Source organism: Kogia breviceps, chromosome 8 (genome assembly GCF_026419965.1).
Source record: "Kogia breviceps isolate mKogBre1 chromosome 8, mKogBre1 haplotype 1, whole genome shotgun sequence".
NCBI classification, from domain to species: domain Eukaryota; kingdom Metazoa; phylum Chordata; class Mammalia; order Artiodactyla; family Physeteridae; genus Kogia; species Kogia breviceps.
The window spans coordinates 85535549-85607637 of record NC_081317.1 but is presented as its reverse complement, the minus strand read 5'-3'; the positions used below and the strand labels follow the sequence as shown (position 1 = coordinate 85607637).

Below are 72089 nucleotides of genomic sequence, written 5' to 3'. Positions count from 1 at the left end.
ATTGTCTTCTAAAATGCATTAGAAAATTATTACTAATATTGTACACATTGTCTTGTTACTAAGAGCATGAATATCATAATAAGAAAAGTTACACACAGTCATTTCTTGTACAATTATTCTAGCAAATGTATATCTTTTTGACTATATGATAACTATATGTTATCTAAAGCTTTTAATTCCATGATCCTCAACTAAGGGCAAGTCCTGTTGCAAACAAATATCCCATTTTTAATAAACTGATGCTAAGCCCTCTTAGCTCTTTGGGGATATAGTTTTATCAGAAAGGAAATTGACCTTGTTTATTGCCTTTCTTTTGCTGCCCTGAGTGGATTTTCATGCTTGTGAAAATGAGGTACTGGCAGGGACTGGATTAAAAGGAGAAAATTGGGCCCATTTCCTCCTCTGACTCTGACAAACCAATTGCACTCATGTAAGTAACCTTCCTGACCTTCCAAACTTGAGCCTCTCCTGTGCAGAAAATTAGGACAGCATCTGAGGAGGTCTAGGACAAGGACAACTGTCCACCAGGGACCAATCTAAGATGGGTAAACCAATTTTCACTTGTGAACAATGCCAGAATTCAACCCATATGTCTCCCATGGTGAAGCACTGTAGTGTGTCATTAACCCACTGTGCCACTTAGCAGCTTCTCTCGGCTTGCTGGCTTGTGAATTAACATCTCAGCTGCCACCACACCAGACCCTGGGTTTATTTCTGCTAGGAGTGCTGCTGAATGAATAGCAGTTCTCTATAACAAGTGATCAGGACACAGCACTTCCAAATTTTCAACAGAAAGCAACAGCAATTTGCCATTCAGTCCTATCTTATCATCATCATTAGGTTGGGAAATCGCGATTTGAAGGCTCCTTGCAATGTGCTGTCAGCCTGATATCTTGTAATTTTAATATGTCTGTGGTTAATAATTAATTGCTTTAACTCAGTAGGTGGGATCTGAATTTGATGCAAAAAAAAGAAATTCCTCTGAGCTGCAATATTCTTTGAGACTCCAACATCTTACGAAGTTCCCCCTCAATCAGCTTCCTTGCCTTCTTATTTAAATGATCTGCCATATAATGAAATCTGGATCAAAAGCTCCAAGCTTAAAATATACAACAAAAAGCTGCTTCTGGGTGAAGAGTTTGGATCTAAATCAAAACGTTTCTGTGCTCTGGCCATTATCACATGCAGTTAACTGCTGGGAAATACTGATGTTCAAAAGATATGGGGGAAAAAGGCACCTGCTTTCTCACGCTGGTGTATGTTTGTCGTCTTGATAAAAATGCAAGGCAGCATATGCAGAAATTGTGCGGAAACACCATTCACATGGTAATTCCTTTGTAACAGAATAATTTCTTTTCAGGTGCTGGACTGAATGGCAGACTCTGGGAGGGTTTGAGCATCTCCCTGCCTTAAGTTCTTCTATGACCATATTTTAGTGTCTCATTCATTTTTTGATCAAAGAAACCCACTTTCTCAGGTCTTCAGAATGATGGTACTGCCCCTTGATTTTCCTGGATCATAAGCCATAATGTGGAAAGGTTTCTCACATTTTGTCTGATGAATATTACTAAAAATATAGCCAGGGTATGAACTTTCTAATTCTTTATCTCAGCCCAAATCTTTGGTCTAATACGTTTAACAGGTAGAGGGATATTTGGCTAGATTCAAGGATGCCTACCATAAATCAAGCCTATGATAGATTGGAGTGATGTTTCCACTTGCAAGTTCCAATTGTGCTCTGCATTTCCATAATATTAGGTGCACTGTCTGCATGTTCTCATCTATACCTGCCTGATGTTGCAATTCAGGAACTCTGAGCATTATTGTATTTCTATCAAGAGAACCTTAAGATTTTTCAAAAGTTATTCTGGAACTATACAAAATTCTTAAAAAATCTACAGCATATTGAAAACAGATAAAAATATATATGTAAAAGTCTGTGAGCTATTACACCAGAGATGGCTTAAGGGCTTCATCTTATATTCAGTTATAATTAAGTACTAGTGATGTGCTTGAAGCTCCATGTTGAGGTGGCAGGCTGTGACCAACCTCTGAAGGTGTAAGTTCGTTGATAAACCAGTGATGTTTGTCATTTGGCAGAAGGTGGGTCTATCACTCTTATGCCCCACAGCCTTCATTCTGACCCCAGTAAACCACTTATGATTGGACCTGTGGTGAAGTGCATATGGTAACCAGCTGGTAAAAAGAGCATTTCAAAGTCTTAATACATGTTGATTTTTTTCTTAAATTCATCAATACCTCCTTTCAGCCAAGTCTTCTCAAATCTCAAAGACCATTTGGAGGTAGCCAAATTGTTCTTTTTCTACAAGAGGCACCTTTATGACTGCATATAGTCTTAAAATGTAATCATACTAAAGTATTTGGGTTTTTAAATTTTTCTGTGTAAGGCTTAATGTTTGAGGCTGTTAATTCATAGCTGAATTGCCAGACAATAATATATTACTATCAACAGGGCAGTGATGTATCTCCACTAGGGGTACAAAATCAAAGTTTATACGCTTCAACTAAAGAGGTGGTTAGTGGGATGTAAGAAGCAATGAACTGGAGCCACCTTACATCAATTTTTGAAAGCCGATTGTTAAAATTCTCAGTACCCTTGTGAGCAGGTTGTTATACAAAGCCATTACTAAAGATTAAATTGTATGGACTTATAACTAAATAATTTTTTAAAAAAGGAATGCATTCTTAAAATTCATCAATTCCTAATATTTCACTACAGTTTGCTATTATCTGTGCTGTTGAAGTTACTTATGCCATTCATAAGTATATAGTAAAACTAGAAATAACAATGTGTTGATGTGCATTTCTTCCCAGCTCTGCCTTTAGTGATTATCATGTTGGTGTCTTGGAATTTGAATGGTCTGGGCATTTACATCAAGTAATTGGCAAACACTAAAATAAAGGCATGATTTATGAAGTTAATTGCCTAGATCATGGATCAACAAACTTTTCTGTAAAAGACCAGATAGTATATATTTAAAGCTTGTGGAACTTTAAATAAATACTTTATAGTCTATGTGCAACTACTCCACTTGGAGGTTCTATCAAATCTCATAAACAGTACACAAATAAATGAGTGTGGCTGTGTTCAGATAAAATTGTATTTACAAAACCAGGTGGTTAGCCCACTGGCTGTAGTTTGGTCTAGACAAAGTAATTGAAAAGTGTTATCATGCAGATTAAATTTTTAAATGGTCCATATTTGTAGCCATTGCATAGTGAATAGCACAAAATTTTGAGAAATTATTCTTTCAGCGTCTGAAAACTATTATCTGGTTCAGTAAAGACAGAGGTCAAAAAGACAGAGGTCAAGCAAATTTGCATAGCCTAACAGTAGTCAAAGAGAAGAAATTTAGAAATCATTAAAAATAAGGCAACAGATAGAAATGTATCAGACTTCTTTACATCCATGGGTTTATTACAACACTAAAATAAACATGAGTAGGTGACCTATGAAGATGCTAGGGAACCAATTGACCATTTTGAAAACTTCCATGTAATGGAAAATAATCAAGATTGTTTTTCAAGTCTTTTCTATATGAACTATAATTCAGGGTGAGAAACTTGTTATAAGGTGACATTTTACTCTGTGGGATTATTTCAGCTAATACATGATGAAGAAGTGGTAGAATGTCAAAAATTTGAATCTCCAACTAAATTAATAGATCTAAGCAATTATAAATGGCTGAAAACAGAGAGACAGTATTACGTAACTCCTTATCTGATTACATAATACCACCTGTAACAAATTGCCCAATCAAACCTGAATATGATCAAACCATTAGATTTAACTATCAATTGATAAAAAATTAAAGGGCTAGAAGAACATATTAAACCCACCATAGTTATGTAATTAGCAAAATCCAGAGTGTTGTAAACTCTGTATGATGAACAAACCGGTTTCTTCTACAATGATAACCAAAAAGTTTTATAGAAATATAATCAGATGGATGGGAATTTATAGAAGTAAAGATATTTGAAAACCAAATTATGCAATTACAAGCTACTATTGTAATTGGATCCCAATTAAAGCAAATAAATCAGGGAAATATGAACAAGGAATGGGTATTTAATGATAAAGAATTATTGTCTTTATATTTTACGTATGAAAGTGGAATGTTTGTAAGAACAAGTATCTGTCATTAAGAGATACATACTGAAATGTTTACAGATTAAATAAAATGATGTAGAGTATATATTACACACACACTCACACAGGCTGTTTTAAAATACTTAAGGAGAGGGCTTCCCTGGTGGCGCAGTGGTTGAGAGTCCGCCTGCCGATGCAGGGGACACGGGTTCGTGCCCCGGTCTGGGAAGATCCCACATGCTGCAGAGCGGCTGGGCCCGTGAGCCATGGCCGCTGAGCCTGCGCGTCCGGAGCCTGTGCTCCGCAACGGGAGAGGCCACAACAGTGAGAGGCCCGCCTAGCACACAAAAAAATAAAATACTTAAGGAGAAAGGAGAGAGAACGATGTTTGACCTTAGGTTGAAACTGGATGCTGGATGCATAAGCACTTATTACAGTATTTCCTTTACTTTGTATATGTCTAAAATGTTCTATAATCAAACAGAAATAAAAGGAATTCAGACTCTAATGCTGTAGTAGAGTTAGGCTTCTTAAAGTTCTCTGATCTTGAGAATAGATTTTCTTAAACTAGTGGCAACTTTTAAAATAATGTTCAAACCAAGTGTCAAGCAGTCATAAGACCTACCTCTAGTTTGCTAATTCTACTTTCTTCCAAAAAATTTCATACCTTATCCTCTTTCCTCAAAACCTCCTTTCCCACACTCACTCTCAGGTTATAACACCTTAGAGCAATCTGAAGAGAATTTCCGTTGGCCTCCACCTCCATATTCCCCACGTACTGGGTCCTGCATCTGCATACTCTTCCTTCCATGTTTCTAAATACAGTTCCTCAACTTGTAGCCTAGATACTAAACACCTTATATCTACTCAGGGACATTTTTCCATCAATTCTCTCCTTTCTATCCTATATTATTATTTTCCCTCTCTTCTTGATTATTTTTGTGCTATTATTTCTCTCATCTTAAACAAGAACTTATCTTTTTTATGTTTTTTTCATTGGAATATAGTTGATTTACAATATTGTGTTAGTTTCAGGTGTACAGCAAAGTGATTCGATTATATGTATATACTTTAGATTATTTTCTGTTATAGGTTTTTACAAGGTATTGAATATAGCTCCCCCATTAAGTGAAGTAAGACAGAGAAAGACATATATTACGTGATAGCACTTATATGTGGAATCTAAAAAAAATAATGCACATGAATCTATATACAAAACAGAGACAGACTCACAGGCATAGAAAACAAATTTATGGTTACCAAAGGGGAAAGGGAGCCTGGGAGGTTGATAAATTAGGAGTTTGGGAGTAACAGATACAGACTACTATGCATAAACAAGAACTTCTTTTAACCATACTTCCCCTGCCAACTACCATCGCATTTCCTTGCTCCCCTTTACAGTAAAACTCTTCAAAAGAGATGACTGTGTATGCTTCTCCAATTTTTATTTTACCAGTCTCCTTAATCTACTCAAGTTGGGCTTTTGCCCCCACTACTCCACCAAAAAATGATATTGTTGAGCTTACTAATAACCTTCATACAGCTAGACAAGTGGCCAGTTTTGGGGTTCTCATGCTACTTGACCTCACAGTATCATTTGACAGTGTTGATCACTCCATCTTCCTTGACTGGCTGGCTTCATTTAGCTTGTAAGTCACCACACAGTTTGCTTTTTCCTGCCACCTCACTCATTTTTCTTTTCCAGTCTCCTTTGCTGGCTTCTCCTCATCTCTTTGATTCTCATTGCCGTGCTCCTGAGCTCAATATTTGATGTTCTTATTCTTTACTTACACTCATTTCCTTGAAGATCGCATCCAAATACTGGCTTAAACACCATCTACATGCTGACAATATCCAAATTTATATCTTTAGTAGTAATACAAATAAGAAAATAATTTTAAAAATAAATCTAAATTTCATTGAAGAACTTGTTATGCATTTTTCCCAGCAAACTTAAGTTCCTAAAGTAAGAATTCAGTCATTCATTAAAGATTTATATGTAATATTTTCTGTGTACATAGCAGTTGGAAGTCAGGCAAAGGAGATCAGGAAAATATTAAATTGTTGGGGAAGATCTGATTACAGAAAAACTATATGTCATAGGTATCTGAGAAGCAACAATATATGTAGGATATCATTATGATGCCCTTCAAAATAGGAGAGATAGAGCCTGAATTAGAGAAACAAGGACAAAATGAATCTCTAAAGTCATTTCATCTGTCTTCTCGTGATTTTTCTTCAGAAACCTCTGATTGCAGTAGTCTTCAATGACTCAAGGGTTAAAAGTTCTAACACTTTTCTTGTAAGATTATGTCACAATCATATAAAGTCATTAATTTAATGTTAAAGCTCTCTTCAAAGTCTTTACATTACATTATGCTGGAGAGTCTTATTTATTCCATGATTACCTTCTGAAAAAAAAAAAAGATCTCACAGGGAAATATTTTTTCAACTCTAGGATAGGATTAAATGTAAATATAAGAGTTATTTGACATTCTAAATGCAGAGTGGAGTTAATTGTTTCAAGGTACTATCTCTCTATAACTGAAAATGGAGGCTGATAATAAATAGTATTTTAACAATTTTAACAAAAGTTCTTCTATTTGTAGTTCTTTAGTGGGATATTTTTCCCTTACCTAGTAAGATATGAGATTATCATCAACATTCGTTATCTCTTTGGAATACTGGTCAGACAAGTTCTAAACAGGATAACCACATTTAACCACATATAATTATATCTAGTGCACTGTAAAAGGTTTGTTGGATACCAAGCTACTTAGCAAGCATGTGGTTAGCCAAGTTGAATCATTGAAAATGGTGTTGGTAACCACTGGGCCATTGTGGTCTGGGGACGGTTATTTTGGCTTTGGCTCTCCATTCCTAATCTCTTGGAGAAGTGTTTACCTTCTATGTTTATACTTCCAGCTCTACACCAAGTTGTGTCTTGCATTTTAAAATTTCAGTGTCTTCTGGAATGCTGTTGGTTTGTCTTTTTCAAGGTTTTCCTTGAGAGCCTGCGTTTTATTGCCAGTTAGGTAGAGTTCTTAAACTATAGTCTGAAGGGAAGAAAAAAATTCTAAAAACATTAACCATAATAAATAGGTTTTATAAAAATTTTAAATCCCACTATAGTTAATCAGTTTGAACAAGACATTTAGTCTGTAAATAGCATTTTAAAGTAAATAGAGCTTTACACAAAGTGACAGTGAGAATTACATTTTCTGCTTCTGAGTGTGAGAAAATTAATGTACCAAAAAAACTGCCTTCTATTTAAAGACGTCTTGCTCCAGACATATTTAATAACTGAGATTTGCAATGGGTAGACCACTGAAGTGTCTCGTCATTAAATTATGCACCATACATTAGAAACAGATGTACTCCTGGAAGTCTTGCATGACAACATTGTTTTGCAATTTTCCAATTAAGACATCGCTAAATCTGAAAATGGAACTGAACTAACAAGTCAGCTATCTTATCTTAATCATGGAGGAGGAGAGTGGTCAGTTTTGAGAAGGCCTAGTGGCTTTCCTTGGCAGTTTGATATAAAGTTGAAATACTAATTCTTTACCTTGTTTTTTTCTAAAAGCTAAGGAATTCGCAAAATTATTCATTTTAAATATTGTTCAAGCTTTAAAGTATTTAGATTTTAACAGGCCAATGTCATAAGCTACTTTAGCATATTGAGATGAGTCACAAGAGAAATCTTACAAATCAAGTGAAAAAAACTGGAAAAAATATATACTCATTCTTTCTAATCAATGGAAAAATAGCTATTTAATTCTCTGGAAATGAATTGTATAAAACAATATTTAAAGGAAAGTGAAATTTCATTGAGGAATAATTATTGGGATGGGATTGGACAAAATCAGTATATAAGAAAGAAGAATTATTGTCCAGCCCTAAAAGCAGAAGATGAAAATTCACTGACCAGTTCTCTAGGAACAATTTTTTAAAAGAATGGATATTAACTCTATAAAAATCCATCAACTTATATTTCAACATGATATATTTTCCATGAAAATTAATTTGGGAAAATTTCTCAAATTCAGGTGATATGTGTGGGGATTCTTTTTTTTAGATTTAACTGTGTTCAAAAGTGTTGGTAATTACAACTTATAAAAGAGTCAGGCTTTGCTAGACAAATAAAATTGAGAACATTTTTGAAAATTTTATTTTGTAAAATATTCTCCATTAGAGGCTTCTGTATAAAGTGTCTTTTAAAAATTAACAAACCAAATATTTTACTGAACTGGGGGAGTAAAAGCTGCAAATTGTGTTTATCTATGGTTGTCATCCTCAAATATGAAACAAGAACAATATTTTTTTAACCATGAACCACATGTTCTTTTGCTCACCATCTATTTATATGCATATGAATTTCTTCACTAAGAATGTTGTATTTCAAAAAGTAAGTCTACAATTATTCTATATCCACAGTTAAGGTTCTTGTATCCAGATACATGCATTTTTATTCCAACGAGATAAACACTCAGAGACATCACTTTTCACTAAAAGGTTTATACACTTCAGAGTGTCTACAGATGACTGATTCTGCCTTAGTTACTGCCTAATTGTAAATCTTTGAGCAAGAAAGAATTTCTTCATTCATTTCTCATTCCTTACAAATAGAGGTTAGAATAGTGGAAGCCTAGGGAAAATACGCCCAATTTATGTTTTGCTAACCTTAATTTTGAAAAATGTCAAGTGAAAAAAGTTATCCATTCAGTTAGTTTATAGTTTTTAGTTTGTAGTTGTCTCAATTTGTTTGGATGACTAAAATTTCATTAGTTAAGAATAATGTTATACATGGCTTGAGGTTTTATGGGGATGGGAAAAATGCATAATATTATGAAAGACAGACACATGTTCAAAGTGTTTCCATTTGTTTCACATGAATTAGAAAAGGATGACACAACTCTATGTTTTGAAGTCATCAGTCTTCATGAATTATTTTATAAGTAATATAGTTGAAATAAAACCTCAAACTTATTTTTAAACCAAATTTTTCCCTGTGATCTTTAAATCCAGGCATAAATTTAGGGAAACTAAATCCTGACGTTTTAAAGTTATGTATACTTCATGCACCAAAAAGAGATTTGTGGGACTTATGTTTTTCCTTTTTTTGGCTCCCCAAATATTTTGAGTATTTCTCTTTATTTTGTTTAGAGAGGGATCTAAGTCCATTTTTTTTTTTTTTTTTTTTGTAGAAACTGGAAATTGTGCTTTGCTAAGTGTAAACAATATCAAAAACTAAAGTGCTTTCTAGATTTGAATCAAAACGCTAAACCCATGAGACTGAGTAGCTTCTCACATTGGCAAAATATGTTCTCATCTACCAAAGATTTAAAATGGGCCAACAAGTAGCTTTAGGATTTTTGCCAGATATTTACATATGAATCAAATGTGATGTCTCCTTAAATTGTACTTAATATAGGAAACAGCTTGTTTGATTTAAAACTTAATTGGTATTTGATGCAGTCATTGGCTGTTCATGATTAAAATCTTAGAGAAAGCCCACCTATGATGAGCAATCTAATATTTGTGGTCTCATGTGGTAAACTGTGCCAATTTTATGAAAATCATATTATCATAGTTGGATCCAGGCTAACCACATAGAGCTCTTTTTCTATCCATAAATACATAATTAGATTATTTTTATCTTAAAGCATACTTTAAGGAACATTTTCTCTATGGTATATTATTAAAGAATCATGCCTTCTTAAAGTCTCCTTTTAAGCCAAGAAATCCACATGTTATGCATTATAGGAAAAAATAAGTTTTCATGAGATTTTTTTCCCAGCTTTGAATCAAGATCCAAGAACTGAAGAAAGCTTGCACAAGCCTCTTAGACAGCCTCTTCCACCAGAGGGCAGACAGCAGAAGAAAGAAGAACTACAATCCTGCAGCCTGTGGAACAAAAACCACATTCACAGAAAGACAGACAAAATGAAAAGGCAGAAGACTATGTACCAGATGAAGGAACAAGATAAAACCCCAGAAAAACAACTAAATGAAGTGAAGATAGTCAACCTTCCAGAAAAAGAATTCAGAATAATGTTAGTGTAGATGATCCAGGACCTCAGAAAAAGAATGGAGGCAAGGATCAAGAAGATGTGAGAAATGTTTTACAAAGACCTAGAAGAATTAAAGAACAAACACCTAGAAGAACTAAAGAATAAATAAACAGAGATGAACAATACAATAACTGAAATGAAAAATACACTAGAAGGAATCAGTAGCAGGATAACTGAGGAAAAAGAACAGATAAGTGACCTGGAGACAGAATGGTGGAACTCACTGCTGCAGAACAGAATAAAGAAACAAGAATGAAAAGAAATGAAGTCAGCCCAAGAGACCTCTGGGACAACATTAAACATACCAACATTCACATTATAGGAGTCCCAGAAGGAGAAGAGAGAGAGAAAGGACCCAGAAAATATTTGAAGAGATTATAGCAGAAAACATCCCTTACATGGGAAAGGAAATAGCCACTGAAGTCCAGGAAGTGCAGAGTCCCAGGCAGGATAAACCCAAGGAGAAACATGCTGAGACACATAGTAATCAATTAGACAAAAATTAAAGAAAAGAAAAATTATTAAAAGCAGCAAGGGAAAAATCACAAATAACATACAAGGAAACTGTCATAAGCTTAACAACTGATTTCTCAGCAGAAACTCTACCAGAAGGAAGTGGCATGATATATTTAAAGTGATGAAAAGGAAGAACCTACAACCAATGTTAATCTACCTGGCAAGGATCTCATTAAGATTCGATGGAGAAATCAAAAGCTTTACAGACAAGCAAAAGCTAAGAGAATTCAGCACCAGCAAACCAGCTCTACAACAAATGCTAAAGAAACTTCTCTAACTGGGAAACACAAGGGAAGAAAAGGACCTACAAAAATAAACCCAAAATAATGAAGAAAATTGTCATAGGAACATACATGTCAATAATTACCTTGCGGGCTTCCCTGGTGGCGCAGTGGTTGAGAATCCGCCTGCCGATGCAGGAGACACGGGTTCGTGCCCTGGTCCGGGAAGATCCCACATGCTGCGGAGCAACTAAGCCCGTGAGCCATGGCCGCTAGGCCTGCGCGTCCGGAGCCTGTGCTCCGCAACGGGAGAGGCCACAACAGTGAGAGGCCCACATACCGCAAAAAAAAAAAAAAAAAAAATTAAAAAAAAAAAAAAAAATTAATAATTACCTTAAATGTGAATGGATTAAATGCTCCAACCAAAAGACACAGGCTCGCTGAAGGGATACAAAAACAAGATCCATATATATGCTGTCTACAAGAGACCCATTTAATACCTAGGGACACACACAGACTGAAAATGAGGGAATGGAAAATGATATTCCATGCAAATGGAAATCAAAAGAAAGCTGGAGTAGCAATACTCACATCAGCTAAAATGGACTTTAAAATAAAGAATGTTACAAGAGACAAGGAAGGACACTACATAATGATCAAGGGATCAATCCAAGAAGAAGATATAACAATTGTAAATATATGCACCCAACATAGAAGCATCTCAATACATAAGGCAAATTCTATCAGCTATAAAAGAGGAAATCGACAGTAGCACAGTAATAGTGGGGGGCCTTAACACCTCAGTTACACCAATGGACAGATCATCCAAACAGAAAATTAATAAGGAAACAAGCTTTAAATGACACAATAGATCAGATAGATTTAATTGATATCTATAGGACATTCCACCCAAAAACAGCAGATTACACTTTCTTCTCAAGTGCACACAGAACATTCTCCAGGATAGATCACATCTTGGGTCACAAATCAAGCCACGGTACGTTTAAGAAAACTGAAATCATATCAAGCATCTTTTCCGACCACAACGCGATGAGATTAGAAATCAATTAAAGGGAAAAAAAACCGTGAAAAACAAAACCACATGGAGGCTAAACAATACGTTACTAAATAACCAAGAGATCAATGAATAAATCAGAGGAAATCAAAAAATACCTGGAGACAGGGCTTCCCTGGTGCTGCAGTGGTTGATCGTCCGCCTGCCGATGCAGGGGACGCGGGTTCATGCCCCAGTCCGGGAAGATCCCACATGCTGTGGAGCGGCTGGGCCCATGAGCCATGGCTGCTGGGCCTGCGCATCCGGAGCCTGTGCTCCGCAGCGGGAGAGGCCACAACAGTGAGAGGCCCGCGTACCGCAAAAAAAAAAAACAACAAAAAAAAACCTAGAGACAAATGACAGTGAAAAAAAGACGATCCAAAACCTATGGGATGTAGCAAAAGCAGTTCTAAGAGGGAAGTTTATAGCAATACAGTCCTACCTCAAGAAACAATGAACATCTCAAATAAACAGTCTAACCTTACAGCTAAAGGAACTAGAGAAAGAATAACAAACAAAACCCAAGCTTAGTAGAAGAAAAGAAATCATAAAGATCAGAGAAGAAATAAATGAAATAGAAACAAAGAAAACCATAGCAAAGATAAATAAAACTAAAAGCTAGTTCTTTGAGAAGATAAACAAAATTGATAAACCATTAGCCAGACTCACCAAGAAAAAGAGGGAGAGGATTCAAATCAATAAAATTAGAAATGAAAAAGGAGACGTTACAACAGACACCGCAGAAATACAAAGCATCCTAAGAGACTACTACAAACAACTCTATGCCAATAAAATGGACAACCTGGAAGAAATGGACAAATTCTTAGAAAGGGATAATTTTCCAAGACTGAACCAGGAAGAAATAGAAAATATGAACAGACCAATCACAAGTAATGAAATTGAAACTGTGATTAAAAATCTTTCAACAAACAAAAGTCCAGGACGAGATGGCTTTACAGGTGAATTTTATCAAACATTTAGAGAAGAGCTAACACTGAATCTTCTCAAACTTTTCCAAAAAATTGCAGAGGAAGGAACATTCGCAGACTCATTCTATGGGGCCATCATCACCCTGATACCAAAACCAGACAACGATACTACAAAAGAAGAAAATTACAGACCATATCACTGATGAATATAGAAGCAAAATCCTCAACAAAATACTACCAAACAGAATCCAGCAACACATTAATAGGATCATACACCATGATCAAGTGGGATTTATCCCAGGGATGCAAGGATTCTTCAATATACGCAAATCAATCAATGTGATACACCATATTAACAAACTGAAGAATAAAAACCATATGATCATCTCAATAGATGGAGAAAAAGCTTTTGACAAAATTCAACACCCATTTATGATAAAAACTCTCCAGAAAGTGGGCATAGAGGGAACCTACCTCAACATAATAAAGGCCATATATGACAAACCCACAGCAAACATCATTCTCAATGGTGAAAAACTGAAACCATTTCCTCTAAAATCAGGAACAAGACAAGGATGTCCACTCTCACCCCTATTATTCAACATAGTTTTGGAAGTCCTAGCCATGGCAATCGAGAAGAAAAAGAAATAAAAGGAATATAAATTGGAAAAGAAGTAATAAAACTGTCACTGTTTGCAGATGACATGATACTATACATAGATAATCCTAAAGATGCCACCAGAAAGCTACTAGAGCTAATCAGTGAATTTGGTAAAGTTGCAAGATACAAAACTAATGCACAGAAATCTCTTGCATTCCTGTACATGAACAATGAAAGATCAGAAAGAGAAAGTAAGGAAACAGTCCCATTCACCATTGTAACAAGAAGAATAAAATACCTAGGAATAAACCTGTCTAAGGAGGTAAAAGACCTGTACTCAGAAAACTATAAGACACTGATGAAAGAAATCAAAGATGACACCAAAAGGTGGAGAAATATACCATGTTCTTGGATTGGAAGAACCAATATTTTGAAAATGACTATACTACCCAAAGCAATCTTCAGATTCAGTGCAATCCCTATCAAATTACCAATGGCATTTTCTACAGAGCTAGAACATCTTAAATTTGTAGGGAGACACAAAAGACACTAAATAACCAAAGGAATCTTGAGGGAAAAAAACAGAGCAGGAGGAATCAGACTCCCTGACTTCAGACAATACTACAAAGCTACAGTAATCAAGACAATATGGTACTGGCACAAAAACAAATATAAATCAATGGAACAGAATAGGAAGCCCAGAGATAAACCCATGCACATATGGCCAACTATTCTATGACAAAGGAGGCAAGGATATAAAATGGAGAAAAGACAGTCTCTTCAAAAGTGGTGCCGCAAAAACTGGACAGCTACATGTAAAAGAATGAACACCATACTCAAAAATAAACTCAAAATGGATTAAAGACCTAAATGTAAGGCCAGACACTATTAAACTCTTAGAGGAAAACAGGCAGAACACTCTTTGACATAAATCACAGCAAGATCTTTTTTGATCCACCTCCTAGAGTAATGGAAATAAAAACAAAAATAAACAAATGGGACCTAATGAAACTTCAAAGCTTTTGCAAAGCAAACTGCAAACAAGATGAAAAGGCAACCCTCAGAATGGGAGAAAATATTTGCCAACGAATCAGTGGCCAAAGGATTAATCTCCAAAATATATAAACAGCTCTTGCAGCTCAATATTTAAAAAAACAGACAACCCAATCCAAAAATGGGCAGAAGACTGAAATAGGCATTTCTCCAAAGACATACAGATGGCCAAGAAACACATGAAAAGCTGCTCAACATCACTAATTATTAGAGAAATGCAAATCAAAACTACAATGAGGTATCACCTCACACCAGTTAGAATGGGCATCATCAGAAAATCTACAAACAACAAATGCTGGAGAGGGTGTGGACAAAAGGGAACCCTCTTGCACTGCTGGTGGGAATGTAAATTGATACAGCCACTATGGAGAACAGGATGGAGGTTCCTTATAAAACTAAAAATAGAATTACTATATGACCCAGCAATCCCACTACTGGGCATATACCCAGAGAAAACCGTAATTCAAAAAGACACATGTACCCCAATGTTCATTGCAGCACTATTTACAATAGCCAGGTCATGGAAGCAACCTAAATACCCATTGACAGATGAATGGATAACGAAGATGTGGTACATATATACAATGGAATATTACTCAGCCATAAGAAAGGAATGAAATTGGGTCATTTGTAGAGACATGGATGGACCTAGAAACTGTCATACAGAATGAAATAAGTCAGAAAGAGAAAAACAAATATCGCATATTAACTCATATATGTGGAATCTAGAAAAATGGTACAGTTGAAGCAGTTTGCAATGCACAGAGTCACAGATGTAGAGAACAAACATATGGACACCAAAGGGGGAAAGCGGGGGGTGGGGTTGGTGGTGGGAATGAACTGAGAGATTGTGATTGACATATATACACTAATATGTATAAAATAGATAACTAATAAGAACCTGCTGTATATTTAAAAAATAAAATTAAATTTTAAAAAAGATACGGTAACTGTATTAGAGACTGCCATGATATTTAGGGAGAAAAGGGAATACATTTGCAAAGCAAACTTTACTAAGATAATTGATGAGACAAGATATTGGTTGTTAAAAAAAGTTATTACTCAAGAGATAAAGACTTAGACGTTTGAGATAAGATTTTAAAACTATGTCCTCTTTATAGAGACTGCATCTGCTATGGTGTGCTGAGGGGAGGAGGCTGTCTTGATCTGTAATAAGTTTATTTTGTCTCTACATTTGGTTATTAATATATATATTATCCTCATCCTCCTTCTCAGTTCTATATATGCCGAAGGGATAGTGTAAAATCATTGAGAATACACAAACCAGGCATACAGGGTTTAGTAACTATGACTATGAATTCTGATAAACTGCTTATATTTCTTTTATCTTTCATTATACTAGAAATGTCAGTTTGTCAACCTCATGCTTGATATGGTAGAAATGAGTGATAAAGATATGGCTCAAGGTAAGGACAGAAAGCCTAGGGAAATAGAAGCATGTGATATGATAACCCCACTCAACCAAATGGACATTATTGAAGTGGTAAATGGTTTTGATTACATTTATTTTGTTTTTTTGTGGATCCAGTGCATAAAAAAATTAACTTAAAAAAGAAGGCTACTCTTGAGGCTGAAGGCTACAAAGAATCAATTATGGAAGAATGTTCAAGTCTTATATGAATCTGAGTGTGAATTCTTATCTTTTTTTTTTTTTTTTTTTTTTTACAGAATGCTGCCTTATGCAGATCTGCAATGAATCCTTGGAGAGGAGAGTTATTTGTCTTCCTGCTCTTCCCTGTATTAAAACCCAGTGACAACACAGCTAAGAGTAAGATATTAAATTTGTCCTTAGTTCTGTCTACAGGGTTACAGCTCTTTGGAATTTCTCACAAAGCTTTTCTCCAGGTTGGGATTCTACTCTGAGGAAGGATAAATTGGAGTAAGTTTCAGTTTTCTTTATCTAAAGTTCAAGATCACTGTTGCATCTCTGTTTTATCCTATGGTACATTGTATCATTGATGCCATTTCTTTCTACCTTTAGTAAATTTTCTTTCACTAGTTTTGTGATTCTTCCATGGTGCTGAAATTTGAGCATGGACCTTTGAGTACACAACAAAACAACCTGGGCAAACTGGAGTTGGTTATCAGTCTTTTCACTCTAAGAAGGTTCTGGGTTCATGATGCAAATTTGCCTATCCTAATCCCAATAGTATAGAGCTGTATATCAATCATTAAAAAAATAGTTCTCATCACTGAACTAAAATTATTGAAGAAGACATGTACCCATTTTAAAATAGCTTACTATGCATTAAATTTCATTTGGGATTGTATGTCCTTGACATAGTTACTCAATAGGGAAGGGAAAGAGTGTTGATTTAATGATATTTCACCTCAGTTGTTTTATATATAATAGATAATATGTAAAAAAAAAAATCCTGAAATACTCTGAAACTTACACATACACATTTTTTATCATGGAGTAAGAGGTAATTACAAAATTTAATTCTAATTTTGTACTTCTTCTGTGTGTAATAATTGGTGGAAAATGGATATTTTAGATTCTTTTTCTTTTCGATTTTTCTTCATAGCATCGAATAGGAAAGCCTAACAAATGAATAGTACCTTTTGTTTGCTTTCAGGGAAATGGGGTGATTTGGTCTATTCCATAAGCTCTTAAGCAAAAAAGAGATATTCCAAAATTGACAATAGATAAATTCCTATTTTAAAAAGGGAAGAAAGATTGTGTGTGTGTGTGTGTGTGTATACACACATCTATTTCTAGAATTCTCCACTTTGTAAGTAAAGCAAGGTGAAATGTTCTAATTGCTGATTGGTAGCTAACTCTGTAGTTCTTTTACCATTTATAAATCATATAAAATAGGTTAATGTTGGGTAATTATTTTTATGATTTTATCACTAAATACAGATATTATTGATATTTGGGCAATGAATACAAATAGTTTGAAAGCAAGGATTATCTTTATTGGTTATTGACAATTATTAGATAGTTTCAGTTCCCAAATAACATTTTCTTAAATTGATAGTGTGGTCATACATCTAGATGTTTGTTGTGAATGAAGCCAGACACATCTTCATAGGCCCATGAAGAAGTAACTGCTGTAGGAATAGTCCATAACTAGAAGCCAGAAAAAAAATATATGTCACAAGTGTGTTCAGACATTGGACTTTTGGTAGCACAGGATGATGATCCCTAAGAGAAGAAGCACATGAAGTGGTCATACCATTATCACAGCTTAATGACTGGAGGCACAGCACAGGGATGGGGAACACAAACAGAGCCAGGTAATCAAACAGAGTTAAGGAAGTAGAAATAAAAGCTCTGGAAGACTGTAGTGGAATGAACTTTGGGGGCAGAATATGAGAGTCGAGGGAGCCACATAGTGGGAAAGGTTTGGAAAAATGCAGGAGGGTCATCTTGAGTCTTTGGCTGAGTACTGATCTACATAAACATTGGGTGAAACTCCATGAAATTGGAGAAAGAACATGGGAAAGCCAAGGGTGAAGAACTTTTGGAGTTCACATGAGATAGAAGTAATTTGTATTCTTAAAAGCCAAAATGGAGACACCTCATGATACATTAGGCCTTAGTAGTGAAGGTGAGTTAGCCTTATAATCAAGAGTCTCTGGACACATTTACAAAGTTAAAAAGGAAGGCCTGAAAGGATTAATATAACCCACTTGTAACTTAACTGTCTCTGCCTGGTCAAAGTATAGTGCTCTTTAAAGGATGCAAAAAAAAAATCCTTTACTGAACAATATGAAATACACAATGTCCAGCATCTAGTCAAAAATTACTAGGCAATCAAAGAAGCAGAAAAAAAACAAATTTTCATCAGGAGAAAAATAACTTGATAGAAATAAATGCAGAAATAAATACATAAAGAAATTAACAAAGGTCTTTGAAAAGCTATGATAACTTCTGGTTTCTGGTCTAACAAACATGTAGAAATCTTGAAAATTGTCACTTCATTTTCATAAAAAGAAAAAAATGAACAAACTAAAAATCAACAATTATTTTTAGATATGTGATACCTCAGAGAGTTGATGGAAGGAACAATTAAACTGCAATTACTGAATTGTTGGAAGTTCAGTTTGGATGAGCTTGAGAGTTAGAAACTCCAGGCAAGCCCAGTCTTACAAGGTACTTCATGCTTATGAGAGTTTTACCTCCAATAGTCCCACTAGGTTCTCAGGATGAACATTAGAGAGAAATGCCCTCATGAGTCCCACAGTGTGAGGAGAAAGCAGCATTTTGAAATATTCCAAAAGCATTCTATTCTCCTTAACAAAGAAATGCCTTCTAAAGTAACTATTTTACCAAAATCTAACTGACTTGGGTTTTTTTTTTTCTTGCGGTACATGGGCCTCTCACCATTGTGGCCTCTCCCATTGTGGAGCACAGGCTCCAGACGCGCAGGCCCAGCGGCCATGGCTCACGTACCCAGACGCTCTGCGGCATGTGGAATCTTCTCAGACTGGGACACGAACCCGCGTCCCCTGCATCAGCAGGCGGGCTCTCAACCACTGCACCACCAGGGAAGCCCCTGACTTGAGTTTTAATAAAGCCTAACTGCCTTAGGAGAAAGGAAATAATAAAACTCCAGCCCCATTTCACCTTTGACGTGGGGAAAGGGAAATACCCAACTTCAGAAACCTACCCATTCTGTATCACCCAAGGTGAGAAAACTAGAAAAAGAGCAAATTAAATCCAAAGTAAGAAGAAAAGTAATAATAAAAATTAGAGTAGAAATCAGTGAAATTTAAAACAGAAATCAGTAAAGTCAACAAAACCAAAAGCTAGCTCTCTGAAAATATCAATGAAGTTGATAAACCTCTAGTCAAATTAACTAAGAAAAATAATGAGAACACACATTTACTAATACCAGAAGTGAAAAAAAAAAGGCTATCACTACTGATCCCATGGATATTTGAAAATATAATAAAGGAATATTATGAGCAACTTTTTGTCCACAAATTTGATAACCTATGTAAAATGTACCAATTATTTGGAAGATACAATGTACCAAAATTTACACGTGGAGAAATACATTATCTGAGTAGGATTATATATATATTAAAGAAATTGAATCATTATTAATAACCTACCAAGACAGGAAGCACCAAGCCCATATGTGTTCACTGGTGAATTCTACCAATATTTAAGGAAGAAATTTTACCAATCTCTTCCAGAAAATTGAAGCAGGGGGAATATTTCCTAGCTCATCTCTATAAGGTCAGCAATACCCTAATACCAAAGCCAGACAAAGAGAATATAAAAAAGGGGAAAAAAAAGACCAATAACTCTTGTAAACATGGTTGCAAAAATACTCAAAAAAGTGAAAATCAAATCCAGCAATGTCTAAAAAGAATTATGAACATAAACAAGTAGGATTTATTCCTGATATATATGACTAGTTCAACACTTAAAAATCAATTAATGTGTATTCCATCATGTCAGCAGGCTTAAAGAAAAAAATCACATAATTATATCGAGATGTGAAAAATGTTTGACAAAATATAATATTCATTCTTGATAAAAAAATCTCAACAATCTAGGAGTAGGGGGGATATTCTCCAACTTGATACAGAACATTTACATGAAACCTACAGCTAATATAAGACTCACTAGTGAGAAACCAGAATCATTTCTGCTAACTTCATGAAGAAGACAAAGATGTCCCCTCTCATCACTCCTATTTAGTATCATACTGGAAGTCCTAACTAATGAAATAACACAAGAAAAGGAAATAAATTATATACAGATAGGGAAAGAAGAAATAAAACTGTCTTCGTTCACAGATAACATGGTTGCCTATGTAGAAAACCCCAAATTGACATAAATACACCAGGAACTAAAAAGTGGCTACAGAAAAACTGTAGGATACAAGATAAATACACAAAAGTTAACTGCTTTCTTATTTAGCATCAAGGAACAAATGTAATTTGAAATAAAAACTAAAATATCATTTAAATTAGTTTAAGAAATGAAAACACTTAGTTATAAATCTCACAAAATGTGTACAAGATCCATATGAGGAAAACTACAAAACTCTGATGAAAGAAACAAAATAAATAAATAAATGGAGATGTATTCCATGTTCATCAACAGGAAGACTATATTGTCAAGATGTCACTCCTTCCCAGCTTGATCTACAGAGACAATAAAATTCCAATCAAAAACCCAGAAAATTATTTTGTGGATATTGACAAATGGATGTTAAGTTTATATGGGGGGGAGCAAAAGACCCAGAATAGCCAACACAATATTGGAGAACAAAGTTGGAGGAATGATGCCACCTGACTTCAAGACTTACTGTAAAGCTAAAGTAATCAAAACAGTGTGATATTGGTGAAAGAAGAGACAAAGATACCACTAGAATAGAATGGAGAGCCCAGAAATAGACCTACATAAATACAGTCAACTGATCTTTGACAAAGGAACAAAGACAATATAATTGAGCAAAGATAATCTTTCTAACAAATGGTGCTGAACAACTTGACAATCACATGCCAAAAAAAAAAAAAAGAATCTAGACACAGACTTTACACCCTTCACAAATATGAATTCTAAATGGATTACAGACCAAATATAAAGTGTAAACTTACAAAGCTCCTAGAAGAAACATAGGTGAAAACTTAGATGACCTTGGGAATGGCAATGACTTTTTAGATACAAACCAAAGATACACTTCATAAAAGACATAATTGATAACCTGGGCTTCACAAAAATCAGAAAATCTTGCTCTGTAAAGGAAAATCTCAAGAAAATGAGAAGACAAGCCACAGACTGGAAGAAAATATTTTCAAAAGACATATCTGATAAAGGACTATTATCCAAAATATACAAAGAACTCTAAAAACTCATCAATAAGTAAACAATACCTTGATGAAAAACTGGGTCAAAGATTTTAATAGACACCTTGCAAAAAAAGATATACAGATGGCAAATAAGCATATGAAAAGATACCTCACATCATATGTCATTAGGGAAATGCAAATTGAAACAACAATGGAATACCACTAAACACCTAAGAGAATGGTCAGAAAATCCAGAACACTGATAATTCCAAATGCTAGTGAGAATGTTCTTTGGTATCTACCCAAGGAGTTGAAAACATGTCCACACAAAAACCTTGACATGGATGTTTACAGCTGCTTTATTCATAATTGCCAAAACTTGGAAGCAACCAAGATGTTCTTCAGTAGAATAATTGATAAATTGTGGTACATCTAGGAATATTATTCAACACTAAAAAGAGATGGGCTATCAAGCCATGAAAAGACATGGAGGAGCCTTAAATGCATATTATTAAGTGAAAGAAAACAATATGAAATGACTACAAAGGTAAAACTATGGAGACAGTAAAAAGACCATTGGTTGCTAGGGATTGGTAGGGGATGAACAGGCAGGGCACAGAGGATTATTAAGGCAGTGAAAATACTCTTTATGGTACTATAGGGTATCATTTTGTTATACATTTGTTTGTACTCATGGAATGTGTAAAACATCAAGAGTGAACCCTAATGTAATATATGGATATTGGGTGATTATGATGTGTCAATATAGTTTTATCAGTTATAACAAATGTACCTATCTGATGGGGAATGTTGATAATGGGGGAAGCTATGCATGTGCAGGGGTAGAGGGCATGTGGGAAATCTCTGTACTTTCCCCTAAATTTGCACTGAGCCTAAAACTACTCTAAAAAAATAAAATCTTAAAAAATGAGCAGAAAATCTGAACAGACACCTTACCAAATAAGATATAAAGATGACAAATAACCACATGAAATGATGCTCAATATTATATGTCACTAGGGAATTTAAAAATGAAAACAATATACCAAATATACCACTGTATGAGTGCAAATTAAGACTTTATGTAGTGTTTATATATTGTAATATTTCTTCAAATAAATCTCTCCTATAAAAAAAAAAGATACCGGGCTTCCCTGGTGGTGCAGTGGTTGAGAGTCCCCCTGCGATGCAGGGAACGGGGGTTCGTGCCCCGGTCTGGGAGGATCCCACGTGCCGCGCTGGGCCCGTGAGCCATGGCCGCTGGGCCTGCGCGTCCGGAGCCTGTGCTCTGCAATGGGAGAGGCCGCGACAGTGAGAGGCCCGCGTACCGGAAAAAAAAAAAAAGATACCACTACAAACACCTACCAGAATGGCTAAAATCCAAAACACTGACAATATCAAATGCTAGTGAGGATGTAGAGCAAAAAGAAATCTTATTCATTGCCAATGGATGTGTCAAATTTTACAGCCATTTTGGGAGAAATTTTCTTACAAACCTAAGCATAGTTTCACCATATGACCCAGCAGTTGCCATCCTAGGTATTTACTTAATTAAATTCAAAACTTATGATCACACAAAAACTTGCACACAAATGTTTAAAGCAGTTTTATTCATAATTGCCAAAACCAGGAAACAAGATGTCCTTCAATTGATAAACTGTGGTACATCCAGACCATGGACTGTTATTCAGCACTAATAAGAAATGAACTACCAAGCTATAAAAAGACATGAAGGAGCCTTAAGTGCATATTGTCAGGGAAAGAAAGCAATCTGAAAAGGCTACACAATGGATAATTTCAAATATATGACATTCTGAAACTAGCAGAACTAAAGAGACAATAGAAGGACCAGTGGTTGCCAGAGATTAGGGTGGTGGGAGAGGGGGATGAATAGGTGGAGAAAAGGGGATGATTTAGGGCAGGCATACTATCTGTATGATACTGTAATGGTGGATACATGACATTATGTATTTGTCAAAACCCATAGAAGTATACACATAAAGAGCAAAGGCTAACATAAACTATTTACTTTAATTAATGATAATATATCAATAGGCTCATCCATTGTAATGTTACCACACTACCCTGAGATACTAAACATGGGGGAAACTGTCTACAGAGTTTAGGGGAAAGTGAGTGTATACTGGAATCTTTGTACTTTCTGCTTACTCTTTTCTGGAAAATTAAAGTGGCTCTAAAAATATAGTCTATTAATTTAAAAACAGCTATGATAATCATTAGAACTCTGCTAAAGGGTATAAAAGAAAACCTGAACATGATGAGATCTTAAACACAATAATTGTAATGAAGTTGTAAACAAAATTCAAATAGAATGTCTAAAGATAAAATGTACAATATGTACTTGAAATTTAAAAAATACACTAAATGTTATTAAAAGTATATTAGGCACAGGAAAGGAAACATTATTATACTTAAAGGCATATTAATAAGAAGTATGTTAAATAAGTCATAGAAAAAGATGAAAATAGTGGCCATTGATTAGAGGGGCATTATCAAGCATTATAATATATTTTTAATTGGAGTCCTAGAAGAAGAGAAGAAAGAGAATGAGGCAGGGAAAAAATGTGATAAAATAATGATTAAAGGTTTATAAATTTGATGGCTATAACAGACACACAAATTCAATAATTAAAAAAATAAAAGCAGAATAGTGATAATGAAAGCAATACCAAGGTTTACCACAATGAAATCACTGAAAACCAGTCTTAATGAGAAAAATCTTAAAAGAAGGTAGAAGAAAAAAAGACACATGCCAAACAGAGAAACATACATCAAAATGAAAGCAGACTTCTTGTCAGAAACTATAAAACCAGAAGACAATGGCATAAGATCTTTAAGATGCTAAAAGAAAATTATTTCTTGATGTAGAATTGTATACTTATCACAACATCTTTCAAAATTGAAGACAAAATATGTTTTCAGACCAAGAAAATTTGTGAGAATTCAAGAAGATTCACACTAAAAGTAATACTTAAGGAAAATTTTCATACAGAAATTGATGGGTACCAAATATATATTTAAATCTACAAAAGGAGTGAGAGTGCTAGAGATGGTAAATATTTGAATAAATATAGAAGGCATTTTTTCTCACTTTAAAAAAAATTCTGTAGAAGATAATTTCCTGTTCATTATTAATAAATATACTTAATATTTATTATTAAGAAATAATAACAATGCATGGTGAATTTATAGTATTAGTAGAAATGAAATATATGGCAACAACAGTACAAACAAAGTGGAAAAGTGAATGTGTAGATACACTCTTATAAGGTTTTAACACTATATTGGAAGTGATAATAATATAATCTTAATGTAGACTCTGATAAATTAAAGATGAATATGGTAAACTCTAAAGCAATTACTAAAAAAGAAAAAAAAGAACAATGTGAGATAACTCATAGTACAGATATAATATAATCATAAAATTAATCTCAAACTCACTAATATAAAAAATGCAGAAATATTTGAGAAGGGAAACAAAGATCAGATGGAACAAATAGAAAATAGAAAGATGATAGATTTAACTTCAATATTATTGATAGCCACACTGAATATATTGTGCTGTCTGATACTATAGTCACATTTAGGTATCAGGCACATGTGTGGCTAGGCCAAATTGAAATGTGATGTAAGTATAAAACATGCATTGGATTTCAAAGACTTAGTATGAGTTAAAATAATGTAAAATATTCAGTAATATATTTTTACATTGATCATATGTTTAAATGGTAATATATTTGGATAAATAAAATAATGTTATTAAAATAATGTTTTACCCTTTTTTTGGTGTGTCTAGTAAAATTTTTTAAAATTACATATGTAACTAATATTTGTGGCTCACATTTTACTTTTATTGGATGGCACTGGCCCAAATACTCCAGTTAAAAGTAAATATTGTCAGATTGGATGGAAACCAAGACCTATATATATGTTGTCTACAGGTAATCCACTTTAAGTATAAAGACATTAAGTTAAAGAATGGAAAAAGTTATAATAGTAAAACACCACGTAAATGAAACCTGGAGTGTTCGTATTATATCAGACCAAGTTGACTCAGAGCAAGGAAAAATGCCAGGACAAGAGAGACATTATATCTTAATAAAGAGGTCAGTTTATCAAGAAGCTATAAGAATTCTAAATTCAACCAATAAGTTTGAAATATGTGAATAAATAACAGCAGACTGGCATCTTAAGAAATGCTAAATCAAGCTAAAACAATTTATTCAGGCTGATAGGAAATGATAACCAGATAAAAACTGGATCCTCAGAAAGAAATGGTAAATATCTGGGTAAATGCAAAACACTGTTTCTCTTTCTCTCTCTCCATCTCTCTCTCCCCCTCTCCCTCCCCCCCCCTATATATACATATATATATAGGGTTGGCCAAAATGTTTGTTCAGATTTGCCCATTAAATTAGACCTTATCTTATTAGATTTATAAACCGTGTAGGCTCATTTATATATATAGTTGCACTGTTTCTACAGTTTATATGAATTGGTACAGTTTTAACTCTATATTGGTTAGGAAAAACTAAATATGTGTTTAAAAAAAAGCTATAGTTAATGAGACAATAGATAAAATAAAATTTTAAAGATATTCAAAAAATCCAAAAAGAAATGAGGAAAGCGGAAGTAGACTAGCTAAAAAAAAAGTAAAGGGGACACATGAAAAACTATATGGAAGATCTAAATTAAGTCATATCAATAATTATATTAAATATTAGAAACTAAACACTAAATTAAAAAACTCTACCCAAAGGGATAAAAGACCCAACCATATGCCATCTAACAGAGATACAGTTCAAGTAAAAATACATAGAAAAATGCAAAAATTCTAAGAAAAGAAAGCACAACCATGTTCATAAGCAATGTACTTAAAACTTACAGATAAATTCTAAGTAAATGGCTGAAGATGAGAAATATATATACCATGCCAAGGGTAAGCAAAAAAAGGCTACAGTGGCTGTGTTAATAATACATAAAATTGACCTTAACACAAAGTGTATTCCTAAAGATAGAGAGATTTCATAATGATAAAACTCATCTCATTAGGAAGACAAAATTATCATAACTGTATGTGTGCTTAAGAATAAAGTTTCAAAATACATGAAGCAAAAATTAACAGGATTAAATAAAGAAACAGATAATTGGAAAAATAAAAATAGATTTTGATAGAGATTTTCTCCTCTTTCAGAAATTGATAGAGAAACTAGACTTTAAACAATCAAAACCAATTCAGCTTCAAAGAAACTAAAGTTTCAAATAATTCAATATATGCACATGGAGATGTGCAAGATGTGCATATAAAAGTGAAAATAAAAATTAATCTTTAAAAATTTTGGCTCAATTTTCTATGTTTCATATCAGAAGATGAAACAATGTCTTTTATATAAAATATCGAGAATTAGATTTACTTTCTTTTATTCTGATGTCTTTGTAAAAAGCTGTTGTCTATTTTGATTAACCTTGAAAACAAACATTCAGAATAAGGGCAAAAGATAGCAAATATATGACACTTAAGCCCTATTCTAAACTAAGTCAACACCACCTTTGCTTCCCATTCTTATTTAGAAGTTAATGGCAAAAAAAAGTCAATGGCTAAAACTGACAGTATTTTTTTTTTTAACATCTTTATTGGAGTATAATTGCTTTACAATGGTGGGTTAGTTTCTTCTTTATAACAAAGTGAATCAGCTATACATATACATATATCCCCTTATCTCTTCCCTCTTGCATTTCCCTCCCTCCCACTCTCCCTATACCACCCCTCTAGGTGGTCACAAAGCACTGAGAGCTGATCTCCCTGTGCTATGTGGCTGCTTCTCACTAGCTATCAATTTTACATTTGGTTGTTTATATATGTCCATGCCACTCTCTCACTTTGTCCCAGCTTACCCTTCCCCCTCCCCGTCTCTTCAGGTCCATTCTGTAGTAGGTCTGTGTCTTTATTCCCATCCTGCCCCTAGGTTCTTCATGACCATTTTTTGTTCGTTTGTTTGTTTTTAGATTCCATATATATGTGTTAGTATACGGTATTTGTTTTTCTCTTTCTGACAGTATTTTTTGAAAAAGAAAATTATCACAAAGCATCTCAAATTCAAAAATCTTTCAGGTATGGGAAATATAACTTTGTTTTATGTCTCATAGTCCAGATGGAGTGTTTGCTTTTCACCATTTAAGTCTGGGATGCATCTAGTGGTTGCAATGCACCATGATCTTTTTATATGGAAAACATGGTTCTTATATAGTGGTCAGTATGGTATGACATTTCAGTAGACATAAAGTGATAAAGATATATTTCTTAAGGAGACCTTCAAGATGGCGGAGGAGTAAGACATGGAGATCACCTTCCTCCCCACATATACATCAGAAATATATCTACATGTGGAACAACTCCTACAGAACACCTACTGAACGCTGGCAGAAGACCTCAGACTTCCCCAAATTCAAGAAACTCCCCATGTACCTAGGTACGGCAAAAGGAAAAAGAAAAAACAGAGACAAAACAATAGGGACAGGACCTACACCACTGGGAGGGAGCTGTGAAGGAGGAAACGTTTCCACACACTAGGAAGCCCCTCCACTGGCAGACAGGGCTGGTGGGGGGGAAGCTTTGGAGCCACGGCGGAGAGCACAGCAACAGGGGTGTGGAGGTCAAAGCAGAGAGATTCACACACAGAGGATCAGTGCCGACCAGCACTCACCAGCCTGAGAGGCTTGTCTGCTCACCCGCTGGGGCAGGCGGGGGCTGGGAGCTGAGGCTCGGGCTTTGGAGGTCAGATTCCAGGGAGAGGACTGGGGTTGGCTGCGTGAACACAGTCTGAAGTGGTAGTGTGCCACAGCTAGCTGGGAGGGAGACCGGGAAGAAGTCTGGAACAGCCTAAGAGGCAAGAGACCATTGTTTTGGGATGCACGAGGAGAGGGGATTCAGAGCACCGCCTAACTGAGCTCCAGAGATGGGCGCGAGCCACAGCTATTAGCGTGGACAACAGAGAAGGGCATGAAATGCTAAGGCTGCTGCTGCAGCCACCAAGAAGCCTATGTGCAAGCACAGGTCACTATCCACACCTTCCCACCCGGGAGCCTGTGCAACCTGCCACTGCCAGGGTCCCATGATCCAGGGACAACTTCCCTAGGAGAACACACAGCATGCCTCAGTCTGTTGCAACGTCACGCTGGCCTCTGCCGCCACAGGCTTACCCTGCATTCCGTACCCCTCCCTGCCCCCGGACTAAGTGATCCAGAGCCCCGTAATCAGCTGCTCCTTTAACCCCGTCCTGTCTGGGTGGGAACAGATGTCCACAAAGATGGGGTCAAATCCAAAGCTGAACCCCGGGAGCTGTGCGAACAAAGAAGAGAAAGGGAAATCTCTCCCAGTATCCTCAGGAGCAGTGGATTAAATCTCCACAATCAACCTGATGTACCCTGCATCTCTGGAATACCTGAATAGACAATGAATCATCCCAAAATTGAGGCAGTGGACTTTGGGAGTAACTGTAGACTTGGGGTTTGCTATATGCGATATACTGGTTTCTAGTTTTATGTTTATCTTAGTTTAGTATTTAGAGTTTATTATCATTTGTAGATTTGTTTCTCTCTTTTTAAAAAGTATATAGATATATATTTTTTCCTTTTTCTCTTTTTGTGAGTGGGTATGTGTATGCTTCTTTGTGAGATTTTGCCTGTATAGCTTTGCTTTTACCATTTGTGCTAGGATTCTGTCTGTCCGTTTTTTTTTTTTTTTCTTTAGTATAGTTTTTAGTGCTTGTTATCATTGGTGGATTTGTTTTTTGGTTTGTTTGCCCTCTTCTTTTGTTCTTTTTTCTTTATTACTTTTAAAATTTTTTGTATTTTTAATAATTAAAAAAATTTTAACTTTAATAACTATTTATTTTTTCTTTATTTATTTTTTCTCCTTTTTTCTGAGCTTGTCAACCTGTGTGGCTGACAGGTTCTTGGAGTTCTGGCTGGGTGTCAGGCCTGTGCCTCTGAGGTGGGAGAGCCAAGTTTAGAACGTTGGTCCACCAGAGACCTCCCAGCTCCATGTAATATCAAACATCAACAGATCTCCCAGAGATCTCCATCTCAACGCTAAGACCGAGCTCCACTCAACGAACAGCAAGCTACAGTGCTGGACACCCTATGCCAAACAATTAGCAAGACAGGAACACAACCCCACCCATTAGCAGAGGGGCTGCCTAAAATAATAAGGTCATAGACACCCCAAAACACACCACCAGACGTGGCCCTGCCCACCAGAAAGACAAGATCCAGCCTCATCCCCCAGAACGCAGGCACTACTCCCTTCCACCAGGAAGTTTACACAAACCACTAAGCCAACCTTAGCCACTGGGAGCAGACACCAAAAACAATGGGAACTACCCCGTAGCCTGCTAAGACAAGACCCCAAACACAGTAAGTTAATCAAAGTGAGAAGACAGAGAAACACACAGCAGATGAAGGAGCAAGGTAAAAACCCATCAAACCAAACAAATGAAGAGGAAATAGGCAATCTACCCAAAAAAGATTTCAGAGTAATGATAGTAAAGATGATCCAAAATCTTGGAAACAGAATGGAGAAAATACAGAAAACGTTTAACAAGGACCTAGAAGAACTAAAGAGCAAGCAAATAATGATAAACAACATAATAAATGAAATTAAACATTCTCTAGAAGGAATCAATAGCAGAATAACTGAGGCAGAAGAGTGGAGAAATGACCTGGAAGATAAAATAGTGGAAATAACTACTGCAGAGCAGAATAAAGAAAAAAGAATGAAAAGAATTGAAGACAGTCTTAGAGACCTCTGGGACAACATTAAATGCACCAACATTCAAATTATAGAGGTCCCAGAAGAAGAGAAAAAGAAAGGGACTGAGAAAATATTTGAAGAGATTATAGTTGAAAACTTCCCTAATATGGGAAAGGAAATAATCAAATCCAGGAAGCACAGAGAGTCCCACACAAGATAAATCCAAGGAGAAACATTCCAAGACACATATTAATCAAACTATCAAAAATTAAATACAAAGAAAAAATATAAAAAGCAGCAAGGGAAAAGCAACAAATAACATAGAAGGGAATCCCCATAAGGTTAACAGCTGATCTTTCAGCAGAAACTCTGCAAGCCAGAAGGGAATGGTAAGACATACTTAAAGTGATGAAAGGGAAAAACCTACAACCAAGATTACTCTACCCAGCAAGGATCTCATTCAGATTTGACAGAGAAATTAAAACCTTTACAGACAAGCAAAAGCTAAGAGAATTCACCACCACCAAACCAGATTTACAACAAATACTAAAGAAACCTCTAGGCAGGAAACACAAGAGAAGGAAAAGACCTACAATAACAAACCCACAACAATTAAGAAAATGGTAATAGGAACATATATATTGATAATTACCTTAAATGCAAATGGATTAAATGCTGCCAACAAAAGACAAAGACTGGCTGAATGGATACAAAAACAAGACCTGTATATATGCTGTCTACAAGATACCCACTTCTGACCTAGGGACACATACAGACTGAAAGTGGGTGGATGGAAAGACATTCCTTGCAAATGGAAATCAAAAGTAAGCTGGAGGAGCAATACTCATGTCAGACAAAATAGATTTTAAAATAAAGACTATATCAAGAGACGAAGAATAATACTACATAATGATCAAGGGATCAATCCAAGAAGAAGATATAACAATTGTAAATATTTATGCACCCAACATAGGAGCACCTTAATACATAAGGCAAATGCTAACAGCAATAAAAGGGGAAATCAACTGTAACACAATCATAGTAGGGGACTTTAACACCCCATTTTCACCAATGAATAGGTCATCCAAAATGAAAATAAAAAAGGAAACACAAGCTTTAAATGATACATTAAACAAGATGTACTTAAATGATATTTATAGGACATTCCATCCAGAAGCAACAGAATACACTTTCTTTTCAAGTGCTCATGGAACATTACCCAGGATAGATCATATCTTGGGTCACAAGTCAAGCCTTGGAAAATTTAAGAAAATTGAAATCATATCAAGTATCTTTTCTGGCCACAATGCTATGAGACTAGGTATCAATTACAGGAAAAACTCTAAAAAGTATAGACACATGGAGGCTGAACAGTACATGACTAAATAACCAAGAGATTGCTGAAGAAATCAAAGAGGAAATTAAAAAATACCAAGAAACAAATGACAATGAAAACACAATGACCCAAAAACCTGTGGGATGCAGCAAGAGCAGTTCTAAGAGGGAAGTTTATAGCAATACAATCCTACCTCAAGAAACAAACATCTCAAATAAACAACCTAACCTTACACCTAAAGTAATTAGAGAAAGGAGAACAAAAAACCCCAAAGTTAGTAGAAGGAAAGAAATCATAAAAATCAGATCAGAGATAAAGGAAAAAGAAATGAAGGAAATGATAGCAAAGATCAATAAAACTAAAAGTTGGTTCTTCAAGAAGATAAACAAAATTGATAAGCCATTAGACAGACTCATCAAGAGTCTGATTACAGTCTTTATACTTTCTATTTTTTTGTCCTGTCTTATTGCTCTAGACCTTTAGTCAAAGAAGTGGTAAGAGTGAACATCCTTGCCTTCTCCCCAATTTCAGGGGGAAAGCATTAATGCTTTCAACACTAAATGCTAGGCATAGGATCTTTATAGATGCTCTTTATCAGGCTGAGGAACTTCCTTTCTATTTTTAGTTAGAGAATTTTAACATGTTTGGGTGTTTAAGTGTTTTAACTTTTTTTAAACATCTATTGAAGTGATCGTACAATTTTTCTGTTTAAATCTATGAATAAGGTGAACAAAATTGATATTTTGAGTTATTAATCAACCTTGCAATTCTGTTAGAAACTCCACTTGCTCATTTTACATATTATTGGATTCAATTTGTTATTATGTTTTAAGGACTTCTGGGTCTGTGTTTATAAAGGATATTGGTCTGCAATTTCTTTACTTATAATATCTTTGTCTTGGTTTGATAGAGTATTATTGGCCTTACAAAATCAGTTAGGAAGCGTTTCTTTTACTTCTATTTTCCAAAACATTTTGTTCAGGATTGTTGCTATTCTTCCTTAAAGCTGGATAGAATTCACCAGAGAAATTATGTAGCCTAGAATTTTATTTGTAGGGAGATTTTTAAGTAAAAGTCAAATTTTCTTAATAGTTAAAAACTCTAGTGTTTTACAAAGAATTTGGTATGTCATCAAGTTTGCCAAATGAACTTGCCTAAAGATTTTATAACATCCCTCATTATCAGATTAATGTTTGTAGGTTCTGTAATTATGTTCTTTCTGTTTCATTCCTGATAGCTGAAATCTGTGACTTTTCCTTTTTTTTTTTTTTCTTGGTAAATCTAGCTAGACATTTTTCAAGTTTACTTTTTTCTTCAAAGTACCACTTCATGGTTCTGTTCATTTTCTCTACCTTTGGCTTTTTACTTATTGTCTTATGCTCTTATCTTTTTAAAAAATTTTCTTCCTTCTACTTAATTTGGGTTTACGTTATGCTTCATTTTTTAGCTTCTTAAAGTAGAATCTTAAGATAATAGATTCTAGAACTTTCTTTTCAATATAAACATATTAAATCTATACATTTTCCTGTAAGAAATATTTTAGCTGCATCCCACAGATTTTGTTATGTTTTCATTTTCTTTTAAACTATTTTCTAAGTTCCTTTGTGATTTTTTTCTTTGACTCATGGGTTATTCTGAAATATTTTGCTTACTGTCCAAATTGTGGAATATTCTTTTATATATCCTACTATGTCCTTTTTCTGGTCCATGATAAAATCCAGGTTCTCTCATTTCATTTAGTTGTCATGTCTCCGTGTTTTCTGATAGTTCTTCAGTCTTACTCAGACACATTAAAAAAAAATGCTGGTACCGGTAAGGTTTTTATTTTTTTGGTAGAATGTCTCTCAATTTTAATTTTTATGATGTTTTTGTGTGATTATATTGAGGTTAAACATTTTTGGTAAGAATACCACAGAATGGATGTTATGCCCTACTCAGTGCGTCGTGTAAGAAGGTAGATGTTTTTGAAGTATTTTGTTACTAGTAACGTTAAATTTAATCCTTTTTTTAAGGCATCTCCACTGTAAAGTTAGCATTTTATAGTGACATGTATCTCATGGGGAGATACTTTGACACTATGCAAATATTTAGTTTCTCAGTATACCTATGCCACTAATTTTAGCATCCCTCAAAGGTTCTTCCTTGTAATAATTATTACTGCAGGGTTGGCAAATTGATGATTTTATATTTTCTTTACTCCTATATTTAACGATTAAAACTTTACTGTAAGGAAGAGCTGGCCCTTCTCCCTTTTTTGTTTATGTATTCAATTATTTATTATATCGGTATGAACTCATGGATATTTTATCTTCTTCTCTAGGTTGTAAATCTAACACTATCCTTATTATTTTATTGGTCAAATTTTCTCAGATTTAGCTATGAGAGCTCCTTCAGGTTGAGTTCTATGTCCTCTTCACATGTCTCCATCATTTTTTTTGAGCACTTCCTTACTTTCTGGCATCACAAAATGTTCCAAGCTCATCTTACACTTTCCCTGCCCAATCCTGATGGCAAACATTTCTCCCAGGAGCCTTGATTCCTTCAATTAGAGAACAGTATTCTCATTGCTAGTGGGGTGTCAAAAGGGCTTCTAGGCCCTTTTGCTAGAGGAGGTAGGAAACATATATGTATCCACTCATACTTTCATACACATCTACATTTCTACATTTATCTGTCTGTCTGTGTACTAAAAACGATGACCATACCAATGCTTTTTTCCCCCAATCTGACACTATAGTATTCATTCTAGCCTTCCCCTTTCCCTTACTTGTAACTCCATTCTCTGACAGTAGACAACATGGCTTTCATTATCCATAATATATTTACTTTTTGCTCAGTCCTAGCATACACACAAAGTAATTTCATATTTAAAAAGTCATAACCTTGTGAAAAACACAGTTACAAACTGGAGTGTAATATTCGTGCACAGCTCTTTTTGTCTTTAGCCTTACAGATATAGTCAAATAGTGTTTGTTTTTTTTAAAGACTTAAAAAGAATTTTTTAAACATCTTTATTGGAGTATAATTGCTTTACAATGGTGTGTTAGTTTCTGCTTTATAACAAAGTGAATCAGCTATACATATACATATGTCCCCATATCTCTTCGCTCTTGCGTCTCCCTCCTTCCCACCCTCCCTATCCCACCCCTCTAGGTGGTCACAAAGCACAGAGCTTATCTCCCTGTGCTGTGCGGCTCCTTCCCACTAGCTAGCTATTTTACATTTGGTAGTGTATATATGTCCATGCCACTCTCTCACTTTGTCCCAACTTACCCTTCCCTCTCCCTATGTCCTCAAGTCCATTCTCTATGTCTGCATCTTTATTCCTGTGAAAGACTTCTTTGGTTGGCTCTTTTTCTGCCCCAATCCTATCAGTGTGATAATATTTATCATTTGTAATAGAGTTAAGTTCATTTGCTACATTTTGCATTCCATTTTGCATGTGCCATATTCTGGCAGATTTTAATTATTTATTTTGGGGATATGTGAAACATCATCACGGTTCTAAGAGTCATAGCTCAAAAAATGTTCAGCAAAGTGTCACTTCTCCCTCTTCTCTGTGTCGTGTTTCATTTCCCCATTCTTCTACCCCATTCCCACCCATGCTCTGAGGGTAAACAGTCTCTTGTTCCAGATTATTTTTCCTATATATCTTTTGCAAAGAAGGTCATGCATACATATTTTCTTAAATCCTATTTTTTCTTATATGAAGTGTTGTATACTGTAGAGATTCTTGTGCACTTTGCTTTTATCACTTAATAGTTTATTATGTTCAATATCAAAATAGTTAACATAGTTACAAGAGCTCTAATAACATCCTTATTTTCTAGTTTCATGATCCTTCTCTTTTCTGATTTTGTTTCAGTTGTCTGATATACTCCTGATTGTGACTCATGTTTTCTTTCTCCTTGGCATGTTTAGTCCTTTTTTTTTCTTATGCTGGAATTGTGTCTGCATGGTTGTTGTTTTCCTTTAAAGAGTGCTGTACTTTCATCTGGCAGGCAGTTTAAGTTACTTACAGATCTGCTTGATCTCTTTAAGGCCTCCTTTTGTTACGGTTAGCCTAGAATAGGCTTCACTCCAGATATAGTTTAGCTCTGCTACTAAGGCATGACCCCATGGGCTATCACCAGGAACTCTCCGTGGCCAGATCAAATGTCTTTCTACTTTCTGGAAACTCTGGGACTTGTTCAGCTTACAAGTTACTAATTATCCTTTGTTCAGCCTCATGAACTTGAACTCTACACATGCACTGATTAGTTCTCAGCAAAAATGCAAGGGTATCCCAATCATTTTTCTGAAGCTATTTCTCTTCATACTTCTTTCCTTTCGGGAACTTTGCTGTGCAATCTCAGCACACTCCTCCACGGTTTCTATATCCTCAACTCAGCAAAACTTTGAGGCTCTGCTTCGATTCCCTCTTCCTGTGCCCATGATTCAAAAAACTGCAACCAAGCAGAAAACTGGGGTGATTATATGCTAATCTTGTTTGTTTCATTTCTCTCAAGGTTCACTATTTGTTCTGTTTATTGTACAATGCCTGAAACCAGTTGATACATACATTTTGTTCAGCTATCTAGTTTTTACCTCACAAAAGCAAGTTTGGTTTTTGTTATTACATCAGGTTTGAGGGCAGAAGTTTGCCCATTCTTAAGTTGTTTTTATCAAATTATAAACAACACCTACTAGCCAGTATGCCACCTTTGTGCAACATGGGATCAGTTGTCCATTCTTTAAGACACTTAGTCACCATCTGCAAATTGTGGCAGTAAATAATATGCCGATCTTTGATGACTGTGATGTGAACAGTGCTCCTGGAGCTGTGTAAAGTATAACCTACACAAGCATGAATTGTGACTCTGGAAGGATTCTAGAAACAGACAAAAATTACTGCTGCCACAACCTGTAGAATGTAGAATTCTGGTTGCAGAATAAAATGGAGACTGTGATCTTACTTTTTTGTTAGAGGCTATGATGGCTCAAGGGGATTCTTAAAACAGATTAGAAACATCTTGACTACTATGGGAAACAGAAATATAATTAAAGAAGTATGAGAAACTAATAAATATATACATTGAGAAGAACGTGGTGGAAAACAAGTCAAATGGTTGGATGCTGGAAACTAAACTATAGGATGTGATGCAATGATGAAATTGGGGATTCCCAGGATGTATATAATTATACATTATATGCATACATAGATTATGTATATTAATATTATGTGTTCTACAGAATCACACATAATAGCTACTCCTTGAACCATCTTTATTTAGGAGAAATTAATTTAAATAAGCAACAGAAAGACTACTTTAACTGAAAGACAAAAATTATATGTGAAAGTGTGGAGAACCTGTCCCTCTTGATACTCTTGATGGTTGACAGGTGAACCGTGGGATTGAGATCTTTTTTAGACCCACTAGCAGGACTAAATAATTCTCTGTCCTTAGCAACTTCTGTGTGTGTGTGTGTGTGTGTGTGTGTGTGTGTGTGTGTGTGTGTGTGTGGTACACGGGCCTCTCACCGCTGTGGCCTCTCCTGCTGCAGAGCACAGGCTCCAGACATGCAGGCTCAGCGGCCATGGCTCACGGGCCCAGCCGCTCCACGGCATGTGGGATCTTCCCGGACTGGGACACGAACCCGTATCCCCTGCATTGGCAGGTAGACTCTCAACCACTGCGCCACCAGGGAAGCCCCTTAGCAATTTCTTGAGTTACTGCCTAGGCATTTATATTATGGAAGTTCTATAACTTCATCTAACAGTTATTGACCACCTACTAGCCATTATGACATGTAGTGCAATGACAAATAAGACATTATCTTTGTCTTTGAGCATTTTATAGTATGGCAGGAGGGACAGACAAAAGAGTAGTTTCAATAGAAGTGATACCTCTCCAGAAAGAAACATGTATGAAAGATGAAACTTTAAGGGGTGTTAGTTGGACAGAGGCATCCTCCCAAATCATTACAATCTACAGATCTCTCTCACTACATATATAACTCCATGCACTTACATATATACACATATACACACTTAAATTTGTATGCTCATTTAGAGCACAGTGTCTATGAGTCCTTGCAAATTATTAATTAAACAGAAGGCGTATTAAAGTTTTTGCTTCAAATTAAACATCCTCTATCATCAAATGTAGATTTTCATTTTGTTCTGACAAGTATAATTTAATTTTAGTAACTACCATGTTTCATGTAACACTATCACATGCATCAGGCTATATCTGGTGATAATACAGTTACAATTGTGTGAGAGTTTTCTGCCACGTGCTGCTGTTTTTGCAATGAAACTCAGTGAGTTTGCTACTGTTCCCAATGAAATTTAGCAGATAAGTTGCAAAGCTGAATGAAGATTATTGAGATCCAATGCAATACTGAATCCTAAGGCTTGAAACAGTGGCTTCCTGGGGAGTGATAGAACTTTTTGCTTTGGTTTGTCTCACACTATTACTAGTAGACAAGGAGCAGTGTTTCCAAATGAATCACACCCATGGTTCTTGTGAGCACCAAAATTGATGTCCTACTAGGAAAGATGTGGCAGCTCTTTACATTGAGAAACAGAAGGGCAGACCTGTGGTATAGTATCATTGGGGAAATCTCAGAACTGTATTAGAATATAATTTACTAAAAGGACAGTTTGCCCATTGTATTAGTTTCTTATTGCTGCTAAAATAAATTACTACAGTCTTAGTATCTCAAAACAACAACAGTGTATTATCTTACAGTTCTAAAGTTCAGACATCTGAAATAGTCTTATGTGGCTAAACCCAAAGTATCGGCAGGGCTTTCTGGAGACTCTAGGGAAGTGTTTCATTCCTTGCCTTTTCCAGCTTCCAGAGGCTGCCCACATTCCTTGGCTCAGGGTTTCTTTCTAAATTCAAAGCTAGCAATCACATCATTCCAACCTTGGCTTCAATTGTCATATTTTCTTTTCTCTCTCTCCTCCTCTCATGCCTATTTCACTTATAAGGATCTTTGTAATTATATTGAGTCTACCTGGATAATCTTCCCATCTCAATCACATCTGCGAAATTTCTTCTGCTATGAAGGTATCATAGTCACAGGTCCCAGGAGTTAGCACATGGACTTTTTTAGGGGCCATTATTATGCCTACCACACCCAGGATGTCACTGTTTTTGGTAAATTTCCCCATGTTATTAATTTTGACAAGTTGTATTAGTAGGCTGATAATATTAAAAAGTTTATGTTGAGTTGCGGATTTAAATTGGGCATAGGGAACAATTCAAGGTAAATTTAACTAATTATAAAAAATCTCTTTGAGATGATGCAATAACTTCTCATGTTGAATCTGCTACTGGAAATGCTTGGAAGCAAGGAGGCCTTGCATATTTAAAATATTTGAGTTATATTTCTGTAAAAGAAGATGTCCAGTGTCTGCAAATATGCTTGCTTTCTCTCTATTCCTGGTGCAGTATCTGTCCATTGGTTATTGCTGAGCATGGTACCTACCACATAGCACTTGGTCAAAAACTCCTTGTTGTTTTGTTATAGAACTTAATTGATTCTGTGTTATTGGTGGCTGAGCAGAGAATCAGGTTTTCTGAGGACACAGAACTATTTAGCTCTGAGAGTAGATTTTTGGGAAAAAAAAAAAAAAAAAAGACCTAAGCCCCATCCTATTAAATATCTCCTAGGCATCAGGAAATGTATGTGTCTATAGCCATTTTGCTTAACTGCAATGGGATATTTAAGGCAAGATAGTCTAGGGTCCTAGTGTGTTTTTCTTTTGTTGAAGCATTTCTGCCAGGGCAGAGTCCGCCTCTGATTTTGAGCAGAAACCCAGAGTACCTTGAGGCCACTGCTAACAGTGGAATTGTTTCTCCTCCTTTGCCCCCTCAGCACTGACTTGGAAGTTGGAGAAGGAAATGTGTTGCATTGTGCATTGTGCTGAAATCCTCCACATCACCGGATGGGATGAGACTTAGTGGTAGTAGGTGTTAGCATTACTGAGCACATGTTCTTGACGATTCATCTTTCTGTGTGAACTAATATTCTCTTATGATGTTGTCTCATTAAGGAGCAGGATGATGGGATTTTGAAAAAGGAGATAACCATGCTTTAATTTTTGTTTTCTGGAAGGAATCCTAAAACATGGGGTGATTATATTAAATAATCATTTATTTATACATTTATTTTAAATGTTCACAAGAAAAGTTATGGTAAGTCAGCTTACTCCAGGGTTCTCTATGCTTATTAATATGTGATTAATGTGTGATTCAATCATTTAATAAATACTGTTTATTTGTATTTTTCTAGGGACTGGAAGAATGATCTTATAAATGAAGAGAATAAAAATATAGTTTGAAAATGATCAATACCCTAGATAATTTTTTAATTTTTCTTCTGCTTCATATCAGCAAAAATAATAAAGTAGCTTGATAGCAGTGAGTTAAGTGACTATAGACTATCTTTATCTCATGGAAAAACAATTGCAGATATTTAAAACTTAATTCTCCTTTTAACTTGATTATTAGTTTTAAAGGTAGCTTTAAATGTTAGGAATGTTAATGAAATGTCCAGGTGTCCTAACTGGATGACTATGCACCCATCAGATGCTGAATTAGATGAGCATCTCCCAAGAATGTCTCCAAAAGGTGGAGGAGAGCAAAGTATAATCCCTGGAACCTGTGATTATGTTACCATACATGGAAAAGGGATTTTGCAGATGTGATTATGTTAAGGACATTTAGATGGGGAGATTATCCTAGATTATCCAGACAGACCCAGTATACTCACAACGGTCCTCAAAAGTGGAAGAAGGACTCAGAAGAGAGAGGGAAGTGTGACTGTGGAGGAAAGTTTGAACTGATGTGGTGTAAGAGGGGCTCAAATTTCTGTTGCTTATTTGAAGATGGAGGAAGGGGCCATGTGCCAAGGAATGTGGGCAGTCTCTAAAATGTGGAAAAGGCAAGGAAATGGATTGTTCTCTAGAGCCTCCAGAAAAAAAATGCAGCCTTGCAGACAACTTCATTTTATCTCATAAGGACAATTTTTGACTTCTGACCTTCAGAATTGTAAGATAATAATTTTACATTATTTAAGCCACTAAGTTTGTATACAGCAGCAATAGGAAATGAATGCGCATGAACCAGAGTATATTAGAACTATTACTATTTGGTTTACATGCTGGGAGCAGGTAAAATCATCTGTAGTTAAAAGTGAATTATGGAACCATCAGTTTGTTCTAAGAGAAAAAAAAGAAAGAAGAACTCTAAAATCTATTAGCTTTAATTTTTTTTTTTAATTTTCAGAGAATTGGGAGATTCACACAAGCCAAGTTTTGAAACTAACTTAAATTTAGAAAGTTATGATTTTCTTAAAATTTTTTTGAATTGTTGATTTACAATGTTATGTTATTTTCTGCTATACAGCAAAGTGACTCAGTTATACATATATATTCTCTTTTTTTTTTTTTTTTTTGCAGTACGCAGGCCTCTCACTCTTGTGGCCTCTCCTGTTGCAGAGCACAGGCTCTGGACGCACAGGCTCAGTGGCCATGGCTCACGGGCCCAGCTGCTCCGCAGCATGTAGGATCTTCCCAGACCGGGGCACGAACCTGTGTCCCCTGCATCAGCAGGCGGACTCTCAACCACTGTGCCACCAGGGAAGCCCCTATATTCTTTTTCATATTTTTTTCCACTATGTTTTGTCACAGGATCTGGAATATAGTTCCCTGTGCTATACAGAAGGACCTTGCTGTTTATCCATCCTATATATACTAGTTTGCATCCGCTAATCTCAAACTCCTAATCTTTCCCTCCCTATCCCCCACCTTGGCCACCATTAGTCTCTTCTGTATGTCTGTGAGTCTTTTTCTGTTTTGTAGATATGTTCATTTGTGTCATATTTTAGATTCTACATATAAGTGATATCATATGGTATTTGTCTTTTTCTCTCTGACTTTGCTTAGTATGATAATTTCTAGGTCCTTCCATGTTGCTGCAAATGGCATTATTTCATTCTTTTTTATAGCTGAGTAATATTCCATTGTATATATGTACCACATCTTCTTTATCCACTCCTTTGTTGATGGACATTTACGTTGTTTCCATGTCTTGGCTATTGCAAATAGTGCTGTTATGGACATAGGGGTACATGTATATTTTCAAATTATACTTTTGTCTGGGTATATGCCCAGGAGTGGGATTGCTGGATCATATGGTAATTTTATTTTTAGTTTTCTGAGGAACCTCCATACTGTTTTCCACAGCGGCTGCACCAACTTACATTCCCACCAACAGTGTAGGAGGCTTCCCTTTTCTCCATACCCTCTCCAGCATTTGTTGCTTGTAGACTTTTTAAAGATGGCCATTCTGACTGGTATGAAGTGGCACCTCATTGTAGTTTTGTTTTTATTTTAAAATTTATTTATTTATTTTTGGCTGTGTTGGGTCTTCGTTTCTGTGTGAGGGCTTTCTCTAGTTGCAGCGAGCAGGGCCACTCCTCATTGCAGTGCGTGGACCTCTCACTATCACGGCCTCTCTTATTGTGGAGCACAGGCTCCGAGACGTGCAGGCTCAGTAGTTGTGGCTCACGGGCATGTGGGATCTTCCCAGACCGGGGCACGAACCCGTGTCCCCTGCATCAGCAGGCGGACTCTCAGCCACTGTGCCACCAGGGAAGCCCTTGAGTTTATTTTTGTATATGGTGTGAGGGTGTGTTCTGACTTCACTGATTTATGTGCAGCTGTCCAACACCACTTACTGAAGAGACTGTCTTTTTCCCATTGTATATTCTTGTCTTCTTAATCAAAGATTAATTGACTGTAGGTGTGTGGGTTTATTTCTGGGCTCGCTATTCTGTTCCGTTGATCCATATGTCTGTTTTTGTGCCAATACCAAGCTCTTTTGATTACTGTAGCTTTGTAGTATTGTCTGAAGTTTGGGAGGGTTATGCCTCCTGCTGTGTTATTTTTCCTCAGGATTGCTTTGGCATTTCTGGGTCTTTTATGGTTCCATATGAACTTTAGGATTTGCTCTAGTTCTTTGGAAAATGTCACAGGTAATTTGATAGGGATCACATTAAATCTGTAGATTGCTTTGGGTAGTATGGCCATTTTTTAACAATAATAATTCTTCTAATCCAAGAGCATAGGATATCTAGAAAGTTATGAATTTTTAACAGCAGGCAAATATTTTGAAATTTCAAGGTGGTTGTTTCTTACAGATGGGACTTACTACTCTGAAGATAGTCATGTTACCAAATCTGCACAATTTTATAGACTTACATTTTCCAGCTTTTAAATAAATCAAAGCTGATCAGTGAAATTTCTCTGACAAACCACACTGTGTGTGTGTGTGTGTGTGTGTGTGTGCATTTGTGTGTGTTTAAATATATTCATCCTGGAAAGTTCATTCTGCATCTGCCCCTTTTAATTGTGTTGACTTCGGAAACATTTTTGAAGGTACTTTGTGACAATGAAAATTACAGCAAGGACTGTTTTGTCTGGTTCATTTGTTAGTTTATATATACATATTTTTACTGACTGGATTCATCATCATTATGAGAGGATAAGTCTTTTCCTTGAAAGTTCTGTACCCTGGTTTTGGAGAAGAGATGTAAAAACTTGGTAGGAAACTTGATTTTAAGCACAGTACAGTAGTTCCAAGCACACTATAAATAATAAAAAAATGTTCTTCCAAATGAATAGAGAGTATTCATGGTCTGAATCTCATTTTACCCTCTCCTACTGATAAGAAATACCACCATCATAACTCTCTAATCTGAAAACCCACATATGGGTTAGGAGTAAGGGACAATACATGTATACTAGAGGGATAGAAAACCTGGAAGTTGTCATAAATCTTTATATTCAAGGCATTCCAAGTATTCTCAAAGTCAAGCTGAACACGGACTTTATGTTTTCAATCATTTCTTTATCCTTCTTGTGCTTTCAAGTTGTTCATGTACTTTGAGGGTCGTTGGCATAGGACAGATCATGATGTTAAATAATTGATTAACTTGAGTGATTAATCATGACATGATTAGGGTCTTTTTTCATTCAGAGTTGGTCCATTTCAGGCTCAGGTGGTTCCTGCTATGCAGTCACTCTTACCTGCACATATTATAGAGTGAGCAACCATATCTGAATTCACTAGCTTTTCTGAGGCAATAACTTATGTCATCCAGTCTATCATCATAATGACTGAGAATTGAAAAGCAAAGAGATTGACTCTTCATTTCACAAATTTAGTTTCTGTGCAAGAGTAAGGGGAATTGTGCCTACTTGCTCTATACTATCCATTTCATGAATAAAGCAGTACAAGTTCAAGCATTTCAGTTCTTCCAGTCAAAAATTAAGTTTTTCATTAGGATTATGGTTATACTGCAAATATTTTAATGGATGTATGCAGTAGGCATTTTTTTCTAGGGTACAGAAAGAAAAGTATGGTATATTGACTCTAGTACTGTTTTAGATGTTAGTTATCCCTGCTGAGTTTATAATTAGGAAAAATTCTAAAAGTTTTATTATAATCATCTGCATTGATAAATTCCCAGAAACATATCATATATCTATATCTATCTATATATTTATTTTGGTATTTCAGCCTTGCCCTCAGAGAAAATGGAAGTCTCAAGTGACACATCCATCATAAAAATGTTAAAGGTTGGCCAGTCAGCCAACAAATATTTATTTCAAGCCCTCTAGGCAGTCATGAACCATGATTTAAAACAAACAAACAAACAAACAAAACATGGTCTATGTCATAAAGTTGCTTTTTAAAAAAAAATTTAACTGAGCTGATAAGATTTCTAGTCAGAGACTAATTAATTGCTATACTGCAAAAAACTACAATAGGTATAATACGAATTCATGTGAGGTATCTTGGCGGGCTGAGAGAATGTTGTCTCAGCTGAGTCTTGGTGGATTTAAATAAAATGATAAGGGGGAAAGCATTTCAGGAAAGAGGGAAGAACAAGAGTGAAAGTATGAAATAAAAAGGGACACGGCATGAATAATGATATGAGCATGATGATAAGTTTTGAATAATATGAGATAATTTTAGAGAAGAATGAGAATAAAGAGTCTTCACTTTGATGTTAGAGACAGTCAGGGCTCAGTGGATGAGAAGGGCTTATCAATTATTGAAAATAGATTATCAAGGAGAAGAATTGCATGATCTCTTGATAACACATTATGGTACTATGATTGTGGCCACTAAGATTAAGACAGTGTTCTTTATTCCAACAAGCTAGGATGACTCTATATGTGCAATTTTACACACACTCAAAAAAATCATCAGGGAGCTTGTGGTCATGAATTCTCTTTATGATTCCATATCTTATAGAGACTTGCTGAGTGTTAGAAATCCAGGGTTCTTTTCGCAATTCAAATATTTATATCTAAAGCCACAGTTTGCACAGACTTACTGTATTGGGGGAGGGGGGAGTTTTTCCAAGGAGACAGCTTTTACAAATGGAGAGAGGAGCCATGTATTTAATTTATATTATGTTCCAAGCCTTGTAACAGGCATTTGACATGCAATATCTCACTTAATCCACATAAAAATTTTTAAATAGGTAGAACTCTCTCACATTGTATCAGTGAGGGACAAGGCAGGGAAACAGAAACCACTGTTCAACAGACAGAGTTGAATCTAGGCAGTTGATACATAGGTGTTAGTTAGCTGAATGAGAAAAAAGGGAAGATGGAAGGAAACCAGGAAGCAGTTCCATCCCTAAGGCTGGGGGAATAAAGGGAGGAAGTTAAGAGTATCAGAACACAGAAGCTCAAATAATGGGTGCTGAGGAGTTGGGACTTAGACTTTCAAGGAGGAGTGTGCTTGGGCGAAGTCTCATCAGAATGTTGTTGTTACAGGGCTTCCAAACTGATTTAAAGCCTCCATTGGAGTGTCTAGCAGCATCAGGCTATTTGAGGTACCAGTGCCAGTCAACACCCCCATCCAGGTACCTTACAACAACCTGGCAAGTCATAGGTACCATTGGGGTCTGCAAAGCCTTTTGAGGTTGTGATTGAATGTAGAATAGTTTAGCATTGACTCTGAGACTGAATCAGAGACAGAGATTTGCTCACCTGCTCTGGGATTCATCTCCCACATCTGGAGTGGGACTTACTCATAAAACACTTCACATTCCATATAAAGTGGTCCTAAATACCACATATAAAAATGATTTTTGAGAGTAATGTCTTACTTTTAAGGAAGTACTCTGGCTATAATACATCTGTAATGCTAGAAGAATAGGCTGGTGTATTTTTATACTGTTTGTGTGAGTTCCTAAGCACAGCTTAATGAGCTTGCATTTTGCTATTGGTCTTAAAATATAAGAGCAGACAAGTTTTACCTAAGTTGCTTTTTTGTATGAAACACAACTTCAGACAACTTGAAACACTCACTGGAGAAATGTTAATGAGTGGCCTTGGCATCTTAAGAATCATTCTTAAAATTTTCCCACTCTTAAGGATTCTTTTTTCCTAAGTGCTGTTCTCAAATAGAAAATGGAAAATTCATAGTATCTGAAAGGTTAGATTACTACTTGATCGCCTTTATGGTAACTCTAAGAGAAATAGCAAGTGGTTTAACAGTTGCCCATTTATAAATGTGAATATTTAAAAGAAAACACAGAGGTAGGATTTCAAGTCATAGGGAAAATTTTCATAAGCAATAACATAAGTCAAAATGGGTTTGCCTTCACAGTAGGTGGAAATATATGTGGTAAAACATTCAAGACAAGAACAGGTATTCAAGCCACATACCTTGGACATTTTCAGTCAAGAAAAAACAGCTATAAATCGGGTTGAATATTTACTATTTTAATGTCACTAGAAAGTAATTTCTCAGAAGTTATCCCAGTTGCTGTTACACAGAATTTTTCTTAACTTTTTTTGTTGTTAGACTCAATATCTTTATTTGTTCCAAGGAATAATATTTACACCAGGAAAATGCTTCTTCTTGTCATCTTTCCAAAACCTCTAAGCACCAAAAGCTCTTTTAGAAACTGTTTTCTTTTGGGATTCTCACGGAGCCACCTACTCATTGGAGGAAAACTACTTCAACACCAAAACCAAACAACGCCAATTAAGAAACACTGTGGCTGAATGGTTGGTCTCACTGTCTGGAAGATCGTGGTTCCTCCAGTAGGGCCACTGACTTGTACAGATGCCTAAGTAAAGATACCTTTCTTTCTAATATGTTGTTGATCTGACTGATCTTATGGTCCAAGTGCCCATACTTAAAACTCCATGAACTACAAGACTACTACCCAATTTTCTTTTTAACCACCCAGGGAGTGCAGTATGGGTTTGTTAATTAGTATTTGCAACTTACTGCAAGATTCCAACACGAAATAAATTCTGGATACAAACTGCCAAAAGTAAGGGTGTTCATGTAGGATGTTTTATATCAAAATGTTTCAAGTTGTTTTCTTTTTTCTTCTTCTTCTTCTTTTTTTTTTTAAATCTATGGACAAGTTTCCTCTGCCAGTGCAGGCATTTAAAAACTATCACTACTACTTTTATAATGTTATCTCAACTAGTTTATATTTATTCTTTGTGGTTTGTAGTTGGACCTCGTGTAGTTTTATGGAAACAAGTTCAAAATTAATCTTATTCCCTGTGCACAGTCTAAACTGCACATAGATCAACTGAATGATGAGATGAATGGAATGAAAAACTTTTTATCTGGATTATGAAATCTTAAGAAAACAGATACTGTTTAAAAACAAAAAAAGTTGAGGGAAATAAATTATTGAGCTGGACGTCTTTCATAGAAAATCTATCTCAAAACAGGATTTGTGACCTCAGTGTATTATATACCAATAAATAGATTTGAGGCAATTTGCATTTCTGTAGGGCTGGAATAAAAATTGGAAACCACAAGAGTATTTAATCACACACATACAACGTAAGTGCTTGTATCCATGTGTGCTTTCACAGGCCTGCAAGTAAACACACACACACATCAAATAACCTCCAGTTAGTTAATTACCATTATAAAACAAGCACACCTAGTTATTAGAGGAGTTGACATAGTTCTGGCCTCTTGCAATGTCAGCATTTCAGTGTGCATAAGGCATGCCAAGGAAAGAAAAAGCTAAATACACACACGCACACACACACACACACACCCCACACACCTCTGAGGTCATGGTTACCTTTTGATCAGGGCTTTTGCAAAATATCCAAAGCCCTGAAAGAAACCATGAAGTCTGAAAACATTTGTAGGTTCTGACAAGCTTCCAAGCTTCCTGGTGGGAATACTTTGTGTTCTTTTCCATCCTGCCGGAGGAGAGCAGTGGTTTATGGACAATCTCCTAGGCAATTAGAATTCCATAATTCAAATTAATAACCTCATAAAACATTGCAGATTATGTACTTGTTTTTTTTTTTTAACCTATAAGTAAAGTACTGTTCTGATAGTGAGTTTGAAATTGCTTGGAATTCATCCCAGTCTGGCTAAAAATAATTTTTATAAGTTAAAGACATTTGACATAAAAAAGACTGTATTTAATGAAGATTTTTTTTTTTTTAATTTACAATTAGATTTTAAGATTAGTAGGACATGAAAAATATTTGCTTTCACTGGTTTGCTTTACTGGGAAGTAAATGTTAAGGTCACGTTTTTTTCAAGCTGACCTTTCCTAAGTAGGAAAGGGGGAAATGGCAGGAGGAGACAGGAACACAACTTCCTTTTATCATGTTCCTGTTATGCTTCATCACACTGTCTAGTGAAATGAATGAGTAAATTAGGTTTTTGATTTCATGCGCTGGATTATGTGTTTTATGTGTTTTCCTATTTTTAATTTAATAGGGCAGTTATTTCCATTAGAAGATGGGTCTCATTAAAAGAAATGTTATGGAACTATGTGCATTATGTTTAATTTTCACTCAATTTAAAAAGAATACTTATGAGACTAGTGCATTGAAGCACAAGAACATGATTAGTTGGGGTTCCTTTTTAAAGAGAGGAGCCAAATGTGTGAGAAGTAGTGCCTCTGGGGCAAATAAAACAATCAAATAGTCGGAAATGGGGTTGTGGGCTCACAACTACTGAGCCCATGTACAACTACTGAAGCCTGGGCACCTAGAGCCTGTGTTCCACAACAAGAGAAGCCACCGCAATGAGAAGCCCACACACTGCAATGAAGAGTAGCCCCCTTTCGCCGCAACTAGAGAAAGCCCGTGCACAACAACGAAGACCCAACGCAGCCAAAAATAAATAAATAAATATTTTAAAAAAGAAGCACATTAAGATCAACTGGTTGGCAAATCCCTAATACAGCCACAGAAATGCTTGAAGATAACAGCTGTTCCACTTTTATTTAGACTTGACAATACTGATACTTTTCATTGGTCCTCCATATATTAAAATATTTTATATTAATTTGATAATATATGATATGATATGAAACCCTGATCATTTGTTTCTCTCTTTAGGGGGTTTTCTCAACTTTCCCCAAGACAAGGCCCCAATGGACTGCCCATATGTCACATGGCAGAAAAGATGTGAAAAGCCAGCCACCGGATTCTGCTGATCCTGGATTTTCCAGACTGTCATCTCTGTAGGTACCTTTTCCTGATGGTTACTAGTTTAATGTTTATTACAGGCTTTACGTTTTAGTTCCTTCTTCTGTCTCAGAATCTTCATGGTTTGATGGTCCCCTTGAAGCCCATTTCTATTTTACTAACCTCAGCCTTCCCTGTTAACCTCAAATGTTTCAAGCTACCTCAGCTGAGAGTACTTGCAACTCTGGGATGAACTTACTCCCTCTGTCTGCAATCACTGTCTCCAAAAATCAACCCCATGAGGTGACTACATTGTTCTCATCTGAGATATGAAGAAATAGCTTGCAGACAGATTAAGTAACTTAGCCAAATAGTCATTTAGTAATCACTGAACTATGCTTTTTATGCTTTAAGCAAAACTGAGCTACATCCACAAGGTTGTTCTTTAATTCATTAACTTCTGACTTCCAACATTCATTTAAAACTGATACTGATTTTTCTAAACATCAACATCTCATTTCAAAACCACTGTTCACAGGGGAGACTGACTAAAAGAGCACGGGTCACTCCTGTGGTTGGCTAAGTGGAAAAACACAGAAAACACACATTTTGCAGATGGTTAAATAATGCCAAACTTCTCAAGACTTTCTGCAACGTAGCCCTAAAATAAGAGGGAAATATATCCATGGTGTTCTGGATGACTCAGCAAGGATAATAGCTCTCATATTTATCTTTGATTCTTTCAAATTTTGCATTGTACTCAATATTATATTTGTGTTTGCTTTAATATAAATTATGTATATGTTTACATGCCATTGCTTACACAGAAATTGTTTTCTGTGTTTCTTGGTTGCTGGATAAGATACTGTTGCAATGACTTTATGAATTTTAAAAATGAAATGGGTTGAAATGAGGGAGGTTCCATGACCTGGAAATACCTTCTGGTGTTCCAGTAAAAAAATATATATGGATAGATATGTGGACTCAGATTACAACCTATTCTTTTACTGATTTATAAGTTATGTTGTAATGATCACTGAATAAAAATGCCCACAATGTTTCCAAAGAGACAGTTCAAGACGGCATATATGCATACCATTGCTAGAAATTTTATGGTGTTTGTACATTTGAGCCATGTGACAGGGCTGAAATTTCTCTGCTCCATTGGGCATTCTCTTTTACCATCTCTGGCATATACTCATCAAAGAACTCTCTTCAGCAAAGAAAGATGAATGATGATGTTATTCTTATCTTTAACAAAGACATCATAAACACCGTTACTTTTAATTGAACTAAAGTGCTCAAATACCGCATCATCCCTACAGCAAGTCTCCTATTTCAGCTCTCAACATTCATTTTCATTATAATGACCTTGTCATATGCAGCAACAACCTTGAGAGTGTCTTCTTGCAATTATTGACTGAACTATTTAGCCTTGAAAAAAGTATCGTCTAGAAAAGCCAATTTTGTTAAACATCTTTTATCATTGAGAACAAAAAAGAACTAATTCATCTTATCCAAAGGTTGACCCTTGACTAGATGTCTTCATTTCCCTTCTCTGTGAGGAAGATACTCACTGAAGCCAGGGTCAGAAAGTAACGGGCCTCCTGCACATCTGAGTTGCGATTTTCCAGATGAAGCTGGAGTTGGTCTACAGAGTAAGTTTTCAAAGTCACTTCCGATTGTGTTTTGGTTTTTTTTTTTAATGATACTCAAATCACTGGACTTTTTTTTTTAAACTAAAAGTTTCCATTTTTACCACCCCATTTAACACACAGAGGAAATCAGGAGGCATATTGTTTGAGGTGAGTATTCTTGGTGAATGATGCAGTGGCTGCTGGGTTATTCACAACAAGCGATGTCCTTGATGCAGGTTACCACTTGCCAAGTTCAATACGGGCACCTTTTTTCAGCTTGGCTGCCCTTTTTGATCCAAAATAGATTTAGCCATGCCTATAGCACGAGCTCTATCAAATATTCTCCAGTTACATGAGCTTCATCTTTTAAAGTATTTTTGAAAATGACCTTGAAGTTAACTTTGAAAGATATTTTATTTGCCTATTTGTATTTTTATTGAATTGCTCCTCACAAAGTCTTCTATTTTTTTATTTGGAAAAATTTCTAGTGATTATTCTCCAAATTGTGTTCACTGGGTTTTAAATTATGCTATGAGAATGATGTAATTAGACCATTTTGTGTCAAAGTTTTCTAGTAAACGTTTTCCAGGTTTTAGGTTTGTGATTCCTAAAAACTTCATATTTTAAATAAACATCAAAATATATTTCATTTTGCTGATGCTTACCACTTACCAGGGTAGTGTTATGATTTATTGAATGTCATACTTATTGTGACTCTATGGAAAAACATCATGTCTGAAACAATTCTCAATACCTTCAGATTTTTCCATTTTTAAAAATAATCTTGTATAAATTCACAGGTTTCAAAGCTTCTGATTAGAAATTTCTATTTAAGCCAATAATTCATACACTCATATCAAAATGTAATTAAAAATTACAAAGTTTAAAAGATAAACCAAGAATGACACTGTAATAATAAAAACTAACATTTTTGGTTATTTTATGATATTGTGGAACTAACTGTGGTGGAAATCATAGCTAAATGTAATTGTGTTCATGTCAATCTATCTATCCAGATCATAGATTGAAATATTTAACTTTCTGCTTTCTACCTCCCAATTGCTTGTTTGTGACTTTCCTAGTTAGTGAGAGGCATTCAACATTGTCTCTGGGAGAAGCAAGGGTTGTTTTGTTTTGTTTTGTTTTTTTAATAGCGGCATTTCAGTTTTTTGACATGCAGATCAGGATTTTGAGAATCAAAAGGGGAGACCTGAGGGAAGGAAGGAAGTGTTAGATCCATGTCAGTGGAATTAGGAAAGAGAAAGAGCTAAGATTTTCTCCACCTCAGAAGGTCATGTAGCCTGGTGGTGAAAGGGCTGTAGGAGAATGAGAAGAAGCAAAAGGTGGGATAAGTTCACCCAAGGGGGAACCATGTGGAGAGATTCAAGGTCAGTATTAGGAAACTCACCAACATTCAGTTTCAAGAAGCCATCAGTATGGTCTGCTGATTCCTGTAATTCATCCATGGCCCTTAGAGGAAATCAGTGGTTTCAACCCCGTGGGCGGTGCACCTTTCATTTAAAGCAGTTGGCATATCATTAACGGATCATCCAGTAGAGGGCAGTTTACCTGCTCTGAAACTTTGCTGAGTTGATCAACCTGCCCTTATTGATGTATCTTCAGCACCTCTGTTCTTTAGCTGATTGGGTAATTTATAAGCCTCCTGCAAATAGAGAGTGAGGTCTTTAACAACCGAGGAAACAGCGGTGACTATAAAAGGGAAGTACATGGGAGGAGTCTTTAAACTCATGAAATACATCCTCATTTCATAAAGCATTACATCCTCATTTTATTGAATGTAGTTGTGGCAGGAAGAGCCAATGACTGGGTGAATGTATGTAATCAAAAGCCAGAAAGCAAAACAGTGGCTTTTAGGTTATCACACTAGTCTGTAAAATAAACGGAAAGCCTAAATGGGCTGCCAATGAGAATTCTTTTCACATTTCCATGTTGCAACTTATTTGGACAGACAAGAATCAGCCTTGAGGGCCAGTGACATTAGGAAAGCCTGGTCCTGTCACAGCAGCATTCCCAATTGGTGATGTAAATGGCACGCTGGGTTTCCAATTATCACAAAAATACTAGATTTCCTATTTAGTTTCAGCATAATACAACATGCTGTTCTTTGCGTTTTCATAAAAAAGCAAAAGATTAGCTGACCTGGAATACACATTCTGCTGATCCTTGTGTATGCGACAAACCTCTCAAAGACATTAACAACACAGCAACAAAACCAAAAAAAGTCTTTGTCCTAAATCTACAGTAAAATGAGTGTTCTAGGTATATACATGCTGCTGCTTTGGGTTGCCTGAGAGTGCAACATCAGAGAATATGCAGGCCCCAATTTAAGGACCACTCAGTTCCATGTCACCAGTACTATTTATGGAGAATAACTAAAGGTTAAACTGAAACTATTTTTATAGGTTTCCTGAGAAGAAATATAGATTTATGGAAGGTGGTATTTTTTTTTTAACAAGTCAAAGTCTAAAAACATTAAAATAAAACTCGTTTGAAAATGAATCTTATTGGCACAGGGCTAATGACTGAGGATGGAAAAATAAATGGATCACATGATTTTCCAGTCCATAAGTTGTAAAGTCAATTTTCTTGTTTCTGAACCCTGGGTATCCATTGCTTATTTGATTTATTTAGTTCCCTGCATATATTAATTCTACCCATATTTTACTGTCGTATTAAAATGCCATCTACACCAAAGAGGCTTCCGGGATGCTTCTGCCTGGAGTAAGTTACGCCCTCCTCTGTTTCTTTATAGAGTTGTATTTGGTATTTTTCACAGAGCACACTACTTTCTAATTCACAATGTACCTGTTTACGTGTATGGCTGATTTGTTTTACCACAGTGAAAGGGCCTTGAGGACAGGGACAACACATCACCTAATTCTGTATCCTCTGGACACAAATGACAGCAAACATTTTCTGTAAAGGGCCATTTTAGGGTTTGGGGGCCACCTGTGGTCTCTCACAAAACTCCATTTTTTACAACAATTTAAAAATATAAAAACATTTTTAGCTTGTGAGTTGTACAAAAACAAACTATACCAGATTTGGCCCTCGAACTATAGTTTCTCAAATCTTACTTCAGAGTATTTAGCAATGCATAGAATAGAACATAAACAAATGGTTGTAAAGGGAGTGCATAATAATGATAAATAATAATTTTTAAGTAAAAACCTGGATTATTCAGCAATGACCTCATTCTAATCAGCATGTGGGAAAAAGAACAAAACATTTGCACCTTCATTTAACAAATTTACCAGGTCATCTTCTTTCCCCCAGAAACTGCTTAGTCATAAAACAAATAGAATTGATATTTTTTTACTGCTAAAATTTAGTTCATTGTTATTCTCTGTGGATACGTGGGATGATGGATATTCAGAAGTCCATACTCCACATGTGCATAAGATCCATATACAGAAAAACAATTTTAAGATATAAAATAGGGTGTTGTAAGTGAACACAGCTTACATTCTGTGAGTTCTTAAACTGTGAATCCATCACTAAATATTTGTGGAATCATTCCTCCCATGGGAGGGAAGCTTTATGAATGCTTCTGCTTTGGATGTAGAAAGGTATAGCATTAGCCACTCCTTCCCTAACAATGAGAGACAGCCAGATAACCTAGGAAATAATTACTTTTTTTGAACACAGCAGAGACCTGAGGTCATAACACAGTGAAGGGAACTGAATTCCAAAGAGGGACAAGTTCTGAGACAGATACATGTACTATTTCACCTTTGGAAGAACACAGAGGGCAGAGGTGGCTCCATAGAGTTGGGTGAGAAGAAACCAGTGAAGATATATTAATAAGTTTTTTAAGGCCAAGTGTGGGCGAGTGTATCAGTTTTGAGTACCCGAGAGTTCCAAACACAAATTCACTCAGAAGCTCTACTTCAAGGGCCCCCACTGAGTGCTCTTGAGAAATACTAGAGGCGGAGCTGGAGATGGGTAAGAACTTGCTCAGTGGCTCCCACACACAGAAAGTGACTGCCTGTCATGGGGGTAGAGGTATTTTCCCAGGATCTTCATCTCATAAGAAGTAAAGGCTTCTGGTAAAGGAGTGGGAAACTCTGTTGTCCCCAGGGCCATTGTGGGAGGAGGGGTAGAAGCAAAATATCTCTGTGTCTTAGAGAGGTCTAGTAAACCCTACTGCTGGCACCAGAAATCAAACAAAGATCTGTTGTTTCCAGTAAAGGCCTTGTGCTTCTGGAGGAGAGGCAAGAACACCTCTTGGGTCAGTAATTACCATCACAACACGAAGCAGATTTCTTCTAGTGCCAAGGGAAAGAGTTAAACCCTTTGCTGCCTGAGAACCTCCAGAGATACAAGGGAGACTTTGGTTGCCTGGAGAATCAAGAGGCAAAAGGTCACTGAGAAAGCCCCACCCCCAAGGGCCCATGCTCAAGGATCTGCCTAATATTAAAACTAGGACAAGAAAGCAGAGAGCCCTACTCAGCTGCTATGGTGAGTCTAGTGCTGACTAACAAGCAATTAACAAGTCTACCCATGGGGGAGGATTGAGAAGACTGAGAGAAAAGGTTAGCAAACTATGGCCTTTGGGCCAGTTCTACCCAGCGGACCGTTTTTGCAAGGCCTATGAGCTAAGAATTGCTTTTTACAATTTTAAAGGATTATAAAATAAAATCAAAGAAGAATATGAGTCAGAGATCATATGTAGCCTAAAAAGCCCAATTATTTACTGTCTTTACAGAAAAAGTTGGCCAATCCTTAGACAAGAGCATGGAAAGAGACTCTTCGGTTGCACAGTTGTGCAAAATCTCCAAAAATGAAGGTGGAGCAGGAATACCTCTGCAGCACACTAGGCCTCACAGTAAGTACTGTAATGTGAGGCAACTACTAAAGGAATTTGAAGCTTATGATGTACTGAGAGTAAAGGCAGCAGCACAAAAACCTATGCCTCACCTACCAGCTCACCTAGCTCAGCTACTAACTAGATTGACACCTTCATATTAATAGCCTGGCAGAAAAAGAGGCACATCCATGTCCAGATTTAAAAATTATTTACTTCAGAACCTAGGGGCAGGACAGGAATAAAGACGCAGATGTGAAGAATGGACTTGAGGACATGGGGAGGGGGAAGGGTAAGCTGGGACAAAGTGAGAGAGTGGCATGGACATATATACACTACCAAACGTAAAACAGATGGCTAGTGGGAAGCAGCCACATAGCACAGGGAGATCAGCTCGGTGCTTTGTGTCCACCTAGAGGGGTAGGATAGGGAGGGTGGGAGGGAGACGCAAGAGGGAGGGGATATGGGGATGGATATATGTATACATAGCTGATTCACTTTGTTATAAAGCAGAAACTAACACACCATTGTAAAGCAATTATACTCCAATAAAGATGCTAAAAAATATACTAAAATAAAAAATTATTTACTTCAGTATCTTTTCCTCTTCTACATACAATTTCCATGTTTCAGTTAAAAAAAAAACAACTGTAACATGCAAGGCGAGGTCATAGGCCATAGTTTGGTCAAAAACTATTCATTTCTGGGCTTCCCTGGTGGCACAGTGGCTAAGAATCCACCTGCCAATGCAGGGGACACAGTTTTGAGCCCTGGTCCGGGAAGATCCCACATGCCGTGGAGCAACTAAGCCCGTGCAACACAGCTACTGAGCCTGCACTCTGGAGCCCGCGAGCCACAACTACTGAAGCCCGTGCACCTAGAGCCCGTGCTGCACAACAAGAGAAGCCACTGCAGTGAGAAGCCTGCGCGCCAAAGAGTAGCCCCCACTCACCGCAACTAGAGAAAGCCTGCACAGCAACGAAGACCCAATGCAGCCAAAAATAAATTTTTTAAAAAAACCAAAAACCTATTCATTTCTGTGTAGGTATTTTTATATATATACATATATTTTTTGTATAGAATTTAATTTATTTATTATTTATGGCTGCATTGGTTCTTCGTTGCTGTGCCAGGCTTTCTCTAATTACAATGAGCGGGGGCTACTGTTCGTTGTGGTGTGTGGGCTTCTCATTGTGGTGGCTTCTCTTGTTGCAGAGCACAGGTTCTAGGCGTGCAGGCTCAGCAGTTGTGGCATGCGGGCTCAGTAGTTGTGGCCTCTGGGCTCTAGAGTGCAGGCTCAGTAGTTGTGGAGCACGGGCTTAGTTGCTCCATGGCATGTGGGATCTTCCTGGACCAGGGCTTGAACCCGCGTACCCTGCATTGGCAGGCGGATTCTTAAATACTGTGCCACCAGGAAAGTCCTGTGCAGGTATTTTTTAGATGAGATTAACATTTAAATCAGTAGATTCTGGATAAAGCAGACTGCATTCCATAATGTGGGTAGGCCTCATCCATCAGTTAAAGGCATTAAAAAAAAAAAAACCTGATACCCCACCTCCCCCAAGATGAAAAGGGATTTCATCCTAATGCATTAATTCGTTTTTATCTTTATTAAATTCTTTTATTTCCTTTTCTAAGTTGTATTTTCTAAGTTCAGTTCCTAACTTCTTAATTTGGTTTAATTTATTTTGATTCTTTCTTGTGTACTTATTGTTATAAATTTTCTCTAAGCACTGCCTTAACTATATCTCATAGTTCTGACATGTTTTCATGGCTTCTAATTTCTAGGTATTCTGCAATTTTAAGTTTTCTTCTTTGACTCAATAGTGATTTAACAAAATCATGAACTATCAAGATTGTCGTGTTTCTTTTGTGTGTTTGTATCTAGTTTTTGGTATTGCTAGATTTTTTATCATTGTCCAATAAAACTAGACATTAGTAGACATTAAAAGTTGACGTTAACTTTTTGGAATTCAATGAGGTTTATTTATGGTCTACTAAATGGTCATTTTTGTTTTTGGTATTGCATAGCATGAGCCCTAGAAAATCAGTCTTATTCCTTTTTTTAGGGGATAGATTTTGCTGCATGTTTTTTACACCAAAACCTTTGTTTTCTTAATGAAGACAAGAAAGTAAGTGCATTTAATATTCTCCCAGCATCCTCACCACACTTAGCACGTCCCAAACATTGCTAGGTTTGTTGTGTTCCTCTATATTTTAAGATTTATAGAGTTGTATTTTCTTTTCTAATTACAGCTGGTATTTGGCCTCAGTTCTTTTCTACTGGGCCTTTATTGTTTCTGAGCTCTTGATTTTGATTTATCTCTTGATTGTTTAGATTTTGTGAATAAGAATTATTTTCATGAAACATTCATAAATACTATATTTCCTAAATTTTGATTATGTCTCTTGCCTTTATACCTAAAGAAGAAGAATTTGGTTCAGTTTAAGACTACTGGGTCACACTATTTCTTTCTTGCAATGTTTTGTACACATTTTTTTTTTTTTTTTTTTTTTGCGGTATGTGGGCCTCTCACTGTTGTGGCGTCTCCCGTTGCGGAGCACAGGCTCTGGACGCACAGGCTCACTGGCCCAGCTGCTCCGCGGCATGTGGGATCCTCCCAGACCTGGGCACGAACCTGTGTCCCCTGCATCGGCAGATGGACTGTCAACCACTGCGCCACCAGGGAAGCCCTGTACACATTTTAAAAAATAATATTCTATCCTTAAATATTGCCTTTGAGAAGTCACTCATATTTTTTAAATTCCCCCATCCCTGCTTTAGGACCTTAAAAAAATTTTTTTTAACATCTTTATTGGAGTATAATTGCTTTACAATGGTGTGTTAGTTTCTGCTTTACAACAAGGTGAATCAGTTATAAATATACATATGTTCCCATATCTCTTCCCTATTGCGTCTCCCTCCCTCCCATCCTCCCTATCCCACCCCTCTAGGTGGTCACAAAGCACCGAGCCGATCTCCCTGTGCCATGTGGCGGCTTCCCACTAGCTGTCCACCCTACGTTTGGTAGTGTATATATGTCCATGCCAGTCTCTCACTTCGTCCCAGCTTACCCTTCCCCCTCCCCAAATCCTCAAGTCCATGCTCTAGTAGGTCTGTGTTTTATTCCCATCCTACCCCTAGTCTCTTCATGACATTTTTTGTTCTTAGATTCCATATATATGTGTTAGCATACGGTATTTGTTTTTCTCCTTCTGACTTACTTCACTCTGTATGAGAGACTCCAGGTCCATCCACCTCACTACAAATAACTCAGTTTCATTTCTTTTTATGGCTGAGTAATATTCCATTGTATATATGTGCCACATCTTATCTATTCATCTGTTGATGGACACTTAGGTTGCTTCCATGTCCTGGCTATTGTAAATAGAGCTGCAATGAACATTGTGGTACATGACTCTTTTTGAATTATGGTTTTCTCGGGGTATATGCCCAGTAGTGGGATTGCTGGGTCATATGGTAGTTGTATTTGTAGTTTTTTAAGGAACCTTAAAGATGTCCAAAAGAATTATTGTTATCCTTGAAGTCTGGTAACTTCATCAAGACTGTATTCAGTGTTGACTGTTCTGTACTAGATTTTTCTCAGACACAGTGTTCATTTCTTTCTGTTGTATCTTAGCATACTTTTACATCTCATTTAGTAATTTGGCTCTACTTTGTCTTCTATCACTCGTTCTAATCACCTTGATCTTTATGTTTTAAAATTTATTTTACTTGGTATTCTGAAGCTCATTCTTTATGCCCTTGACTTTTATTTCTCAGTGTCTGTTTATTAAGAGCACTTCTAATGGTGAGAAGCCAAGAAACTATTAGGGTGTTCTTGAGACACAGACTATGTGTTCAATACTGCTCTTTAAGACCTCCTCTTTTCGTTGAACTAGGTTGATATTGTAGGTGCCTCCATGTACCCCTTCCTCAAAACCAGTGCTGTGAGGTCATGTGAAGAGTCCCTGGGCATACGTCTGGTTTTCAGTAGGTTGGCCATAATTAGGAGTGGCTAAATTTACATGAGATCAGTCTGATGATTTGTATGATCCTAAATGATAAATTTAGGGAGGGGACTTTTCTCTGCAGTAGCATCACAAAATGAAAGAAAGAATAAAAGTTTGGGAAATGCTTAGGAAATTAGGTCAAAGTACAAGAAGGTTTATAATAAGCAAGCATTGCCCAGAGAGTTACTCATTTCAACTATTTGCTGCAATACTATACAGGCAGTGGGTACTTAGCATGCTGGATTGACTTTAGGTGAAAAGCTATGGTAGAAGGCTTGAGTCTCAAGATACTACAAAAATATTGTAATTGAAAGTGTTGACATTAAATGTTTTATTAAAAATTTGTGAATAAATATATCATCAGTAATAAGTCAAAGATTTTTACAAAATTATGATTTGGGGGGAAATCAATCATTCACTGTTTTCTTGGATTTTCAATTATACAGCTTTTAAAATACTACAGTATTCGTGGAAAACACACTTCACTTATTGAAAAACCAGCAGACTGATAGAATTTTGAAAAGAAAATACTAAAGGAATATCCAAGGTAGTTTTCTAATATTTATTTCTAGTAATACAAATTTAGTTTAGGGTACTAAAATTATGCACTAATTTCACTAGATAAGGTAAGTAAACAGTGTTTTGCAACTTAAACACTATGTATAAATGCTATCATAGGAGTCCTATAAATGTTGCCTGACTTGCTTCAATTCTTCTTCTCCACCCTGGAGTCCTTTCCTCATTCTTTCCTGATCTTTTCAAATTTCAAACACAGATAATGAGTCTAGTCTGCCCTTCTAGAAAGTAAAATTGAGATTTCCATGGGCTGAAGACTAGTAGGGATGCTTAGCTGGGCAGCAGAGATTTGAACCAAGGCGTTTCAAATCCAGGGTTTCTTGAGACCCCACAGTGATTTTTTGGAACCATTTTCTTCTGGAAAATGTTGTGTAATCTCTGGTGAATGAAGCTAAAAAACACTGTTAATCTTACAATTTGATCACTCAAAATTTGCAGCATCTGCTGCAAACCCCAAGTCAAAGGTTTCCTTTTCTCCCCATGCTGCACTGAGTAGCCAGGATAAGACAGCAGAGTAAATAGGAAGTCAGAACCCCTAAGGAGAACAGCAGGTAGGGCAGGCTCATAAAACAGAGGCCGCCCCACCGTATGTGGTCATCTGGCAGCCCCATGAATCAGTCACACAAAGACAAGTACCTTTGATCTACTTGAAAGGCTCGAGATCTGAAATACAAACTTGAGTGACCTTTGAACTTTTCAGCTTGAGCAGTTTGCCCTTGTTCCTTGAATACTTTTTTTTCTCTAAAATTCCATACCACTGCAGATGAATCCATGTGATTTTGTGATTTTCCTATCTCATTCCTGTCCATTCAGCAGCATCCGAGTGTGCATTTTCATTTTTGTAAAAATGGTTCTACAAACTCTGATTTCAAAAAGGAAAGCTATACAGAATGCCTTTTAACTGGCCTCCTAATTGCTCTGTGTGCTCCTTTCTGTCCCTGCGCCCTTCTATGGATCCTCAACACAGCAGCCAGAGTGATCCCCTCAAGGTCACTCTGAGCATGTCTCTCCTCTGCTGAGTCTCTCCAATCGGAGAAAACATGAGGCCTCCAAGACAAACCTTACATAGGCTAAACCTTCTCTAACTCAATCTTCTGTTTCTCTCTCTTTCAGCCACCCTTTCTTTATCATCCTGATCTCCTAGAGGTTCCTCTACAGCTCCAGGCACATTTGCTTCTTTTAAATAGCAAGTGTTCTACTCTAACATGCCTGATCCGCTTTACAATGCTGTGTTATCCTTGTTGGCATATATATACACACACAGACATATTTTATATATATATATATATATATATATATATATATATATATATATATATACACACTTATACATTCATAAAGAAATATTTGTTTATTTACTATCTCTCAAATTGGAATATTCGATGTTAGCAGGATATTTTTCTGAGTGGTTCATTGATGAACCATCTTCTAGGACAGTGCTGGGAACATAATAATAGGTGCCCAATGAAATGTGTTGAATAAATGAAAAAATGAGTACATATTCTTAAAATATACTTTACAACTGGCAAATTGTTTTAAATTAGAAGAAGAAATAAAATGAAAAGAGTAGAAGTGGGTTCTAAGACAGAAATACTCTCCTTGGCATAACTGAGCAAGGTCATTGGCATGCCTGGCTGCCCAGAACAGATACCTGTAGCTCCTGGATGCACTCTGCAGTCTGCTCTTGTGCTGTACGTTGCCACTTTTCTTGAGTTGGTTTCCTGACATAAATGTCTGGGATTGGGGGTGGCTTCTTCATTTTCAGATACGGTGTTAGACAATGTTCTAATTTCATTCTTTTACGTGTAGCTGTCCAGTTTTCCCAGCGCCACTTATTGAAGAGACTGTCTTTTCTCTCTTGTATATTCTTGCCTCCTGGTATTTATACTTATTGAAAGAAGATATTGGTTTGTTAGGAAACACTAACAGAGGTCATTTTTCTGTGTAAGACACTGAAATGAAACTCGTGCAAGAAAAAAATGAGAGAAGTATAGGAGAGTTGTGCGAGAAGAAAAATGACAGATGCAAGTCCTCAAGCCAGAAAAGAGTTATTTAACACCTACTGTGTGTCAGACATCATTTTGATTTTAGCCATGGCTACATTCAGTCTTAAATAATGATGAATACCATAGAGAGTTTAGGTGATGAAGAGGAGAGGGCGAAAACTACTTTGAGCTGTAGATTTGGGATTGTAAGCTGTGTTTGATCACAACCAGCACCCCTGCTTCTCTGATACAAATGCAGGCCAGAGTTACTATAAATCACTACACATATACGTCTTCTGGGCTATGCCTTGCAAATCGTCAAAACCATGAGTATTATATATAGTTGTGAGAGGCTACTAAATAAAATTGAATGAATCAGAAGTAAGGATGTTTTGATTCCTGATGACATGACTCAGTTTTGACATCAGTGAACGTTGTAAGAGAGACTGGAGGTTTTTGGTGAACAGTCAGCTTAGATCTCGTCCCAAAGTGGTATGTTTGTTATCATCACTAAACAGACATTGATTGTCCCATCATTATCACCCCAAGTCCACAGTTTACATTCGGGTTCACTCTTTGTGTTGTATATTCTATGATTTGCACAAGTGTGTAATAAAACATGTTTCCATCATTTTGGTATCATGCACAATATTTTCACTGCCCTAAAAATCCTCTGTGTTTCATCTATTCTTCCGTCCCTTCCCCCAAGTCCCTGCAATCACTGATCTTTTTTCTGTCTCCATAGTTTTGCTTTCTCCAGAATATCATATTGTTGGAATCATACAGTATGTATTCTTTTCAGATTGGCTTCTTTCATTTTGTGCAGAAATAAGTTTTCAATTCATTTGGAAAATTACCAAGGAGCTCAATTACTGGATTGTATAGTGAGGATTTGTTTAGGTTTGTAAGGAACTGCCAAACATTCTTGAGAAATGGCTGTACCATTTTCCATTCCCACCAGCAATGAATGAGAGTTCCTGTTGCTCCATTGTTGATGTTTTATGTTTCAGCTTCTTAGCAGCCATTATTGAAGACTTTCAGACAGGAAATAGTGTTAATCATTGGAAATAAATAGGTTCCTGTTTAGGAAAATAATTCACACTACTTAAAGAAAAATACATGTATTTATATTAATTGTGTTGTAGGTAATAAGCAAACAGGTGGAATTAACAACAGTAAAAACTAGGAGAAACATACTTGAGACTTTTCTTGATATAATTACAGAAGAAGATGCTGAGAGTACAATACTGGAAGTTCACAGTTGAAACATTTATACTTGGGTTTTATCAAATCATTTACAGTAGAGGATTATACGTAGAGACTATCTGCTTGGTCAGTTTTTAGTTTGATGATTCTATAGTGTCCCCCCCTAAAGAATTTATATAAGGGTAAATATACTAACATATTACAAAACTTCCTCATCTGCTGCACTGCATCAAATACCAGTTATCAGCTCATTATTTTATTGTTTTTTTTTTTCCCTTTGGCTTAGCTTGTTTGGGTAGTAATAGATTTAGGAAGGAAGTGACTCACTGAACCTCATTTTAACCAGCAGAGAACTGCTGGTTAAAAAAGGAAAATTTTATAGAGATCTCATGCCTTCAGAATTTATACCAGCAATAGCCTAAATTGTCTAGTCAACACAAGGTGGTTTCGGGGTACAGAATATTATAATAAAGTCCATTTAAGTTCTTCAAGTTTTGAACTGCCTTAGACTAAATTTAGGATAGACCTATCCATTTTCCAGTGAATTGTAGTATATTAAGGAATAATAAATATTTTCCTCCTATAATCTAGGCATTCAATTTATTGAACTGAGTGAGTTCTTTAGCCATACGGAAATATTTGGTGTTTTATTGTTCTTCCTTTCATATCCACTGTATATTTTTATATTTTTCTCTGTAGGGGAGCTACAAGCATATGGAATTTCTGTATCTTCAAGGAAATACAGTTAATGCATCAGGAAAGGCTGGACCAGTAAGAATTGAAAACAATGAGAATTTAATCTAGGTAAGTGATGAAAAAGCTAGGAGCTATATAGGGGATAGTGAGAAAACCCAGAAATTAAACAAACAAGAAGCCAATGTCACTTCTTATTGGAAGGGTTAAGAGAAGAGCCAAGTTAACTAGGCTGCCTGGGGTTCAAGGATTCCAGGAAGAATATGGAATCATAACAGGTTCTGTCATATGGGAAATAAGGACATTAGATAGAATGTGTCCTTCCATGCTCATGCACTCCAGTCTCCCCCCAGTGTCACCCACGGACTGAATCCAGGTGGAATCCAGCATTAATAGGGCCTGTGATACCTAGCCTGCAGGAATTAACTTCCCTATGACACAAAAGGCAAGGGTGGATAAAGGGCAAACAGTCCAAAAACCAGCATAGCTAACCACTACTTGGAAATGCTATAGATTTCATACTTTTTCTATACATATTGGGGCTGGGAAACATTAACTGGCCTGAGTTCTTTCCTTCAATTTTATATTCATCACTTGAATAAATAAAGCAGATGATTCCAATGCCGACAAAACTATCCTTATGGGAACATTTACTTTGGGGTTTATATTTTGACATTTTTTTAACTTAAAATTCATGAAGTTTATTTCTGTCTCCTTTCTATATTTAGTTAATTGTGGGATTTTGCAGGCTTTTTAGCATTTTGATAATATTAAAAAAAGGAAGCTTTAAAATGATAAAATGTTGTCTAAATATGTATTCCATAATAATTTGATTATCAAAGTAATACAAGGTACTTTTCAGTAATTTATTCAGTAAATGTAAAAATGTCACTAAATTGGAAGCATAATATATGATTCAAGCTACCAATATGCCAATATCCTTTAAAAGATAGCTTGACTCCAGGCCTCCTGCTTTACACTGCTTTTCCATAGATGTGGGCACAGACCTAAAGTTTCCTGCCTCCATCTGTTCACTGGGCATTATCATTCGATACACAGAAATAAGGTTTAAAATTTTTAACTAGTTAGTCTTTCCAGACTTTAAATGTTTGATCTTTAAATTTAGTTTTTATTCCAACAAACTGCTCTTTCGTGATCATAACACATTTTGGTACCACTGCATATCAGAATAACAAATGGTTCCCCTCTGAATTTTTCCAAACCATTTCGTTGGTTAATATAATGCAGTGTTTCTCAGAATGGGTCTGGAATATTATTCTTGGGTATCTCTGGTTTACCTATCTTGTATATATGGGTATATCACCTTATATGATGACTATAAAATGTGGCTTTGAGAACTCAAGCTTAGATCCATTTTATGACTTATGAGGAAACTTCCAAATTGAAATATAAATTAATATATATTACATGCTCTCCTATCAATATATAGACATGAGAACAGGTCTACCAACAATACTTAGAAACAAAAACAACTGAAGTGTTTTCAGGCCTAATTAATGTCTTATCTCAGGGATATTAAAATCAGATTGTATTATACAAGCTGAAATTTAGTGATATATATCAAAACTTGTAAAAAGTTAAACAACATTAATAGGAAGGAGGAAGTCAGCATTATTTCTAGAAAAGGGGAGAATTATAAAACCACAGTTAATGTGTCCACTCTACTGTAAAATGGTCTATACTGGCCAACAGAACCTCTCCATCCTGGTTGGCATGTAGTCCACATTTACCTTATAACCACTACCAGTAAAATAATATAACAATCTTTCCTTGCTTTAATCATCTGCTGTATTAGTCTGCTCAGGCTGCCACAGCAAAATATCATTGACTGGGTGGCTTAAATAACAGAAATTTATTTCTCACTATTCTGGCATCTTAGAAGTCCAAGATCAAGGTGCTGGCAAGGTAGGTTTCATTCTGAGGATTCTTCTTCTGGTTGGTAAATGGCCTCCATCTTGCTATGTGCTCACAGGACTTCTCTGTGCATGTGTGGGGAGAGAAAGAGCAAGCTCTCTGGTGTCTTTTCTTACAAGGGCACTAATCCTATCATGAGGACCTCATCCTCATGACCTTATCAAACTCCCAAAGTTCCCATCTCCAAATACCATCACATTGAAGGATTGAAGGGTAGGGCTTCAATATATAAATTTTGGGGGGACACAAACATTCATAACACCTTCTCAGTAACCAGACTATTATTTTGTCTGAACCCCTGCCCTCACCCCAGATGAGCAGGAGTTAGAGAGAGAAGCTTTGAGATGAGGTCATGATGTACCAGGAGTTCAGGTCAATGAAGGACAGGGCTACAGGCTCAGTGTATAAAAGTTAAGCAGGATATTATGGAGAATCCAAAATAACAAGCCAATCAGGCCATCCAGCGGAGTCATCAATTTGAATGGGATGGACTGAGAAATAGCATTTAGGCAGGAGAGAAGTTGTAAGGGCAGAACTGCCAAGAGTGAAAGTTTCCAAAAGGAGGATGGTAGGAGGAGCCTGAAAAAGTCTCAAAGCCTCAGGAACAAAAGCATGGTAATTTTTTATGGCAATGCAGATGATACTGTGAGAGGGCCTATCCTACTTAGACCTATATTTGGCTTGCCATTGGGACTTTACTACATGGAAAGAACGTTTTAGCTTATATTTTAATCTGCATGGCAGACCTATGTTTTATTTTAAATAAATATATTACATAAATTGACCTGGCATTCTGTACATCTGCACCTTGTTTACTTAGAAAATGTTAAGTTTTTCTCCCTATTAGAAGTAAGGTTTTGACAGCAAAGTAAGGGATAGAGCAAATAACATGAAGTTCACACTATGAAGAGTTCTGCTTGGCCTGACTGCTCCTTCTCCAAGATGTCATCTTGTAACACTCAGAGTGTTAATTTGCAAAACACATCCTCTAAATCTCAGTCACCGTGAGCACAGCAAAGATTCTTTCTTTCAATCACAGTCTAAATCTAAGTAGTCTCAGTTGGGATATATGGCTCTGCTCCACTGTATCATTCAGGGACAGAGGCTCCTGTCATGTAGTAGCCATTTTCTAGGGCCTCAGGTCTTTGATGATTTTCTGCATCTGACAAAAGTAAGAGGAGAATTATGCAAAAAGTACATTGATATCACGTCTGGACATGGCATATATTATTTCCATCCATATTCCACTAGAACTCAGTTTATGAATTATTTACATGGTCCCATACAACTGCAAGGGTGGCTGGGAAGTGGAGTCTAAATGTGTGTCTGGGTGGCACAGGTATCAGGGAATGGTGAACACATACCTTGTCCCTGTTATATCTCTTTATCTCATCATCTGTCTCTAGAGCCTCTTCTCCATCGATGGAAAAGCTGTGGAAAAGCAGACTGACAACCACAGGCGTCACAAAATTTGTAAGTTTTTATCTCATAATTTCTAAAATATGAATTAACTAAAACCTGGACAGTGTAGTCTTTGTGTATACAAAGTCAATTTCACATGATTATGGGCTTCTCCATGAACACACCATATGTTCCAGAAACAATAAGTCTGTGTTTAATATGAATCGAGAGAATTGTTGCCAGTAAATTTAAAACAAATTCTTGAATATCCTTAGCATTAGTAGATTTATTATGATTCGAGAGGTTTGGTTACAGTTCTTCATGGCTGTTTATTTGTTTATCATATGAGCATTAAATTTTCCTGTAAGTCCATGTTTTATAGATGGAAGGAATTATGAAGTTACTTCAAGAAAGAACTTGTCAGTGGCCTTTGGGAAAAAGCCTTAGTGCTACTAACCTTGAATAATACAACAGGGAAGAATCTTTCAAACTAATTCTCAATGTTAAAAGTTGGCCATAACAATAACTGGTATACAATGCCTCCATTTTTTATCAGAAGGAAGAAACATCCTCTTCACTTACTTAGTTAATCCTAGAACTCTATTTTTCAATATGGTGTCCATTAGCCACTTATGGCTTTGTAAATGTAAATTAATTAAAATTAAATTAAAAATTTAGTTTTTCAGTCACTCTAGCCACATGTTAAGTGTTCAGTGGCTACCGTACTGGACAGAGCAGACAGAGCATTTCCATCAACATTGCTGATGGATAGCAGTGGTCTAGAAACATAGTTTGCCAACCCATAGCCCTTTGAGAGGAGATACAAAGAACTCAGATCAGGGTGAATATTCACAGCAGGCAAGGGATGCTTGTCTGTTACCATTTTTTTTTTTTTTTTTCATATTCATGAACAAATCCACATTTGTTCAGTACATTAAAAAAAACAGGCTTATTTATTGGGTGTTTGCTTTGATGACTGGAGGAGGATGGCTAGCTCATTAGGGACTTTTATTTATTCCTTGTACTAGCATAAAGACTGTTAAAGCTATTCAGAAGAAAGCCGTTCTCTTTGGTGTGAATGGGCATAATAAATTAAGTACATAGCAATCTGACCTATAATACTTAAAATCACAAAATAGGTTGTTCTACTCTTGACATAAAAGCCAATCAGAAAGGCCACTAAACCTTTTTCTCCCCCAAGCTACTGCCCCCTTCTGTCCATCTACCTTCTCACATCCTTTTTTTTTTTTTTTGATTCCTGGAACATTCCAGCTTTTTTTTTTTTTTAACAAGCTAACAAGTTTGATGTGGCCCTGTGTCTTATTCCCTTCCAGGCTTGCAGCTGTTTTGGCAACAGAAGAAAAAAATCCCCATAACAAATCAAATAAAAGCCCTTTCTGTGAAGAGGAATTGAAAACAGCAGGCCTCAAAGAGGCCTGCACATGAGCTGCCTTGTTCTGGCTTTCAACACAACTCAAATCAGAAACACATTACCATAATCTGAAACAGCCCACTGCTAACACAAGACAGATGGTGGGTAATAACCCATGCATCATTAATAAATAAATTCCAGCATTAAAGGCTTTACAAAGTATGACAACATTATCTGGGCACAATTACTGCCCCTCTCCCACCCCCAACATAATTTCAGTGTGTTACGGGCTATGTTAGGGTGCATTTTTTTTTTTTTTTCTCCCTCCAACTCCATGGATCTGAAGGAGGTTTAAATACGGCACAAGTTTTAACCAGATGAAAGCTATCTCAGTGTACAGGACAGGTCTGAAACTCCATAAGGGAAAAATAAAATAGCTGCCAAAGTGTAATAGCTCCCATGTTCTGCTGTTGGATCAGCCCACGGCAATTTATTGCACTGCCCTCCGTGGCTGGCCTCACCCTCTCTGGTACGCCTCTGTGCCTGCATCGCACTACACACTTCAAGCAAGAATCTTGGCTTGATTTGCCACAAAGCTGAAAGATATATGTGTGATCTCTCAGCTTTCCTTTTGCAAACGATACCATCTGTCTCTTCTCCCCCAGATCCCCCCACCAAGAGGCGAAGAAAAAACAATCTTCGATTAGATTGGAAAAGTGAAAGAGAAAGAAGGGGGCAGCAAATTTGGGAATTTTAACTCCATAAATAATGTCGGAAACAAACAAACAAAAATGCCGTTCATCAGATGCTCAAAGACGCCAATGACTTTGCTTCACTTTATTTTGTTTGTTCAGTAGGATAATGTTATTCCAACATGAAGTGAGAAGTATAGGAACTTAGCAGAGGACTGTGTAACCTCTGTGTAATCTTCTCGGGGATTCCCCAGGGCTCTGCAGCATTTCTACAAAGCCTAGGCTGCCACTTCCTATGCATACCATTCTGAGCCAAAAAGCAATCATGGTGCTGGCCATAAATTCTGGAGAAATACAGGCTTTAGGAGACCAAATATCAAGTTTGATTCCCCCTATATGAAATTAAGTATTCCTCCTCAACAATGGACAATGTAAGCATTTTTGTCAAGCATATCAGTATTATGTCTTTAATAAAAGAGGGAAACTATTTGGCATTACCTCACTTGTTGGGTGAACAGCTAGTGACAGAAAATATAGTACATTCTAAATTGGCTATTCTCAGATGACTAGAAGGCCAAGTGAAAATATCTCCATGGCATCATCCAGTGACGCAGCTGGTCAGTCACACGGACGTGACTTAACAGTCTCTGAGCATACAGTTGCTTCTCTTGCTCCAGGGCCATTTGGGGGTGGGAGGAGTGGGAAGAAAGAGAAATCTCTCCTTGGAACAGCTGTCCTCTTTCTTTTGGCACACAGCGAGCTTTCCATCCACTTAAGATGAATGCATGTGAAGGCTGCAAAGTCTGCGAGACTTTCCTGATTAGCATCTAAATCCTTTGCCTCTATCTCCTCTTTCCCAAACTTAAATCAATATTTTTATGTATACATATGTATCTACTTTCTCTTAATTGACTGTGTGTTTATCTTATTTCCTCCATTAAATTGTGAGATTCCTGAGGGTAAAAACCATGTCTAATCTATTCTCTAAATTCCCCTTAGCACCCTGTTCAGAATGCCGTGCTCAAGCTGAATGAAATCACAGCTCAGAGAGAACACCAGGGCCCCTGGCACTGCAGACTCAGACGGAGTCCATGAGTTCCAGGTGAGTCTGTTCCAAGGAGGCTTTTCTCTGAGCTTCCTCCAGCCTTCTCTGGGAACAGCTGCTGAGGATGGTCAGGAGGAGGTAAGTTAAGCTTTAATTGGTTCCTGAGGTGTGCAGTTTCCTTCATGATCTGAATATGATGGAGGGAATTTTAAATGGACTCTGACATTGAATCAGTAGATAGAGAATGGGGGAAAAAAAAAAACATTGATCAAGAGACTTTTAAAAATGGCATCTTCTATAACAGTAAGGATTAGTTGCAAAAAAATCTTGGTCTGTTTCCAACTCTATAATTTCTGATATCATATTTGATAGTCTCTCTCTTCTATCTTGTGGTAATTCCTAAGCAGGATGATTTACTAAACTATCATTTCATCACCATCATCATCTAGGTGAAATAAGTAAACGATAAGCTTCTGTTTGCTCATTTTAAAAGTACAGTCTATGGTTTGAAGTTGGTTAACCAGATTTAACCTCTGTTCTCTGGAGTTTTAAGGCTAAAAAACAAATTTGATGCCCACAAACATTCTAACTGAAAAAAACAATATAATTGCACATTCACTGTATAGTTTGGATTGCTGTTTTTACTTTTGTATGTAGCAAGGAACAAAATACATCGTGAGACTTACTGAGAAAGAATTACTTCTTTTTTGTAGTCAAGAAAGTCTTGTTGTAGGATATTAAGGAGTGATTTGTCATTAATTAATGAATATTTATGTGTGCCAGGCATTGCTTGGGGTACAGCAATGAACAGGGCTTGAAGTGGTAGAGCAAAAGAAATCAATTAGAGCAGTGGGCTGCCTGGATGAAGAGGATAGATTTACTTAGATGAATCAGATGAGGAAGCAGAGGATAAACGGGTACTCTTGTGAGACCAGGTAGAGGAATCAAGAGCATGGAATGGTCTACAAACATAACTTAGTCCAGCGATCTCAGCTGGCCTTGCTCATGCATGGCTGGTCAACTGTGAGTTGGCCATGGGCTGGCTGGTCTAATATGGCTTTACTTGGAATGACTCAGCCCTTCTCTGAGTGGTCCCTCGCCCTCCAGCAGTCTACTCTGGGTTTGTTTTCGTGGCGGAGGCAGAGTCTGGAGAGATGGAGTGGAAATGTGAAAGGCCTCTTGAGGCCTAGGCTTGGAACTGACATGCTGTGACTTCCTGGCATCCTATTGGTCAAAAGGATGACACATGGCCAGCCCAGAATTAAGGAATGGTGAACTAGATTTCACTCCTTGATGGAACTTGCTTTCAAGTAATATTTCAAAGGGAGTAGATGCAAGAGAAGTGGAGAATTAGATCGTTTTTAAAAATTTGTTTCCATTATGGTTTATTACAGGATACTGAATGTAGTTCCCTGTGCTATACATAGGACCTTGTTGTTTATCCATTCTATTTATAATAATTTGCATATTCTAACCCCAAACTCCCAATCCATCCCTTCCCCACCCCCACCTCCCTTGGCAACCGCAAGTCTGCTCTCTGTGTCTGTGAGTCTGTTTCTGTTTCATAGAGAAGTTCATTTGTGTCATATTTTAGATTCCACATATAAGTGATATATGGCATTTGTCTTTCTCTTTCTGACTTACTTCACTTAGTATGATAATCTCTAGGTCCATCCATGTTGCTGCAAATGGCATTATTTTGTTCTTTGTTATGACTGGGGAGTATTCCATTGTATATTTAAAGCACATCTTCTTTATCCATT

The 72089-nt window shown here is 36.4% G+C and overlaps 1 long non-coding RNA gene across 1 annotated transcript; it reads left to right on the top strand.

Moving 5' to 3' along the window:
• The first annotated feature begins 16253 nt into the window (after positions 1–16253).
• On the top strand, positions 16254–63986 carry LOC136794671 (uncharacterized). The gene is made up of 5 exons (XR_010841746.1): positions 16254–16348; positions 48874–48998; positions 50466–50600; positions 55309–55428; positions 63888–63986. It is a non-coding gene; the product is annotated as an uncharacterized lncRNA (long non-coding RNA).
• The last annotated feature ends 8103 nt before the right edge of the window (positions 63987–72089 follow it).